A 72089-nucleotide genomic window follows, 5' to 3' on the forward strand; every position below is an offset into this window, starting at 1 on the left:
AAGTGATTAAAGAGAATTGAGTTAAAATCCCTCGTGGTCAAGGTTTTTCTTCCTATTGGGCCTAGGAAGTTTTCCTTGTAAAAATCTCGTGTTCCTAGTTCCTTCTTCTTCATGCAATTATTTCTTTCTTATTCAATCATTCTTTATTTCCGCAAAAAGTTTGAAAATCTCTCCAACTACAATTCACCCCCCTCTTGTAGTTGTTTAAGTGTTTGTCCAAGACTAACAATTGGTATCAGAGCCTAGTTCCTCCAAAATCAGTTTAACACTAAGGAGCTAGTTCCTGGAAACGATGAACACATCAGGAGAAAGATTGGAAGAAGGTTACTCAACTCAGCGTCCACCCATGTTTAATGGCAAGTATTATCCATATGGAAGAACGTATGGAAATTTTATAAGGCCGAAAATTATCAAGTTTGGAGAGTAATAGAGATTGGTGACTTCGAAGTCATAGAGCAAAATGAAAAAGGTGAAGACATCCCCAATTCTCTCTCCAAATATGATAAAGATGACTTCGACAAGATGGAGATGAATAACTTGGCCAAAAAGATTCTCCACTGTGGTCTTGGTCCCCATGAACACAATCGAATCATGGGATGCAAATCAGCCAAGCAAATGTGGGAACTTCTTCAAGTTACTCAGGAAGGAACAAATGAAGTCAAAAGATCAAAGATTGACATGCTCATGCACAAATATGAGCTATTTCAAATGAAGCCTAAGGAGTCTGTTCAAGAGATGCTCACAAGTTCTCCAACATATTAATGAACTTGAATCTCTAGGAAAGATCATCACTCCGCGAGTAATAAGTACGAAAAGTTCTAAGAAGTCTTCCTCGGGATGAAAAATGGATGGCAAAGGTCACTGCCCTACTTGAAACAAAAGATTTCACCACATTCAATATCGAGCAACTTTTCGGTTCCTTTTGACTCACAAAATCATCTAGGAACTCATGAAGTTGACTCAATAGGCCTAAGGCTTTGGCTCTCAAGTCCGATGATTTGGAGGATTCAGAAACTGATGATGAAGAGGCAGCACTGATCATGAAAAGATTCAAAAAGTTCTTCAACTAAAATTACAAAGGAAAGAACTTGAAAAAACTAGGGAAGCTAAGCTGTCACAAGTGTGGAAGTCCTGATCACTTTATAAAAGAATGCCCTCTCTGGGAAAATGAAAAGAGCAAAGGGAAATACAAGGAGAAGGGAAAGGAACAGCAAAAATCTTTCTCAAAAGTTAATATGAGAAGGGCCATGGTTGTTGCTGCTTGGGGAGAATCGGATTCAGACGAGGAGCAGGAACAACCAGAAGAGGAGACAGCTCATTTATGTCTCATGGCAAAAACAGACGAAGAAGAAGACTTGCCAAACAACAAGGTACGCATAAATGTTATTGAAGAAGAGTTAAAAGAACTTTCAAAGAATCAATTAATAAAACTACTTTTGGAAACTTTGGATGACTACAAGGCCATTTGTGTTAGAGAAGAAAATTTAGAAAAAGCCTTAGAAGTCACCAAAGGACATTCAAATTGGTTTAAAACAGTGAATGCAAAATTGAGGAAAGATTCTTTGAAGTCTTTGATGAAAACCGACGTATTCGAGAAGCTTTTGAAAATGCGAAAAATGAAAATTATTTCTTGAATATGGAAATGGCTGAATTGAAACTATTCGTTCCTGAAGGAACCAGTTCCTTTATAAATACCAGAACCGAGTTCGAAAAGTTAAAATTCGAACATGAAAAAGTTTTAAGTAAATATCTGGTACTTAAAGAGAAAATGGAATCTTCAAGAATGAAATTTCCTGATCCAGTGAGTTGGATACAAAAATATAAAAATAAAGGAAGAAGTGGGTTAGGTTTCAATCACAAGAAGAAAAACAAAATAAAAAAAATATGTTGATCTTCCAAGCAATCGTATATGCTCTTACTGTGGGAACAGTGGACACCTAGTGTCTGACTGTTCCTCCGAGAAGAACATATTGAAATGAATAACCCACTTAGTTAAGCAAGTGGGAAAGTTAAGAGAAATACTAGCCCGACAGAGGAACCCAAGTCAAACTGGGTTCCTACCACTGACTGATTGCTTTGATACAGGCTAAAGTGAGGGGGAACAACCTGTGGTACCTCGACAGCGGTTGTTCTAAACACATGACAGGAGATAAAAAGAAATTTCTCTCGCTTTCAGCCTATGATGGAGGAACTGTGACTTTCGGAGACAATCTTACCGGTAAATGTAGTAGTGAATAGGGAAGGTAGAAAAGTCTAAGTCACATTCCATAGACAATGTATTTTTGGTCGAGGGTATAAAACACAATCTGCTTAGTATTTCTCAATTTTGCGACAAAGGGAACAGTGTAAATTTTACTGATGAGTGTTGCGTAGTAAGTAATGCAGGAACAGGTACCAAAATTCTGGAAGGAACAAGGAAAGGGAACACCTACGTTGTTGATCTCAACCTTGTTCCTAGGAACAATCTAACTTGCTTAAGTGTCGTCGACAATGAACCACTTCTTTGGCATAAAAAATGTGGTCACGCAAGTATGACATTGCTCCAGAAGCTAAGTGGTAAAGACTTGGTTTGGTTACAACTATCAAAGTCTCAAATCATGAAGTTTGTGGACCATGTGCAAAAGGTAAACAAGTTAGATCCTCGTTCAAATCAAAAAAAATGGTAAGTACACAAAGTCCTCTTGAATTGATTCATATGGACTTATGTGGCCCTGTTCGAATCCAAAGTCGATCTCGTAAGAGATATGTGATTGTTATAGTTGATGATTTTTCAAGATACACTTGGGTTATTTTTCTCCATAGTAAATGTAACACCCCCAAATTTCTCTCTTTATAAAGAATATATTTTAATATAAACACTTGAGAAACTTGAGAGTATTACCGCCACGTGATAACGTTAAAGGCTAAAACTACTAACTACTAAATTAACAATGCAGCGGAATTAATAAAATAACTCTCTTTATTGATAAATAAAAATTTATTATTGTTTCAACTAAGACAAAGGAAATGTAAAACATAATGACTACTAAACTAAGCTATGTAGTAATCCTCACTAGCTCCCCATATGTAGTATGCATCAATCAACCTGAAAAATCTGCTCACCAAAAGGATCATCACAGGGACAAAGCCATAAAACAAAATAAAATGCGTGTCAGTAAAAATACTGAGTACATGTATATGCGGAAATTTAAACACTTTATTAAACATTCAAAAGAATATTCATATAAACCTTTCTTGAATACTTGAAATAATTTGTATAAATTCCTTAAATACTTGTATAATATAAAGTATATAACTTTAATAAAACTCCTTCCCTTGCCTAGGTACCTTTCCTAAAGTGTGCACACCCCCCAAGTTTAGTATTCCTTATTGAGTCTATTACGAGGGGTTACTACCTTGTCCACATGACTTATACAAAAAGTACATGGGTAAAAATATAATAGCTACCGTTCTTGTTAGTAAATAACAAGCCGTGGCCTCTTTATAATTGTGATCATAAAAGATCATATAACTAAGAAAAATCTTTCGGAAATAATCCTCCTTTATAAGAATAATAATTCTTATATATAAAACTTTTGCCACTTAAAAGACATAATATTAATCACTTGCTCATATCAAATAATCTTTGAAAATAATCTTTCTTTGTAAATAATAATAATAGTACTTATAACTTTAGCCAAATAGTGGCGTAATATAAGCGACTTGTTCATAAATCCTTGAAACTGATTTTTTTTACCATACTCGAAGATTTGTAAATTGATGAGATCATAAGTCAAATTAACAATGTAATCTGAGCAATATAATGTTGTACTACTATGTTATACTGACGCATGGAATTTCATAAAGTTTCATGAGCAGGTAATTTAGACAAGTGTGCATTAATAAGTTTTAAAGATCAATTACATGATAACTACAACTTTAGTATTAGGTTATATAACAAAAAGGCAATAACTTACTGAGCATATCTAACAAATCTCTTGATAATAATCTATATCACTAGTCTTACACGTAGATGTAAATCTTTAGCATTACTAAAACATGATGAGCATTCATATCTTTTTTTTTATCAACTGCCACTCAGCCAGCATACTACTCTATATAGTTAATTTAGATGCAAAGAAGTCAGTATATAGTATAGAATGTATAATCAGGTTTTGACGCAAATATTCATATGCGGCATACAAAAACTTGAAATATAATTACTTTAGATGCATGGAAAACAGATGGCTAGAGTGGTAACAGTTCTTATGCGTGCGTAAAAAAAAATTCATGTTGTTCATGTTAAAGCATTAAACAAATAAAAACATGTACATCAATAAAAATTTAACAGCCCTAGAATATTTAAATATCTACATATACACGCACCTTTAATAATAATAACTACTAGGGAGGAAAAAATACATAAGGTAGGCTAAGAGGGAGAGAGAGTTTAAACTTGAGAAAAGAGATTTATTCCTCAAATTTGGTGTGAAGAATATGGTGGGTGGAGACCCCTATTTATACTAGTTGGGGTAAATAGGATAAGAATAGGAATAAGAACTAAAAGATAGATTTTTGAGAAAGATAATTAATTTTAGCTAGGATAAAATATCTTTTATGATAATATAGCTAGAATAGAGGAATATTCCACAAGATAAATAGTCTAGATGCTAAATAATCAAAAGATAAAACAAATTAACCCAAAAGATAAACAACCAAATAACCAAAAGATAACAAATAACCAAGCAATCACAAACTTCACGCTGTGCGTGAGTTTGCTTTGTGATAAAGTAATTTTTTTTTTTTTTCCTTTTATAAACCTTTTGTAAATCCTTTTTGAAATTTCTTTTTAAAATATCTTCTAACTACTTGGATTACAAGTTGTAAACTTAGGCCCAGTATATAATTTGGGCTAGAATTTATTTGAAAACCCCATAATTTAATATAAAAGCCTATTTAAAACCTTAATAATTAATAAAAAGCCTTTTTAATATATAAAACCTTTTAAAAAAATAACTAATAACTTACTAAAAAATACGGAGTATTACAGTAAAGATGAGACATTTGATGAATTTGTTAACTTTGCAAAAAAAACTCAAAGAATAAGTGGTTTTAAAACTAAGCAATTGCGTTCTGATCATGGTAAAGAGTTTGAAAACTCCAAATTTGATGAGTTTTGCAGAAACGAAGGTCTTGATCACAACTTCTCAGCTCCTAGAACTCCACAACAAAATGGAGTGGTAGAACAGAAGAATTGCACTTTGGAGGACATGGCAAGAACAATGATCATAGCAAGCAATCTTCTGAAGAATTTCTAGGCTAAAGCAGTGAATACAGCATGCTACATAATCAATAGAGTCATGCTAAGACCTATTGTCTTGAAGACCCCTTATGAGCTTCTCAAAGGAAAAAAAACTCAATATCTCATACTTTAGAATCTTTGGCTGTACATGCTTTGTACATAACAATGGTAAAGACAATTTAGGAAATTTTGATGCTAGAAGTGATGAGGTTGTTTTTATTGGATATGCTTTAAGTAGTAAAGAATATAGAGTTTACAACAAACGAACAATGTGTGTTGAGGAAAGTGTCCATGTTATTTTTGATGAAACTAACTCTCTGCATGAACTAAGTCATGAAAATGACTTTGAAATAGGACTGACTCGTATTGAGGAGTCAGTAAACATTGATGAGGAACTAACACCTGCAGGAACAGACAAAAAGCATATTCCTGAAGAAGAGATAGTTGTTCCTGATCCTGTATACAGGAGGAACAGGCATCAGAAATTCATCCAGTAGACGAGACGAATGAAGCTCCTCAAGCTGGAGGAGCAGAGACAAGGAGATTTGAACCAAGACCATGGAAACACCTGAAATCTCATCCATTGGATTTAATAGTAAGTGATATTGAAAAGGAACTCAAACGAGATCCCAACTGAAAAATTTTGTGCTTTCCATGCCTTTTTGTCTATGACAGAACCACGAGATCACAATGATGCCCTACTGGAGTCTGACTGATAAACGCCATGCAAGAGGAACTGAATGAGTTCCAGAGGAACAAGGTCTGGCATCTTGAGACCAAGCCTAAAACCAAAAGGTGATTGGACTAAAATGGGTCTTCAGGAACAAGCTAGACGAACATGGAACAGTATAAGAAACAATAGACTCGTAGCCAAAGGGTATAATCAACAAGAAGGTATTGACTTTGATGAAACCTTTGCTCCTGTAGCTAGAATAGAAGCAATAAGAATTTTGATTGCCTTTGCAGCATTCATGGGTTTTAGGTTGTACCAAATGGACGTCAAATGTGCCTTTTTAAATGGATATTTGATTGAAGACGTCTATGTGGAACAACCTCCTGGTTTTGAAAACCCGGATCTTCCGAATCATGTCTATAAGCTAGATAAAGCTCTTTATGGGCTTAAGCAAGCTCCTAGATCATGGTATGAAAGACTTTCAAAATTCTTACTTTCTAATGACTTTATACGAGGAAAAGTTGATAGGACCCTGTTCCTTCGATCCAAAGGAACAGACATCCTAGTGGTTCAGATTTATGTGGATGATATAATTTTTGGTGCAACTAACGAATCTCTTTGTAAAGAATTTGCTGAGTTAATGCGTAAAGGATGGGAGAGTTAAACTTCTTTCTCGGTTTGGAAATCAAGCAAACTGAAAAAGGAACATCCATCAACAAAAATACGTAAAGGAGTTATTGAAAAAATATGGTGGCATCAAGCAAAAACAAACCATACTCCTATAGGAACAGGTACAAGGTTAGATGAGGATCAAAGTGGTAAGTCCGTAGATCAGAAAACTATATAGAGGTATGATTGGTTCCTTGCTTTATCTAACTACTAGTAGGCCTGATATCTCCTTTAGTGTTGGTTTATGTGCTAGATTCCAATCAAATCCTAAGGAATCTCATTTGACAGCATCAAAAGGATTCTTAGATATTTGAAAGGAAGTGATGATCTTTGTTGTTCTATCCTCGAAGTGACATCTTTGATCTAGTAAGCTATTCCAATGCTGACTATGTTGGAGACTTGGTGAATCGCAAAAGCACCTCGGTTATTATCCAGTTCCTAGGATCAAGCTTGGTTTCTTGGAGCTCAAAGAAACAGAACACAATTGCTCTTTCAATAGCTGAGGCTGAATACGTGGCAGCTGCTGCTTGCTGCTCTCAGGTATTATGGATCAAGCAACAGGTACGTGACTTTGGCATAAAATTTAAGTGTGTTCCTATACTCTGTGATAATACTAGTGCCATTTGCATTTCCAAGGATCCAGTTCATCACTCTAGGGTCAAGCATATTCACATTAGAATCATTTCCTAAAAGACAATGTAGAGAAGGGATTAGTCAAAGTTGATTTTTGTCCAACTGAAAATCAAATAGCTGACATATTGACTAAACCTCTATCTAGGGACAGGTTTGAAAAGATACGCTTGGAACTAGGAATGATAAAAATTGTTTAAATGTACACTTATGTTGATTCCCCCAATTGTTTCTTACTAAGTATGTCCTGCAACTTTCATGAATTAAAATTCATACACAGGGTCAAGTAAAGGACTCACATATGTCTTTGAATATTACCCTTAGTGTCCTTGCACATATTTGGTATGTATGTAGTTTGTACATTATGGACACTGGTTTATCATATGCAAGAGTAATTTTTGGTTTTCTATTTTTCCATTTTTCCCTCCAAATTTCCTTGATTCTCCTTCTTTTCACACCTTCCGTCCAAAAATTAAATACATTAATATGAATTATAGCCACTATTACGCATTCAATTAATCTAAGTTAAATGAAGAAACTTCATTAAATGCCTTCCAAAATCCCATAAACCGTTTCATTAAACCTAACTCTCCACTTCTATTTCACACGGAATCATGATTACTTTATAACCCCAACCCATCACATCACTGACCCCTCATAATTTCCCTCTCACATCAACTCATCTCTCTCTCTCTCCTTTCTCATCTTCAACCTCACTCCAAAACACTTTCACATGTCTTCCAAAACCCAAAATTCCGGTGATCATGAAAATTTCCCAAGAGAGAAAACACCATCCCATGATGAAATCAGTGCTCAAGAATCATCCAAGAATGAAGCAGATTCTACCAGGTCAAAATCGGCATCCTCTGCTCATGTTTCTCTTTCTCCGAAAAAAGAAGATGGTGAAAACGAGGTGGAAAGCGACCAAGAAAAAGAAATTACAGTACCTACAAAGCGAGGTAAGAAAACAAAATCTTTACAATTTCTTGTGGGCTTTTGTGTCGATGTTGCATGGTGCAAAAAGTCCAAGTGGAATGAGTTATTGAATATTTTAAGATTTCAGAAATGGTTGAAAATTGTCAGTTTGGATGAGGGTCGTTATGAAAAAGAAATGAAAGCATTTTGTTCTGGGTTTACCATAACTGAGGGTGTTTGTGTGTCAATAGTAAATGGGTCTGTGGTTACTATAACTGAGAAAAAACTGGGGGAATGGTTTGATGTCCCAATTGATGGTTACAAGGCATACATTAAGGGTAGGGCTAAGCAGAACATAAATGGAGTTTCAAATGCTACAATTCTTGCTTACTTTAACGGCAATTCCCATGCTTTATCTTTAGATCAAAAAGAATTGTCTCCATTTCATAAATTATTATTCCAGTTTGTTTGGCGATTCATTTTACCCCGTTCCTCAAAAAGAACCCAGACAACTCTAATGGTTCTTTCCATTATGTACTACCTTGCCGAAAACATAAAGATCAACCTTCCCTCCTTGATTATTTCACATCTCTCTCACTGCATTACCCATAACACCAAAGTGGGTTATGGAAATCTTCTCTCCTCTGTTTTCAAACACTGCAAAGTTAAACTGCCTGCCAGTCCCTCTTTTTCTCTTGAGCCAGAAAATTATCTTACAAAGGAAACTCTGACCAGGGTTAGTTTGAGGTTAGTAAATGGGAAGATAGATTTTGAGAGGGAAGAAACTCCGGTAAAGGTTGAGGTGGGTAGCAAGAGGAAGTTGGATGAAGAGGGGGTTCCAAGTGGGTCTGTGAGGAAGAGTCAAAGGTTGGCTGGGTCCAAGTCTATGAAGGAGCAGGATCAAGGTGAAACTGTGTTTATTCACCTAGACTCTGATCCCGTTCCTTCTACTGCTGTGGATTTTCCGTTTCTGTCTACAACTGGGCTCAACAAGCTACTCCGGGAAATTCAGGACTCCTTGACCCTTCTTCACACCAGGATCAATGCCATTGAAGCCACCTTCAATGTTCTGGACTCTCAGCAGCAACAACAACTGATTGCCATCAAGAATGCTGATACGGGGATCAGGAACAAGGTAGATGGTGTGCTCTCCAAGATTGACTCTATGGTGTCCTCTCTTTTCAAACGCTCCAAACCCTAACTTCTCTTAACTTTAGAATAATTGAACAAGTTTTTTTGTGGCTATAATTATTAAACAATCTCTTTTGGATTTCTCTTCTTGTGTCCTTCTGAGACACATGAAGTACTTTTAATTTCTCTTTAATTTCTGCACTTTCTGTTGCTTTACTCTGCATATTGCGTAATATCTGCTGTCTATGATGTTGCTTTCTGCATGCATATTTTGTTTTTGTGTTTGGATGGCTAATATTATGAGATCTATGTTTGAGCAACTTGCTTGATGCTTAGACTGTTGACTCTCTAGTGCTGGTACATCCCTTGGTTTTGATAATGACAAAGGGGGAAGAGATATATGTCTAAAAAAAAATTTATTCTTAGTTCCTAATGTTCCCAGTCAAGTCTGATCTTGTTCCCAGTCTCAGTAGAGTTTACTTAAGTATAGTTTGTGTATTTTATTTGTTTTTTTTTTTGTTCTAGTTTTTTTTTCTCAAAACTTAAAAACATAAAAAAAAATTTAATTATTTGTCATAATCAAACAGGGGGAATATTGTTGTTTCATTATTTTGATAATGACATATAATTAAGCTTTATTTAATTTTAGTTTATTTTATTTTATGTTTTAGATTTATTTTTGTTGATTATTTTTTTGTTAGATTTATTCTTTCAGTTTTTTAGTTATTTATTTAGATTTATTCTTTCAGTTTTATTAGTTTATTTATTTTAGACTTCACAAATGATATGTTAAATAACTTATGAAGAATTGATTAGGAGTTTAATCAAGATTAAGTTGTTAAACTTTATTTGTGAAAAACTGTTAATATTATGGAGGTAAAAATTTGATATATTATGATTCCATAATATTCTGTTTAGTTAGTTTGTGTGCAGCCTTTTTTTTTCCTATAAACAAGGAGCCGCCAAGAACTAACCTAAACAAGCGCCCAAAAATAGATGCTTTGAGGTAGTTCCTACAATTTAGGAACCACAACAACCAACCTATTAACAAGGCGTGTGAACGTGGAGGTGCGCGTGTGTTAGTGGCTGATATTGTGGAAGCCTAACTAACCAACTGCCAACGGTAAAAAGCTCAACGGACATATTGATGGGAGAAGTGGCTGAAGCTACATGTGATCATCGAGAAGATCATCGAGAGGATAGTGGAGAAAATCGTGGAGAAAAACATGAGAAGATTGGTTTCTACAAATAGTAGTTTGTGGCGATCTTTTTATGTATGCTTTCAGAATTTTCTATGTAATATTTTTAGTGAAAGTATATTCGATTTTCTTATTCTTAGAAATTGATGTATTATAGATTGGGTTGAGTGAATCTAAGTCTGTAATCATTTTTGAGAGAAAAAGAGAAAGAGAAAGAGAAGAAAGAAAGAGAAAAGACTTCGAGTTAAGTTGAGAGAGAAAGTCAACTGTTCAGGGGGAACAAGCTGACAGGGAACCAGTTCCTAGTGGAACAAAGTAGGTCCAAGTTTAGGTTGTACAAAAGAGAGTCTTTTGGCCTAAAGTGATTAAAGAGAATTGAGTCAAAATCCCTCGTGGTCAAGGTTTTTCTTCCTATTGGGCCTAGGAAGTTTTCCTTATAAAAATCTCGTGTTCCTAGTTCCTTATTATTCATGCAATTATTTTTTTCTTATTCAATCATTCTTTAATTTCCGCAAAAAGTTTGAAAATCTCTCCAACTACAATTCACCCCCCTCTTGTAGTTGTTTAAGTGTTCGTCCAAGACTAACACTTATGTGTTCTGTAAGTCTTGTGAACGTTGCCAAAAGAGTGGAAATGTGTCTAAAAGGAATGAAATGCCCCAACATGGAATCATAGTTTTTGAAATCTTTGATGTGTGGGGTATTGATTTTATGGGGGCCTTCCCCTCCTCTTTTGGTGATTATTATATTATTATTATTGTCGATTACGTTTCTAAATGGGTGGAAGCTAAAGCTACTGTAACGGATGATACTAAGACAATTGTTAAGTTTGTTAAGAGTCATATATTTAATAGATTTGGTATGCCAAAGGCCACAATTAGTGATAGGGGTACCCATTTTTTGTAACATAACATTTGGTGCTCTCCTTGAGAAATATCATGTGAAAGTACAGCCTACCATCCTTAGACAAACGAACAAGCTGAAGTGTCAAATAGGAAAATAAAATAAATTCTACAAAAGATGGTGAATCCTAATAGGAAGGACTGGAGCCTTATGTTAGATGACGCATTATGGGCATATATGACATCTTATAAGACACCTCTAAGAATGTCCCTTATAGACTTGTTTTTGGCAAAGGATGTCATTTACCTATAGAAATTGAGCATAAGTCTTACTGGGCTGTAAAGCACTGTAATATGGACTACAAACAGGCTGGACAGAGGAGGAAAGTTAGTTTGCAAGAACTAGAAGATATCACATTAAAAGCTTATGAAAACACTCAGATTTATAAACATAAGACCGAAGCCTTTCATGACAAGCGGAATATTAAAACTGATTTTTTTGTAGGACAGAAAGTCCTCTTATGTAATGCTCGCTTAAAGTTGTTCCCTAATAAGCTTAGGTCTAGATGGTTAGGTCATTTGTTATTACAGATATTTTTCCTCATGTGCAGTGGAGATTAAAAGTTTGGAATCTGGAAAAGTGTTTAAAGTAAATGGCCACATGTTAAAACCATTTTATGAGTTGTATCATGCATTTTTAATTGAAGAGCTCGAGCTTTAGCGAGAGTGATGCTTGAATAACGTCGAGCCAATTATGTAAACTAAGGGCGCTACTCAGGAGGCAACCCAAGACTGATTTTATCGCTTTCTCTCTTCTGTTTACTCTCAACCAGCATAAATCAGTTCTACTGGCAGCCTTCGCATCTCATGATTGATAATCTAGAAGTGGTAAAGCAAGCTGATGTTTCTAAGCTAACTAGCTTCATATTAGGAAGACAAAACATTAAAGCAACATATATGAATAAGGTAATTTGCTATGATCAGCATTATTTCTCTTTGTTGAAGAAATATGCACATAACCAGCTAAGTTCTCTGATTCTTCCTTTTAATTCTTTTTCACTGAGGACAATGCAGATTCTAAGTGTGAGGGAGATAAATTGGTGAAAAAATTCATTTTTGAGCGGGACATTTGGTGAATTGGCAAAATCATGAGGATGGGTTGTGTTTTGTGTTGGCATTATATGATGTAAAATTTTATACATTGAATACAATTTTTAGTATCCATGATTTTAAGTTATAAAAAATTGGGATATGTCCTGTTTTAGGGGAAGTGCTGCCAAATTTTCTGTAGAATTTTTTTATTTTGTTCAATTACTTTAAAAAAATATATGTTTTTGCTTGCATTAGTTAAAGGATTTTATTTGCATTTAATTTAGGATTTCCACCTCTTAACTTCCTAATGAATGGTGATTAGTAAGTTGATAAGAAACTCTAATCTAACTTGTTTTTGAAATAAAAGATTTTCGGAATGTGATATATTTGGAATATAATAGTCGAACTTGAGAGATTTATAATACAATTGAAAAATTATCTTGCTTCTCTTAAATAAGTTAGCTAGATAGATAGACCAAAATCTTGTGAGCTTCCGAGCCTATTGTTGACTTCAAACTCTTTGAGACTTTTGTGACAAATGCTATGAAGAAATGTTTTAGGCATCCTTTTCTATTTTTTTGAGCCTCAAAGATTTTCTTTCATACAATATATCCATTTATTTAGCCCTTTTGAGCCTTAGAATTCGTGTTTATTTGCTAAGCATACATTACAAACCTGCGACCTCCTACATAGTATACCCAAGCTTGGCTAAGGGGATTTATTATATTGAGTTTGTATTATAAGTTTGCAGCATAGTAGAGACATTGAAAAATAAAAAAAGGAGAAAACAAGGGTTATGAAATTGAAAAAAAATCAAAGAAAATAAATGTTTGAAAGTCATAGAAAGGTGAAAATGTTATGAAATATTCATATAAGTGTTGTAGTTGCATTACTTGTGAAGGATATGGTGAATAATATGAAAAGAAAAAAGTTGGAGTATGGTGTTTAATGTATAAATGGAGTTCGTTGTGACTGAATCATCTTTAGTCATGTATTTTTGCTTCTTTTAGCTTGAGTTCTTATTAACTCCACATTCCTAAATATTATTCCTGTAACATCGGATTTGCGCTCATAATTTCTTTGAGTTATTTTCCCTTAAATATTATTTTTTGTTGAAATTAGAATATTTTACTCCTTAAAATTATTATATCTTATATTGTGTTTTTCAACTTTTATAAAATTCATTTGATTAGAAATTATATATTTCCTAGTATATAAATTGCATGTTTGAGCTAGTATTTTTATTTTCTCGTTCTCGCGCGTTGGACCGTCATAACAACTTATTGGACATGGAGTTTGGTTCCTAAAGAGCTGCCCAAAAATTAGTTATTTTAATGGAGAAAGAAGTGACTTTTAAATCTTGTAACCTCCTTTTTAATGCCAATTGAATCCCTTATTATTAGCTATTGTACCCTCCTTATTTAATCCTCTTTTAAATCATCTTTGGAGCTGTTTGTAACATCAAAAATTAGTGTCACTTTCTCCCCAAATCAATCTACTTTTTGAATAGAGAAAGAGAGAAAAAGTTCATCCCGATTTTTCATGTCATACCTTCACGAAAATAACTATGTATGGAGATCTAATCGTTGGATCGTCCTGAAATTTGGACATCACGTTGAAGACGTAGGGAACGTTACTTTGACTGGAGCGATTTGGGATATGATCTTCAGATCATCGGGAATCGTGGTCGAAATAAAACAGTACATAATGGAAATGCACACGATTGGAGGTCTTCAAAGGTAACTAATGGTGACTCTAGGTCGATTAGTATTAGTATAAGAATTATATTAGTTTTAGTAGTTGGGATATTTAGGTTTTAGTATCATGTTATGTTTAGTAATCGAATTATACATGCTACTACAACTTATTAGGATTTGTTATAGTTTTTACTTAGTTTATTTAATTATTTACTTTTGTCTACTTGGGTTTGTTTGTGACATTGTATGTCAATGTTATTTTAAGTAGTTGATACCTTGTTGTTTTATTTTTATGATGAGTTAAAATTATATTTTTTTTGAGTTGTTGTTGTTATTGTTGTTGTTGTTGTTGTTGTTGTTGTTTTTGTTGTTGTTTTTGTTGTTATTGTTGTTGTTGTTGTTGTTGTTGTTGTTGTTGTTGTTGTTGTTGTTGTTGCTGCTACTAGTGTTGTTGTTGCTATTGTTGTTGTTGTTGTTGTTGTTGTTGTTGTTGTTGTTGTTGTTGTTGTTGTTGTTGTTGTTGCTGCTGCTGCTGTGTTGTTGTTGCTGCTGCTGTTGTTGTTGTTGCTGCTATTGTTGTTGCTATTGTTGTTGTTGATGTTGTTGTTGCTGCTGTTGTTGTTATTGCTGCTGCTGTTGTTATTGTTGTTGATGTTATTGCTGCTATTATTGTTGTTGTTGTCATTGTTGTTGTTGCTAATGTTGTTGTTGTTGTTGTTGTTGTTGTTATTGTTGTTGTTGTTTTGTTTTTTTTTTAAAATTGAAATTAGTTATTTGGTGTAAGGCCTTAAGGGCATCCATGTAATTGGATGATCGAAGATTATTTTATTATCACTATTTTGTTTCAGAGCAAGATATTTGGAGGGACGAAATTCCAAGGTGAAGAACATGCAAACCATAAGACGAAATCCTAGGTACACCTTGGTTTCGTTGTCGTCCGAGAGGTTTGTGAGGATGGAATCCTATACCGCATCGGGAGCATGGCGATTCTTAAACACATGCATTAGGGAATGTAACCCATAGGCTTTCTGGAAGTTGTGATCTAACATTACCATAGGAAGTGGGTTGTCCACTAGCGTTCAACTCTCTCTCAAACTAATTATATTATTTTATTATATTCAACTTTGATTGTTTATGTTGTTGATCCTTGAGTTTATGTGTATATTTACTTGTCCATTTGTTTTCTCTATTATCTTTACCTATTTATATTAAGCATGTTGTACTATCTTTGTTTAAGTGGTTTATTTAATTATATGAAGTTTACTATTCAGATATTTTTGTGTGACTTGATTATTAAGACTTTGATAACTCTTATATGGATCCTAATTGAGCTGGAAGAGATGTTAGTTATACCTCAGTGATTGTGGATGTTTGTTGATATATTTTGGAGGTGATTATTTCGTTTTATGGGCATTGAGAGAAAGGCTATTTAGGATTTTTGAGTTAATTTATTTTATTTTATCTATATTTACTATATTGGGTTTACGAGTTTGTTTTGCCTCCTTATGGATATTTTGGATCATCTTAATTGGGTTTAATTTTTATTTAGTTTAATTTAACTTTTGTTTAGAGTGACATTTCCGTCGGGCGATATTTCCACTATCGCCATTTCTTAAGTAAAATGTTCTATTTTTTTATATTATGTTCATAAAAGGACGGGGTGTTTACAATTATAATTCCTACCCTTTCACCTTAGCCACGTTACAACCTTTTAAAAGACCTTTTGATCTTTATGCATTATGTCACTTCCAAGTAGAAAATTGAGACGATAGTTAAGTTTAAAGAAATATATTTCATTTTGAGTCGACTTGGTTATACGTTTGAGCGAATATTATTTAACCCCAAACACATGAGAGTTGAGTGTTTTATTTATGCCTGTGAGGGTCTATTTATTGAACTTGATACGCATACAAGTGTGGATTCATGCTAGATATTTTTGAGTTGTGAAGATAACAATTAGTTCATGAAGTATTATGAGATTTGATAGTTTGGTTGTTTAAACACTAACGGCTCGTTTGGTAAGAGGTTATAAATGGTGGGAATGGTAATGCATTATAGTGTAAATTTGTACTAGAAATCCAATGTCATTACCAATGGTAATGCTACTTAATCACAAGATATCCATTTTCTTCCTAAAATCTCATTACTATCCATTACCACTTGGGAAGGTGGTATTAGGTGGGAATGAAAATTTATAAAGGAACACCCACGTTTTGTGATAAAGTTTCATTCCCATGGTTATGGACATGTGAAAATCTTTACAAATTTACACTAAATTTCATTATCATTACCACTATTTATAACCACTAACCAAACGGGCCGTAAGAGTATGCCATCTCGACTAACATTTTCTCAATGTTTTTCTAACTAACTCAAAATGTTTTAGTTTCTTGTAGTACAATTATTTAATTTAGTTATTTCTGACAAAGAAAATTGAGATGGTATATTAGGTCTTGCATTTAGTTTGTTTATGATTGTCATTCTAATATCCATGTTTGCTAATTGGTTTGGAAACCTATGTTGTTAAGGCTTTGTGGGTGTGCCATCTGAAAATCCTCACGAGACGTCCACTAAGGTAGCATAGGGGTTTAAAGAGCTTGTTACACAGGCTAAGTGCAATCGTGATTCATACGACATGAGTTAGATTTTATTGCTTTTTCTTAGTGTATTTTTTAATTTTAGTGGTGTTGTTCGAGGACAAACCAAAATCTAAGTGTGAGGGAATTTGATAAGTGCATATATTTCTATGTATGTGGTCCCTAAAATTAGTCTTTTGGTTGTTTTCTATGTATTGTTTTATAATTTTATTTTTTATCAGTTGTTAGTTAATTATGTCCTTATTATAATTTATTGAGTAATTAGATTAAATAGTGCATTATTTTTATTATAGGTACTCTACAAGTTCATATGGGCAAAGAAAGATCTAACGAATAAAAGAAAGGAGAAAAGAAGAAAAGAAGAAAGAAAGAAAAAACCAAAGGTTAGGAGCTCATCGATCACGTCAGTTTTTGTGAAAAAGAAAGACAACGTCCTTAACCCATCTTTTTACTGTTCTCTCTCATACAACAACAAGCAAGAGCAACAACTATCCTATCTTCCTTCATTTACGCACAACACAAGAAGATGAAGTTTCATCTTCTTCTCATCCAAATCTTGTGGAAATTCCTATCTAATTCTTCAATCTCTTCCCCATATCTATTGGGATATATATTACACATACTCTCACGCCAAAAAAAAAAGACACGCTCGCATATACAGAGTTCGGGAGATTAAATAGAAAAATGGGTTCATCCAAGATCGAGTAATTGTTACGGATCGAAGAAGTACTGCGTTTTAGGAGGTGAATTAAGGACATCGACTGCATTAGTGCGGTTCTACAATTATGTGTTTTCTTCATTCTACTCTCAATTAGTTTGTTCTTGTGATTGAACTTGTTTCTATCTGAATTTATTCATAATGTTAGCTTCTTATATCTATATTATTTGAGTCTAATTGGTTTAATGCTGAGTTGATTGAATTTAATTATTTAATTTAGCATTTATACAATTCATATTATTGTTGGTTAGTTATGAAATTTGATATCTTTACATGTAACTGGATGCAATTAGTTGTTTAGATACTAAAATTGTGCTATATGATTATTAGGCGCAACGTTTAATAGTTGAATAGGAAGGACTACTTAAGATTATTAATAAGAGTGGGTGGCTAATCTTAGTAGTCTTAAGTGTATGAATTGTGCTAATAAAACAAGTTTATTAGGATTGTCTTAGCAAGATTCTAGGTTTCTAGTGAGTAAGACAAGAATTGATCGCAATGATAATTCACTAATCTAAGTGCTAAGTTAAGTATAACAAAGTGGTCTCAATTATAAAAGTTAAGAAGCTAAATTATGTCTAAACATTCTATGATCGGATCGGGAATTAATATAGTTTGTGTGTCGTCACTTGCAAATTGTAGTTTATTAGTATTTTTAATTAGTCTAAGTAGTTTTTTACAACCGAAAACCCCCCCTTAGATGTATATATGTGAATAGTGTAAATAGCATAAATAGTATAATTCTGTGTATAATACTTGTTTACTGCACTAATTGGATTTTTGAGTCTATGAAATTTAATAATGTCCTTGTAGGATCGACCCTTTCTTACCTTTTTACTAGTTGTAAATTTTTTTGAGATCTAAGAACAGGTTTTTAATTTTATACGGTAAACGACTCGTATCAAGCAAGGAAACCCCATGCCGACGGGGGATGCTGGAGCATGGTTGGTCGTCGACTCCCCCACAAGACTGCTTGCCCGCAGGCACGAGACACTGCTGCGAGCAAGCAATCTTGTGGGGCCTCTTGCTTGGCTCTTCATGCGGGGGCGAGCTGCTGGAGCAAGAAAACCCGCGTCATATGTTAAGACTGTGGGCATGGGGGATGTTGACACTCACATCCTTGGTGCGAGCAACAATCCACAAGCTCTAGACGCTAGACTATAATGTTTGACGATAAGATATACGCTAGCTATGACGAGCTATAAATTACATCAACCGAACTTCCACCTTCAACTCGATATGAGCCCTTCAGTCATCGTCCGACTATACTATAAAACACACCGAAATTATCCAAATGACTATGAAATCACCTGAAACATTAAGAAATTCACAAAAGAGGTATAATAGAGCACAAAGAGAGGAGCGGTTCATACGGGGTTGGGGAGTGGTGAGAAGCAAAGAGGGGGATCGGAGGGGGTGGTGAGGTTTGGAAAACGCAGTTTTAGGTCAAACATTCTATCCTCGGAGTTATGGGCCATTCATGAGAGGCTTCTTATTGCGTTTAATTATGTATAACTTTAGCCATGCGACCTTATTTTCGAACGGTATGTTAGTTGTTAAGATTTTGTGCAACCCCAAGGGTAATTCTGACAAATATGTGAGTGTAATATTTGAATGCAGAAAGTTGTGGAGGAAGCTTCCAGAATAAAGATGAGTAGTGTGGAAGAAAAGATAACCAGGTTGCGGATGTATTAGCTAAGAATTGTCGCTTTACGGATAGTAGAAGTAATGTAACTAGGATTTCCCCCACCCCTTAGTTACTGTATTAGTAAGAATTGTCGCTATACTGATAGTAGAAGTAATGTAACTAGGATTCCCCCTACCCCCTAGTTACTGTATGCATAGTTTAATCTCGGATTGTAAGACGTTATTTAATTTTCTTAATTTAAGTTGGCTTCGTTTTCTACCGGAAAAAAGAGCACAAATGCCACAACCAATGCAAAAACCAATCCTAAATGCAACTACAATTAAGTATAAACATGCAACCTAAATGCACCTAATATAATTATGCAAATGCGACTCATCACCAAATGAACAATTTCTTTTTTATCTTTTCTCTCCGTTTTCGGTTTTCTTTGCCTATAAATACCTCGTTTATTCAAATGGTTTTTCACAATGCCCTAATACACCTTAATTCCTCGACATCCATAATGCCAGGCACTCAAACTCACATTCAAACACATTCATACCTTCGAACATCATATAAGCTTCAAGATTGCTCATCCTGAAGATTGTTGCATAAGACCCATACATCAAAGGTATAATTGATGAGGGTTAATTCCAACTTATTTCCTTTGTTACTAACCATCTACTTTTCACAATGTAGGTCTTAAAGGGAATTAGCACTATGATGTACACTCTTCTCTAAATTTCCCTTTTTTATATTTTCTTTAACATTACATTGATATTATTCATATGCATGCTGTATGATTTAATGCTTTTATCACCTTACTTTATTATTTTTGTTAAGCAAAGAACTAAAGAACTGTTCTAACATTAAATTTAGATAACTTCGACAATCTGTTAGAAATCCAGTAATTTGATTGCAAATAATAACATGCCACCAAAAATTAGTCTTTTGTTTGTTTAATGAACTGGCATAATTTAATTGCACATTGCATTAAAACTTGCTTGGTTGTTTATTTGCATAAATCTTGACATGAATCGATATTAAGTAGAGGCCATCAATGAGCGAATTTGAATACTGATCTTATTCGTACTCTCACCCCCGAACTCAATCTATGGTTAATTGACCATTAATGGAATTATGACGGGAAAATTTATATTAGATAAGTCCCTAAGTTTTCCATACAATTTTCCAATATCTAATTCGGTCCACGAGTCTTCCTTTAAAGACTTGTTGACAAATTTTCTCTATTTCAAACCATTTTTCAATAAAACGTTTACCATGAGGTAGTCAAATATGCGTTCATCCCGCTACGCCTACACTTCTATACAAAGTCGGTTGGAAAAATCTGGACTGTTACCGCTGAAGATGCAAAGATCTCAATTCCCCGTCAATTTACTCTGTGTTTTGTGACACTCATCCAATAATTACTTCCAACCCTTATCTGGTCTTTTTCACTACCTATCCACATGTACCAAAGAATTGGATCCTTCATTTCGTTTCTTGTTCGACATTTATGTTTAACTCTTATGTTGGATATATATACCTTACTTGATCCTCAACTTCATCCATGTTAGGTCATCTCTGCTTCATTTCCATGATGCTTATTGGATAACACGTCCTTAACTAAAACTAATCTCGTTTCTGAAACACATGCACTAGAGAACAACAATAAACTTGACAGTCAACTCAATGCTCCCCCAGACTACCAAAATACATAGGTCTATATATTCCTAATCATATTCCTTGTATAAATTATGCAGACTTCATATGAATTGATCTCCAATATAGATGATTGCCAAAAGCTACGTCCTAATTGCTCTATGATGTTTAATAATTACACTTTGACATTATAACTATTGTGGCATATATAGCAAAACGCCGTAATAGATAATAAAAATGAATCAAAGGTTTGTGGCATAGTAAAATGCCATAATAGATGATAAGGACGAATCACAAACTAGCAATTGGTAAGATCTTACCCCAAGCTAATAATTTGACACCTTTTGACAAGTGAAATATAAACCGTCCTTAATAGTGAAATCATCATTTTACTTTCTTAAACGGGAGAAACACATGCCATGCGGTAGGAAAAGTCATGCCATCAATATTAAAGCATGATATGAGACCGAATATGAGGATATTGCTAAAACCCTCTTAATGGGAACATCTAAGAATCGCCCTCTTACATCAACTCAAAAAGTTTCTTATATTAGCTGATCATTGAAGGAAGACATTGTCAAGGTAATCATGATGATTAAGCAATAATCACCGTCCAATCATATCTCAACAAATACTATTGACTTATTGCTCAGATAATCACGAGCCACACCACCATTGGCTTGTTGCTTAGGCAATCACGAGCACCATTTTAGGGTGAGCAAACGGGTTGCATAATTCGCATCAACTATAAATACCCTCACTTTTTATGAAGAAAGATCGCAAATGAAACAATTAACTTTTACTCATATATTTACTCCTTTTTCATTGTCTATATCCTCTCTTTAGATATATACTTTAACATCGAAGGAAAATGTACTAAAAGTTTTATTTTTTTCAAGTATCGAAATTGATCTGAAATCAACATTATCATACTGTCTATACATCAAAAGCAAAAAAAGTCAACACTTTGATTACCTCCCCCAAAGATGCACTTAAACAACAAATTATTATTTTCGAAAAACCAAAAGGGCACCAAAATTTGGGTGGAAAAAGTTTGCAATACCCCGCGGAGTGAATTTACAAAATATTTGGACATCAAATTTTGAACCCCGCCTAAATGAGCTATACAGCCCGCCTTAGCCAAAAAAAAATTCGACATTTCCACCCCTAAAAGACCCCTCCCAAATCTCTCTTTCTCATTCTCCCCCCCAAAATTCCACAAAATTTTCTCTCTCTCCACCCCAATTTTCTCTCCCCAAATTTTCGCACCAAATCACATCTCACTTCTCTCCCCTGTCCGATCACTGATTTCACTACTTTAGGGTTTCCAATTTCTGCTAGGGTTTTACTAAACCTCTTCAGATTTCTGCTCCATTTTCGCAAAGCTTGCACAATTCATCCATGGCGTCGGAAGTTCAAGATGATAAGAAGCCTGAGAATGAGCCTGAGGTTGAAGAAGATGTTAAAAAAGAGGACGAAGTAGGAGTGAGAGAAACTGGCGAGGAAGAGAAAATGGAGGAGATAGAAGAGGTTAAAGAAGGCGAAGAAGAAAAGGAGAAGATTGTGAAGAAAGGTAAGAGAGATCGTAAGCAGGGGAAGAAGAAAGCAGAGGAGAAAGAAGGGAAGGAAGTAAAGGAGGATGTAGAGGAAGAAGTGGAGGAAGAAGAGTCGGAGAAGAAGAAGAGAAAGAGTTCGCCGTCAAGTCCGAAAGAAGCTGCTACACCTAAAGTGGAGAGGCCTACAAGAGAGAGGAAAGCTGTTGAGAGATACTCGATTGCTTCTCCGGCTAGTCGGTCCTCCGGTGGGAAATCGTTGTCGATTGCGAAGGTGATTCATTTCTATTTCTATTGCTAATGCTAATGCTAATGCTAATATAGTGTGTTTTAAGATTTGTTATTATTCCTTCATTGTTTTTAGTTTGTTATAATTTTACACAGGAAAAGGTTTTTTTATCTAATTTGTTTGGTTGTTGACAAATTGTAGGGTAGTGGAACGCAGCTTAAGGATATTCCAAATGGTATGTATTGCCTTCTTTTGATTTATTTATCGAGTTTTTCGTGTTTTAATTTGCGTATATGATGAGAATTGCTGCAAGGTGTAAGTATTGTATGTCCATTCTTTAATTTGATAGTTTACTGGGACTAATGTTGGGTTGTTTGATCATTTTTATATGTAACAAGAGCAGTTCTATCAATTCCCTATCTTTACTCCACCCTCTTATCCTATTGATCCTTATCCCTCATGCCAAATACTCCATAAAAGTTAAGTTTTTGAAGAAGATACTCTTATCTTTAATGCGTTCTTGGGTTGGGGTGGAGAAATGGCAGGAATAGCTAATGAGATTGAGATTCATGTCGAGTTTGAGATTTATACTTCAAGAAATCAACATATGAGGGTGAGAAGATTTGAATAAGTGCTCTCTCTTGTTGTTATTGTTGTTGACTATGGAATTCACAATTTTTTGTGCTGTGTTTTTCTAGAATTGGTGCTGGGTTCCTTTAATTGGTATGAATGATATAATTTAAATTGTTGAACTGATGTGAATTGAGAGGTTTTACTTTAAATTTAATTAAACTAGATGGCAGGAATGGCTTATGTTAGTGCCATCCACTAAATAAATCATGTAATAATTAGATGTCAAATTAAAGAATTATTCAGTTTGTGTTAAAATCTATGAATTTGACCCATATGTGCTTGGCTGTGTTGTTATTATTGTCCATGGTGAGCTCTCTTGTTTTTATTTTTTCTGGAATACTTTTTAAAGAAGAGAAAAGGGCTTGTATAGTTGTATATATTTTTACGTGAGGTCAATGAGCTTCTGGCTCAGTGATGGTACCATCTATCATTTGGGATTGGGTTATTTCAGATGCTGACATTATTGTGGAATTTTTTTTTTTTACTTTAATACCTGAGTTGGTTGCCATTCATTTTTGTCCTTTAAGCTTGAGTAAAATTTTTACCCATGAGTTGTGTGTGTTCATGTAAGATGATTTAAGTAGGGTTTTTTGTCCCAAACTACCTTTAACTTTTATGTTTTTGCGAGAAACTACCTTATAAAAAAATTGTTGTCCCAAACTACCTTACTTTTACCATTTTGTTGTTGACAACTACCTTAGGCCGATTTCCGACGTTGACTTTTGTTTTTTCCTTTTTTATTGTCACATTATATCACTTGACCTCTTCAAACCCTTTTTTTAATTTTTCCCACCCTAATTTCCTCATTTTCCGGTGTGCGCGCGCTCTCTCCCTCATATCTATGTGACACTTCGTACCACCAATCCACCATTAAATTCCTCTTCTACTTAAACTAAAATTGAAACAATCACCCTCCTCAATTCCCACAAGGGTAATTTTGTTTTTCCCACAATTTTGAACTGAAAAAACAAAAGTCAACGCCGGAAATCGGCATAAGGTAGCTGTCAACAACAAAATTGTAAAGTAAGGTAGTTTAGGACAACAATTTTTTTATAAGGTAGTTTCTCGCAAAAACTTGAAAGTTAAAGGTAGTTTGGGACAAAAAATCCATTTAAGTATAATAATAGGGTGTGTATGCAGGGGGGGGGGAGGAGGGTTCTAGTTTAGAATACTTGAAAAGGGAGTATTAGGCACTAGGCAGTAAGGCATTAATGTTTTCAGCCTTGATGCTGCCCTACTCTTTATATTGTCATAGCAGTTAATACTTTTGATTCTAGTACAATAAGAAAGAGAATGGGGGCTGGAAGTGCCTTGACAAGAATGAACTTTTAGTGGGATTGGTTGCTAAAAATTAAAGGGTGACTTGGTGCTATCCTTAAATTAAGCTTTTGCCGAGGAGGGGTTCTGTAGCGTTAATGTGTTAGCACTTTATAACTAATATTTATAGCAGGCAGGATATACACTTGTATAACAGCCATTGGTTTTAATTGTAAATCAGGGTTTGAAAGTTCCCTCACAAGGTTGAATTGAACAGTGTGTTATGAATCAGCATACATAACAGACCATAAACAGTAGATTAATGGCAGAAAAATAGAGATTATGGAAGTGGGAAAGATGATTAAGAAAGAACAAGTAATGATAGGATTGAATAGCTGATTAAATCACTGATTACAAACTATTCACTCTTTCGAGAGGAATGACACTCCCCCATTTAATCTAACTGACTACTTTTACCAATTTTCAACATATTTTCTTCCTCTTTAATGCCATCTGTTTATAGAGTTTCTTCCCTTCTGACCCTCTAACTTATTTCTTGAACTACTATTACAATTAACTAATTATGCAATACCAAAAGTGCCCCTCTCCCTAGGTTGATTCATTACAGTGTATTCCTCTTGTGAGATTCATGGTGCTATCCTTTGATAAATGATGTTTTTTGGTGGGGGACGGTATGTGGAATTATTATTTAGTACAAGTACGATTTGTTCTGTCGAATTATCACTTTGTGCAACTAAGATTAATGAGAAGCAGGATATTTCATACATCCTTGTCTAAAGCTGTTGGGGTCATTTTTATCTAATGTACAATATCATCCATCATGAGCTGCTTTCTGTTCAAGTTTTCTTCATGCTAATGTTGATTAAATTCAGCCATTTTTTCAATCTTATGTTGTGTATAAGATAGAAAATAGGACACCTAAAACTCTAAAATTGAATTCTGTTTGTGGTGTTTACTTACTCGACACTGGCTTATTTTTATCTCTAATCTTTTCAACTATTTCAGTGGCTTATAAACTGTCAAAGAGAAAGCCTGATGATAATCTGCAACTATTGCACACAGTTCTTTTTGGAAAGAAAGCAAAGGTAAGCCGCAGTTCTTTTCTGTTGAGATTCAATGTAATAAAAAAAAAATATCTGTTCATGTTTTAGTGAGTCTATCAGTTAATTGATTTGTCATGAATTGTGTGATAACTTCTGCCTTTTTTCCTTTTCTCTTAGGTGCATAATTTGAAGAAAGATATAGGTCAATTTTCAGGCTTTGTGTGGACTGACAACGAGGTAGCATGCCAATATCTCCCTGAAGCTTAAATTTATTATCTGTTTGCTGTATTGAAAGAATTGTGCAGTTGTTTAGGAGGTAGAAGATCAGAAAATATTGGATCAAGAATGCTCATTGCTTTCTGCATCATCTCTAGTTGTTTATGGCATGTTGTTCCAGAAAAGGATTCTGGTGTTACTATGGGCAATTGATCACAATTTTTTTAGCATCTTGTTAGCCAATAGCTATATTCCAAACCTTTAGAAGATATATGTCCTATCCATTAGACTATGGATGCATTTCATTCTGACCTTTCCTTATCTTTTTGGTCTCAAAAAAGAGTTGGATTTTATGTGATGTGAGATATTTTATTTATTTTTCCTGTTACTTTTACAAGACATCCCTAATAGTTGGGATGTTTTTGGAATAACCTGTAGTTGGGACTATTAAAAGTAGACAGCCCATAGTTGGCATTATTCTCATCAATTTTTCCTTAATAAATTGGAAAGACTAAAAAGAGATTTGTTGTCTCTCTTTTTCATGTATATTTGCTTGTTCAGCTGCTTCAACTTTGCAAATAAACTTTAATTCGACAAATTGAAAGGTTTTAAAGCTTTTAGTATTTTATAACCCATCTTTATTATTGATAAATTGGTAGTGAGCTATAGGTGTCTACACTGTCTGCTCCTTACCGACCATAGGTAGTTACTATTTAGAGGCTTTCTATATTTCCTCTAACTGAAATTAATTCCTGAAGTTTTGCTTAACTATATGTACTTTTTAAACTGCACCTCGTCTTCACATTGCGCCTAGGTTCCACAGAGCCTTTACCCCTTTATAATAGTAGGGAGTTTTGTGTCTGGAACTTACAGTTCCAGTTCCAAGTACTTCAGAGCAAAGTTATTAAAATCGCGATTCAAATCTTAAAATCTTACGATTTTACGATTCAAAATATGGTAGACGATTCGATTCGCGATTCTAGACGATTCTATACATTTTTGTTGACTAGCGAAAACCTCGCAAGTTTAAATCATGCTAACAAAGAAAATAAGAGATATATATTGTTAGTTATTGCTAATATAGTGGGTAAACAACTATTTTTTCCATTTTTTAGGTGTTTTAACTTATAATTTTAGCATATTTAATGAAAATTGAGTGTAATATTTTGATTATACATGTTTGTAGAATCTTACGATTCTACGATTCGATTTTACGATTCGATTCTAAAGGTTGTTTTCGATTCAAACTAGAATCTCGACTTTAACAACATTGCTTAAGAGTCTTAAGAATATTACGGGGTGTTTGGTATGTGGAGTAGGGATTATGGGGTTTTAAGGGTGCAATGCGAATAGGGAACTGATGATTGTGATAAGGATATATTATTTCCTATTGTTCATTTGCTGAGTGTTCGACAAAGATTGGGGGTTGGAAATAGGTTTGGGATGGATATTTGAATACAATACCTTTACAAATACTACTCTTCTCCTTCTCCATTATTGGTTGTAAAGTTCTCTTCTTTCCCTTTATCCCTTCCCCCTTATCCCACTGCCAACATACAAGTATTATTTTTGTTTAATAAGGGTTATTTTCCCCCCTCTATAATCATCCCTTTTATGATCCCTCTTTTCGACAAACATGCCTTTTCCCCTCTCCCAACTCTCTTTTACCTCCAAACAAACAGCCTGCCGTGGGTACTAGGGAATTAAAATTTTATTAATCGTTCTTATAAATATAGTTCAACTACAGTTTAGAGGTCCAGCTCACTGAGTTTGAACATGTCGTAAATGCTTATAAAGGCACAATAATGATTATGAATGAGCTGTTTGTGAGCACTCAAGCATCAAGATGTTCAAGCTCTTGCAAATATTGATAAGTTTGTTTACTCAATGTATGAGCTTTGGCCAAGTTTGTTTGCAAGTATATCGGCTCATGTACACCCTTAGGTGTCAATCATATACAAAGGAAGGGAAAGTATTTTCCTACTTGCATGCATTTAAATTCTTGCAAAGTCATTATTAGAGGCTTTTCTTTGTCCCACGGTTATCAGCCTTTTTTTTAATGTATACAGGAAAAGCAGCGAGCTAAAACAAAGGAGAAGATTGACAAATGTGTTAAAGAAAAATTGCTGGACTTTTGTGATGTGCTCAATATTCCTATCAACAGAGCTTCTGTCAAGAAGGTGAACATTAGCTTGCAAATTATTTTCCTTGATTGATGTTTGAGTATTGTTGTGTAACCTTTTGTCTTATATATTTTTTAGGAAGATCTTTCTGTGAAGTTGTTAGAGTTTTTGGAGTCACCACATGCTACTACTGAAACTTTGCTTGCTGACAAGGATCAGGTCTCTAGTTGCCTCCTTGATCTTGGTGTTGCTTGAGGTAATTTTGAGGTTGCTTAGTGAAACTAATTTGTTCTGATGCTTCCTCATAATTGCACAGAAAGGAAAAAAGCAGAAAAAAAAGGCAACACCTGTAAAGAGCCGAAGTTCGAAAGCTTCATCTGCTGAAAAGTCAGCTAAGGTTTGCGTTGTATTTTTCTGTTCTCACTTATTCAGTACCTAACAAAATTTTATTTTTCATTCTATTCTTAGTGGGTTTTGACAATGCTAACCATCTTGTATTAGATGACCCATGTTTAGTTTCACTAAATCGAAGGTCACTTGCTTTTTCACTGGCATGCTATTATGATTTGGGTTGCTATATGCCTACATAATACCCTTCAACAGGTTCCCTTAGATACACTTGATTTTGGGATTTGTATATTGTCTCGAGATTTCTTTTATTATGGGTGGAACTTTTAGTAATACACTGGGATACTAGTCCCTCTTGTAAAGCAACTAAAGATTCCTTAATTTGGCGCAAGCAAATCATTTGACGCTCCTGGCTTAAATATGAGCAGGCTTTTTTGTTAGCTTGATAATAGTAAAAGCTGAAGGCAGTTTGAGGTGCAATATGTCTTTGGGGCTGAGGTGTGTATGGCGTGTGCGTCATGCATGACTTTAATACACAATTTTCAGAAATCACACATAATTCTTGCTGAAAAATCTCTCTATGAAATACTCCCTCCATTTCATATAAATTTTTTGCACTATGCATTTCAGGATGATGAAATAATTTTCTTGAATCTTTTGAAAGTCGAAGTCTTTTTCTATCTCTATCTCATCAAATTGTTTTTTCTTTTTGTTCTAACACTTTATCTTTCTCTCAGATCTGTACTCTAACATTTAGCAACTTAGTTACAGTGCCATTTGCAAATGGGAAAATAGGTTGGAGAGAAATAGTATCAAAGTGCTTGATTTTATATCACTGGAATTCCATTAAATTCAATAAAACATTATAGTTTGCTACTCTTTTTACCAAGTGGAGCACAAGCTGGAAAAGTACTAATTTTTTCAAAAAATAGAGAAAATCTGGAGGCTTCTGTCTTGTAATGAAGAAATAGGCGCATGAAATAAAGGAGGGTAACACCTTCTTTGAAGCCATAAAACCCTATAAAGTGATTAGTAAATCAAATGTTTTTAAGTAGTTCTGCTTCCACCTTTCTAAGCTACAATAGTCCTTGCTGTCCACCTTTCTGTAATGAACTATACTTAAAATGAGAGACATAATCATCAGAATGTCAATATGTGTTAGGAAAAATGATGGTAGTAGCTAGATAGATTTGCAGGTGACTACGGTCTATGGGTTGGAGAATTTTAGGTACAAATCATTTTCGGTTGACTACAGTCTACGGGTTGGAGAATTTTAGGTACAAATGATTATCGGTTGCTATTTTCAAGGAACAAACAATGTTCACGATCAGAAGTTTCCAATTTTGGGTTGACCTAGCAAATTAAAGGATTTCAAATTGCTCTTTCTATTTTTGTTTTTGAATGCAATATATAGTTTTATCTCCTCAAGACATACAAAAAATGTGTGGCAAACAGAAAATCTTAATAAATAATCATTTAATCCCAAATAAGTCCATATACATGATGTCTATGTCTGACAATAATCATGTTAAATCCAACAATAATAATAGCCATAGGTATTTTGTGCAGGGTGTCGATACAAGGGGTGGAATTTGGTCCTGAAATTTTTGTATTGTTTGGCTCAGATAATATCGAGTTTCAGGTAACAAAATTTTCGTCAAAAGCCACTAATTCCAGGTTAGGGTTTGGTCGATTTTTGACTTTAGAGATATTGTGAGAAGTGAGAACTTAAAAAAGAAAAATCTTCAACAAAAAGGAAGAAACAAAGCAAAGTGTACCATGATGTGGAATGAAGTTAAGAAGATAAAAAATAGTGTTATTTTGCTGATCATAACTTCAATATCCAATTCTTGCTGTTTGTTGTCTACATGATGAAAGATCATTTTTCTTCATTTGCCGTACATTCTTGAATAAAAGACATTTTCACTATTTAAACACATTGAGGAAATGTTTTATTGAAAGGAAAGGAAAGAAAGCAATCATGAAAGATAATGAAAGAAAAAAAAATCCCTCCAGGCTTCCACTAACCGTGATGTTTGGTTTGAAAACGGGAAACTATTCCGAACCTTTTTGGTGTTTGTCTAGTCCATTCTCTGTCTAACCTCAGTCTTCCATTTTTTTCGTACCTGCACCAATCCTAGGTCACCAGAACCACTACAAAGCTAACAATACCATATCTTTGCACAATCTTGTTGTCTCTAACTCTCTTCATATACTAATGTTGAACATCCATTAGTATTTCTATGATATAGGGTTTTTTAACCTTTTATCTGAAGCATTAAGGCTATGTTTTTTTGGATTGAATTGAAATGAATTGAATTTGTCTGAATTGAAATGATGTGGATTTGTCACAACTGAATTTTGTCTGAATTGAACTGAATGAAAATTGTGAATGGAAACTAACTGAACTGAATTGGATTTTATTGAACTCAATTGAATTTGTCTGAACTGAATTGAATTTTCTTTAATTCAGTCCAAAAGAACGGGGCCTAAGTAAAGAGGAAGGATAATGATAACTGAGAACTATAGGTTGCCATTGAGAGGCAACCCTTTCGTTGGTGTTGCAACAAGTTACTAATGTGTATCCTTAAGCACTTTGGTGAAGTTTTATGGAAATCCAAGAATATTGAAAGAAAGATGCTTTAATGTTTTCTTTAGGTGTAAAGGAACTCACGGAATACGAAAAGGTAAAACAATTTGGTCACACAAACTAAGTGATGAATTGGATCTTGATTCACTCTCAAACACAAAGTAATTGAGCAATCAATTTTAAATCTCAACCACAAAGTTATTGATTCAAGGTTTAGAAATCACAAAAAATCCGAAAGTTTTTCACAAAGAAAATTAACTATCTAACAGTTTCTTGTTTACTCATGAAAAATGCGCCATTTAAATGCCTGAGGACTCTCCTAAACCAAGTAGAACTAGAACTCTAAAGTAAAATGTCCAGTAAGATGTCATGCCGGCTAGTTCCAAAATGAAGAGAAGACAGCAAAATGCAGAGAGATCCGGCTTGACATCTTACTGGACATTGAATAGTTTTTCTGATAAGATGTCAAGCAGGATCTCTCTGCATTTTGCTATCTTCTCGAATGTCCAGTAATGACGCTGTTAATGGGGATTCTTTCATTGAGAAATTAGGATTTGATGTTGTTTCAGTGCTTCACAAAAATCCATCACTCTTCTTTTCCTTCATTGAGAGAAAGGTTTGTAATATTTTTTGACAAAAATGGGGCCAACAGGTATTTTTGCAAGAAGCTTTCCTTCTGAAAATAGATTTGGAACTAGGGGCTACCTTTTTAGGGGCACAATATGTGAAGACAGCTCTGAAGCCTTTAGCATATAGAAAACATGCTTTTTATGTAACTTGTAATACCCCTGTATTAGTGATCAATCACATTGATAGCTTCAATAGCCTATTGGATTTTTGTTTGCAGATTAGGTCAAGAGAAATTGGATCAATGTCACTAGCCGTACATTTTAACATTTTGGACTCTGTTTATTCAGAATGCTTTATTGTAGTTCACTTGCTGAGCCAGGTTTTCCTTTTGCCTATATCGTTTAACTGATCTTGCCACTTAACTAGCTGGAAGCACGGATGTAAGCCAAGGGGTTGAGCTGATGATTGTGGTTTATCAGTTGATTCACCTTTTTTTTAAAGAAATATTTAATCAAGCTAGGCTTATTTTTTGTGTGTCTTATGAGCTACATGAACATTTGAAAGACTTTGGACTTCTAAGGAATATACACTGTGTTTCATAATAATTGAGAAAAGCCCAAATAGTCTCTTGTCAAAAAAGTTCTTGCCTACCTCTTTTATTACCACTACTAGAGACTGGAATGGAGGGCATCTGTTTCATATATAGAGGTGATGTGGGATTCTAAGCTTCCTAGCCAACCAGAAGGGTGGATTTTTTTTTTTTTTTTTTTTGGGGGGGGGGGGATTGTAGACAAAAGCTATTGGTGCTTCTTTCCATTGAAGTCTAGCAAACCTGGTACTTCGAGTCATCCAGGCGAAGAAAAGGTTTCAACTGAATTGTGGTTTCAGCCTGTTTGTCGTTCCACCAGGACATAATGTATTTAATAGATCTGCCTCTTTTTCACTTGACCTGCATGTGATCAATTATTTATTATATTGAACCTATCCTCATACTTTTGGTTAAGTGTTTTTTTTGGAACTCTCGTGTCAAGTGAACTTCCACTTTTAATTTTTGCATGTCTGTATTCTGGTGTAAATCACTGCTTACGTAGCAATTATGTGAGTGAAATGTATTTGTTTCCATGGATCCTTATGGGTTGGATTATTGCCTGAAGCTCCATTAAAAGTGTAAATATGGCTTTCAAATTTCAGTATTTCAGTGTAAGATATGTACAGAAATGATAGGTTTTCCAGTTATAAAATGCCATTTTTTCTATATTGTTTTGCTCCAGATTTTATGAGATGTGATATTGGTGCTCGGTCTTATCAGTTCTCGCACACCTGCTTGACAAACGTTTATCTAAATTTGCATAAGCAGAAAACTCCAACTGGAGAAAAACGGAAAAGGTCAGCAGAATCTGATGAAGAACTTGAAGCTGATGACAAGGATGAGAATTTGGATAGCAGATCTCACTCCTCAGAAGAGGAGGAAGATTCCATGCAGAAAGTAGAGAGTGATCAGGAGACTGATTCAGAGCAAGAGGAAGAGGAAGTTAAAGAAAATATTACAACCCCAAAGAGTTCGGCTAAGGACAACTCTGGGGCCAAAAATGGGAAAAAATCTACAACTACTAAGAAAATTAGCTCTGAGAAATCAGCCAAAAGCCCTGCAAAATCTGCCAAGAAAACCTCTAACACTCCTAAAAAATCTACAGCTGTTACTGAAGCCTCTGCCTCTTCCTCCAAAGCAAAGGGGTCGTCAGGTAAGAAGAAAAAGGTCGAGGAGGAAACTGATAAAGAGAATTCCACTCCTACTGAAGTGAAGGCCACAAGCAAGAAGCAAAGAAGCAAGTCATCAACTAAATCTGCAGCCAAAGATCAAGGTAACTATAACTCTTTTATCTTGGACATTTTTGCGTTTGTGATGTGTTTTGACTTTCAAGGGTTTGATGGATACACATGGTTTTGGGTAATTACTTAGTTGAACTGGCTACATTTAGCCTAGTCTCTACCTCAAGTTCTCTTGAAATGTTCTTATGTAATATGAACTGACCCAAGCTTATCCTTGCTTCAGAATCAAAAGTGACTGATTCAGCAAACGATTGGAACATATGAAATGAAGATATTCTATTAATATGTTAATAATTATGTCGAAACCATCTGATATAAAATCAGAGCCTAGAATCAAGATGATGCCTGAACCTTCCAAATCTAAATTTCTTGTTATACTAAGAAAACCTGATCCACCATAGCCACCCGAAAAATCAAGTTTCTTCTGCTCTGTTGGGTTTCTTGAGCAACTCTGTTGGCGTGTTCGATACTCATGGTGCTTGAGATTTTGCATCCATGTCTTGTCACTTCATGGAGCAGTTTGATGACAATACTTTGTTTGCTTGTTGTGTTTTCTGTCATCCAGGTAAAGGGAAAACAAAGAAAGAAGCAAAACCAGAGCCCACAAATGAAGAATTGCATGCTCAGGCCGTAAATATTTTGAAAGAAGTGGACTTCAATACTGTATGTAAACCTGATCCCTATGTTTGTTTGGAAGTCTGTTTACAGGTCGTTTTCTAACTTCTTATTTTGTTGGTGCAGGCAACTCTATCTGATATACTCCGACTGCTTGGTATGCTACATCTACCTCTTATTTGTTCTCACTCTCATCTCATACAACTTGACATATGTGTCTATGTGCGGTTTGTGTTGGGCCTAACTGGCTATAGGCCATAGGGTTACAGTGAAAAAAGCCAATGTAGTTGGTGGTTCATGGTTGTAGGAAGTCATGTTCATATAAAATCTGAATTTGGAGCTTTATGGTGCTTCTTTCAATCTATTTTTCTGAAATAAGTGGGATTAAATTGAATTCATTAATTTATAAAGTGAATTTACTTATTTGTGCTGAACTTAATTTAGTTCAATTTTTTTTTTTTCTGAAATAGACTAAATTGACTGAACCAAAACCAATTTTAATGGTGAAAAATGCAGCATACTTGTGGCTGTAGACAAACATGGGATTGATTAGCTTAGCCTGTTACTTTATCATGGCACACCCTTAGTCAAACATGGGAAGTGTGATTAATTAAGGCTGTTACTGTGTTTTATTTTATTTTACATATGATTAAGATAGCCATGTCAAACTCACTGCTTGGGCTAATATTACCTTGATGAAATTTTAACAAGTGACTGCTCAATAAAACTTGTTTCAATTTAAAGCAAGAATGAGAACTTATTATTACATCTAAGGGAAAGATTTCATGATCATGAAAATCATCAATGGCAATTCATAATCTACCTCATGAGTCATGAATGAGTGCCAAATGACTTCATTTTGTCACATTGATCATGAAAATAACTTCTGCAACGTTATGGCAGTAAAAAAGAAAGAAACAATGCACTAAAAATGATTGGCAGGTGCTATGTGGTGGGAGTTTTTTCCAGAATAATTTTGTTTTTATGTGTTCATCTTTTGGACCTTTAAAATAATTTCATATGATGCTGTGTTTATTCATTTGGATTTCATTGTATATGACCTAACTTTTGCTTACTGCTCCTGCCATTTGGATTGAAATTGAGATATAAGAGTAGAGAATTTTCTTGCTTGTTACAATTTAGAAATGGGGTAGCATGAATTAAATTCATATGCAAATCTATAAGTTTAAAAATTTACCTTCTTTTACTCGATGATAAGACAAAATCACAGACTGAGGAAATTTTCTTTTAACCGTCAAATGTTGAATGATTGTTAGGGTAGCTCTATAAAAGATGGTAGCAAGTAGCTAAACTAGAAGTTGGCTTTATAATGTGGCAAATGAAAAAGGAGAGGTTGCTGGTTATGGTGTATAACTTTTCTTGAAGGGAGAAAAGTAGATGTGATAATTGGAGATTGAGTAATTTGATATTGAGGAGAGAAAGGAAATGTGAGTGGATATAGTAATTCCCATTCCCAAGTATCCCAGCTCCCCCGAACAACAGGCAAAGTAATTGGGACATCTGGCAAGGAAAAACATGTTGACAGCAATGTGAACAGCAGGAAATAATCATGATGGCCAAAAATGACTACAACTTTTTTGGAGATATACCACTGTGACTTGACTGTTCACGTGACCTTAGAATACACTGGTTACTGATGACGAAGGTTGGTGAGATTTGTTGGCTGTTGTATACATTAGCTGTGGGATGCAAAGGTGGCTGGTTGTTGGTGCCTTGGTGGAGGGTCTTGGCTCTAGTGTATAAAGTGCAGAGGGAGTAGGACTGGAGAGAGTTGAAACCCTAATTTTGCTAGATGGGTTTCTCAAGTATCTGTAGAGTGTGAAAATCAGAAAAGACTCCGTATGTCATTGTGCTTTCTGACTGTCTTCTTTGTGTCTATGGATTTATTTTTATCCACTTGTTGATAACTTTAAACAAACAGACAGTGTTTTGCACGTCTGGTATGTTTGTGCAAGTGTTTAAGATGTGTCAGACATGCAACATGCCTAATGACTTGCATGTTCTTTGCCTCACAGGTTGGTGGTGGCACAGGGAAACTAGTGGTCTTGTTGGACTTCAAACAATTTTTCCCCCTAGATTTTAGGAACTAGAGGATACTGAGATTTATGGCACACTAAGTAGTGTGTAGGGAAATGACAAGTGATAAAAATTAGCTATAGATTTATAAGGGGGACAAATTTTTGATAGAACTTGTGACTTGGCAAACAGCTGCTGGAATCTTTACTTGGCTAAGCCGTGTTTAATTAGTGGGTGTTAGTATTAGCTATTAACAAAAATGTGGTAAATGCAGGCAATATAATCTAAACGAGAGACATTTGGGAAAAACAACCAAAAGCAAATGAGAAAACTACTTCAGGAAACTTTTTCTTTTTGGTTGTTTTGACTGGCTATATCTTTTGCTGTTTAGCCATGAGAAAAAGCCAACTCAAAAGAGCTAGCAAATAATCTTTTAGTCAATTGCCAAACAATGCTTCGAAAAAGGATGACATTGAACACACAAACCTAAAACTTGAAATTTTAATGTAGCTATAGCCCAATTATGTATCTTAGCTTATTTTTTGAACAGATCTAGTTCATATATCGACAATAATTTGTAGCAAGTATCATCTTGTATTTTGGCATGATGCTCAATATATCTTGCTTTTGGCATGATGCTCAATATATCTTGCTTTTGGCCGTAAACACAATAAATGTTTTCTGTTCTAAACCTTTCCACATTGTGTTTCAACGTCTCTATGCTTGCCCTCTTCAGTCTGTACTTCTGGTTGATCTTTGGCTCTTTGATCTGTATATTGTTTTTAAAAAAAGTTCGGTAAGGATCAAGATCCTACTACACCAGCACTTCTTCTGGGTCAAGTCTAGCTTAGTAGGTTAGGCTTTTTGAGTGTTGGCGGGAAAGGTTGGAAGGATGAGGAGATTCCCAGCCCCAAAGAGCCTTTTGCGCTGTATGCATGATCATGATATGATATGATGTAGATATAGTATGTTGTATTGACCCTCCACTTCTAGGCATTTGCACTTGCTGATGTTGTAGTTAACTTTTTCTAAATTCTTTTCCTCATTATATGCGTGTTCTTCACATAGGTTACTAGCCCGGCTCTGGTTGTTGGGTTCACTACCTTTCATTTCTCAATATAACTTGTGTTGTTACTTTAGAACATGGTGCTGATCATGCTTAGATAGGAATACTAGGCTAGTTTTCCTCCATACCCCCTTAATATGGAGGTATGAACTATAACCAAATGCGTCATGGTACTCAGAAATATAGAATGCAGTTGGAGTGTGTTTTACAGAATATATGCTTTCTCTTCCTGCACAGCTTCTGATGTACATTGCTGATATGCTGCTACTAAATTGTTCAGGTTCCCACTTTGGCTTGGACTTGATGCACAGAAAGGGAGAAATTAAGGCCATTATAACAGATGTAATTGAAAACATGTCTAATGATGATGAGGAAGAAGATGAGGATGATGGCGAGGATACAGAGGACTCTGGAAAGGAATAAGTATGGTAATTGCAATATTTATCGAATGTGAATGGATGTAATGTTGGCTCTTTTGATGCTTTCAGCTAGCCTACTCTTGTGATTTTGATCAAATCATCTCAATTGCAGTAGAGATCTTTATACCATAGATTGTAGACTTGTAGATTAGAGAAAAGTCTGCAGCAAGAAGTATTTGGTCTGTGTGTACCATAGACAATTCTTTTCTTTTACCTCAAAAGCTGTTAATTAGGTTGTATTAGATGTCTCTAACATCTGTATTTCTTATTGTATTGAGGATATTTTTTTGTTGAAATCTCTTTGAATATCAATAGAGTTTTGTAGCATTTCAAGTAGCTTCTAGTTCATGCTGTATCAGCGTCCAATGAACTTCAGTGCAGTTACTGCTGATCTTTTTTTTTTTTTGTTAAGGAATTATTGCTGATCTTTTTTTTTTTTTTTGAGGATTATTGCTGATCCGTATTTTTTTTGATAAGGAATTACTATTTATCATCATTTCAGTAGAATGTGTTATTCTATTTGTGCTGTTCTTGCGCTTATGTGAGGATATCCTGTAGTTTATTATAGCAATTGGAGCGACGTGTATTGATATGTCAGGCTGTTGATGAGTATCTCAGATACGTGATATACGAGAATATTGGGCAGTGGATATGAATTTAGTTTTGTAGCCTTTGAAACGAGGATGATTGTCAGGGTTATAATGACTTCTATAGCTTCTGACGCGAGTGGATAACGGGGTTTGTATCAAGTACTGACAACTGATTAGTGGTGCATACAAAAATTTTAGATAGATGTGTAGTGAGGCACCTTATACTAAATATTTTGGTTCGAGTGATGCTTTGAATCAATTATAATTATCACATGAATTATTATTCATAGATCTCATAATTGATTCTTTTTGTAATATTTTGTCTAATACGAAATTGAAATTTGAACGTTATTACATGATAAGTTGTTTACAAAAAACTTCTAAGGAATTTGGGGATCAGAATAACAATCTCAATATAATTAGGGTAAGATAATGTTATTACTCCATCCGTTTCCTAAAAATCTTCTATCTTCCCGTTTAAGTGCGTTTCCAAAAGATCTTCTCTCTTTTACTTTATCCCTTAATTGGATTTTTTTCCCCTTTTTACCTTCTCATGTCCATATCATATGGTCCACCATTACATTATTAATTCAATTTTACTCCCTTTCTTTCTCCTACTTTATCCCTTTTTATTTGTTTATGTATCTTAACCCCTTTCTCTCTCTTACTTTACCCATCCCACACCCATACAAATTGATTCTCATTGGTATCTGTAGTAACTGTAACAAGGAAGATCTTTAGGAAACGGAAGGAGTACTTAATAAAAGTGTTAGTTCAAAAAATTTGTCTACATCTTTATAATTATGTGTTATTGTAAGACTTCATTATGTTTTAATCTGAAACATTTTGTAGTGGATTGGTGGTTAAAGTTTCACATTTCATTTCAGAGATCATGTGTTCATATTCTAGTCACTACATATTTTAAAACGCCTTTTAATATATTTGTATAAGTTATCACATTTTTTTAATACATAAAAAGAAATCCTCTAGGCTTCCTTTGCTTAAAGCCCCCAGACATATGCCCAATACAATCATACACCCCCAACCCCCTAAAATCCCAAACATATGCTTAGAGTAAAAACTAAATCCTAGACTTCAATATGGAAAAGCTAACAACTTGAGTCAACCCCAATCCTAACTTACCATATTACTGTTATTATTTTTGTGTCGCCAATCTTTATTGGTATTTTAAAATTTATTGAAAGAATAATTGGGATTTACTGGCTTGATCAAGATGTGTTGGGTTGAATGGGGTTGTAGCTTTAAAGACTGATCCACGACTTATCCACTACTTTGGTTCATATAGTGGTATGGGTTTGGAATCAGGAATGAAATCTAGGTGGTATAGGTTTGGAACTTGATACCTAATACGATGTGTTTGGTTTATTTGGAATGCAATTTTTCTTCTATTTAATACCTAAAGATATTGGTATGAGCCACATCCACCTCCCCCCTTGGGTTTCTAAACCCCATACCTTATGGGTTTAAGGTATGGATTTTAGATCTATCAAATTATTAAACAAACACTAGGTATGGGTTCTGCTCATTCTAAACCCATACCTTATACCAAAATCATATGAACCAACCACCTCGTTATTGGGCCAAGTGACATTCTGGTACTTGGGCTGGACTGAGTGGGCTTCAATTGACCTAGCCCAATGACTATCTCTTACTTGTCGGCTAGTTTGGTGAGGGGTTTGTGAATTGGTTTATTATATTGTGGTTGAGAAAGTGGTTTGGCGAATGTGTGGATCAGAGAGTCTACAATTAAGAGCCAAACATCGCTAACTGTTGCTAATAAGAAATTTTTAGAGATCGATTTCTGGGAAGAAAATTAGGGGAGGAAAATGACATGTGATTGTTCATCACCTCTTAACACAACCGATTCAATCTATATAAGGGTTCAAGTTTCTGACAAGCTCTCCAATCATCGCAATCATTTCTCCACCCTTAAAAAAGTTTTATTTTTGATCGCAACCGTTGGTGCAAAATCAGTTTGTTGACTTTGTAAACAAGTCAATACACATCCAATAGTTTGATACTGAATGTCAGGAGGCTTAGTCCATGGGGGTTACCGATTTTAATTAGATAAAACTTTGCTAACGTACTTTGTTGTAATTTAATTGGTTAAACTATAACGCCTAATAAATTCAGGCGAAACGCAATAAATTGAACAAGACGCAATAACTAATATATTAATTATAGCAAAACATTCTCATTCACATCACAAACTTTAAGTATAAATTTTACAACATATATGAGGATAGGCCAGGCTGGACAATCAAAGAGAAAACACGAAGATTATTACCTCAATGAGTTCTTGCTTCAACTAGAGAATTAAAGAACCCGACGCCAGTGCATAATCTAAATTAGTGAACTAAACTATAACCCCATAAGAGGGTTGCTAGGCTAAGACTAGGCTACGCTAGAAAAGAGTAATTTGCCAGTTGTTGTGTGTTGTGTTGATTGTCTTCTGCTTGATGATCCTCCTTATATTTATAGACCAACATGCTACGTAACCATCTTTTGGCGTTGAGTAACTGTAGCGCACATTCTTCCTTATGTTGACTCATCTCGTGATTATTCTCTTAACTGCTTGTGTCCGTGTCCTTCCTTGACTTTCATCTCTTGAAGACCTTGATTGACTTTGACCTTCATTGACTTTCTTTCATGGGCTTTGTATTATGATTGGGCCTTCATATTAGAGTGAGATTAAACCTTTTGTGGTCTAATACAATGTACCGTAATAAATGCTATCATACATCTAAAAAATGGTAGTAACAAATTGCTCTCCTGATTTGTGGAGTGATGTACTCAACACCCACAAATTATGAGCAGAGAAGGACTTTCAATAGTTATAGCCAATGTCATCCAATAATATCCTGAATGTGATTTCCTCCATTGTTCTAAGGTGGTCGATATACCTTTCTTTAAGATGGCTGAATTTAGTTGGGAACATTCTTTCATGTATTTCCTCACCCTTCTTTCTAGCCATTGTGAAGTCCATTAAGAAAGTTAGTTTAGGATGTGAGCCTATAGGATGATTTTGTAATAACCAATAAGGATCTATATCATAGGTCATGAGATCATGCCATATTTGACACGCACATTTGTATTGTACTATATCTCTTGAAGATGACCCATCCACCATTCTGTAAACTTGTATGCTCTTTGTGGTTCCTTTGACAAAAAGCTTTTTTAGATACTCCAAGGCATGTTAGGTTGCCATATTTCTTCCGTAATGGTTTTGCCCCATGATTTGCAAACCAGAAGAGATATAGCCTGATCACCCTTTTCAAGTTTTGGAAATATCCATTTTTAGATGAGATTTAAATTGGAACTTATTTGAAAGGTTTTAGATCCCCCTTTGTGTTCCAGATCATGTTGTATGTCAAGGTTATCTCCAGAACATTTTCGAATAGAAGAAATCCATTTAGTGGATTCGTTCTTCTTAAATTCAGTTTTTTCCAGATATGACATTCAATGCCTTATGATGATTTGGGTATTTTGATGGATGTGGCATATATTCTTGGGCAGATTGATAAAACATGGATAGATAGGTGTAATGCATTTTAATTTAAGTCCCAAATCTTTTAATATATATATATAATATATATATATATATATATATATATTATATATATATATATATATATATATATATATATATATATATATATAGAAATATATAATATATATATATATAATATTATATATATATAATATATAGAAATATATATATATATATAGAAGTGAGTTCATATGAGAATGCATACTTACATGAGAAATGAAAATGAATTTTACGCGCTATAACTCTTATGAATAAGTGATGAAACTATAATGAAAAATAATGTAACTCCAAAAAAAGAATATTAGAAAAAGATTTCAATTTTTTTTTGTGGCTCAAACTTTTTTAAGGGGGTATAACTCTAATCAACAAATGTTGTAACTCTAATCCTATCGTGTGGTTGAGATTCATTCTCATTTCTCATGTAAGGAGCATTCTCATGTGATCTTGCCCCTATATATATATATATATATATTAATATATATTATATATATATATATATATATATATATATATATATATATATATATATATATACTTCGATGTTTTAATTGTCCAATAAATTTTCCTAACTGCTCAATTCATGAAGCGTAAATGGACACGTGTTTATATTCACTTCACTTTGATGAAATAATAATTGTTTAGACAATTAAATAATTAAAGATGCATTTAAGAAAATTACTATTTGAAGTAATTTCATAATATTTATGTTATGATTTATCTATGTGCAGATAAAATCATTGACTACATCTTAATTAAAAAGGTTTGCATCTAGAGACAATATTTGGAAATGTTCCTTACATACTGTTTCTACCATAGCCTTATATTCTTCAACTTCTAACTCTCGCCCTACACTAATTCTAGTGACTCCAAAATAGTGGCCATCTCCAGGGGAATAGTTGAATCTTGCTTTGAAGATAAGCCTATGATAACTATTGTCCCAAGCGTATCTTCTACCGACTAATGCATCATACATCCATGAGAAGAAATTCTCTTGGGCCAACATCCCCCCTAACTGACATAAGCACTTAAAGTGCACCGTCCTTCATTCAACCTCATCACGACCTTCTTCCATCCTCACCACTTTGAGGGAGGACTGGGGTACAAGAAAGAATCAAGCATTTTGCGTATGCCAATTCATTGTTTGAGGCCTTGGGAAATTTAAGGTGGTGGCAACCTCCTTTCCCCATTTTCTGCAGACCGTTAGTAGTTGATCTTGTGATTTTTCTGCTAATTTAGGCCATGCATGGGTGGATAAAAGATCGATATTAGAACCGACCTTGGTATCGCTTGATCCTGCCAGCACCAAGTCTTCTGGCTCCATCATAGGTTCATCGCCAAATACCCTCATCATTTTTTCTTCCCATTTTGCTCTTTCAATTGTGATGAAGGATTCTTTATATTCATTTATGTCATTGAAGGCGAAACGATGATTAAAACAATAATCACCAAACTCAGTTGCTATTTTTGCATATGCTTCGTTATTCATTTTGATTTTGTGAAATGAAAATGAGATGATAAATTGTTATGGCCAAGTCCCTTTAAATAACCGGTCCATTTTTTCAATGGTTACTTTCATAATAACTTCTCAGATCAGTGATTGAGTACTTTGACCCTTTTTTCGAGAAGTTTATAGGCCTTTTAATTCATTTTAAGGCTACCAATTTGTTGATAAGCCTTAAAATACTATATCATTTTTAGACCTTTGGGCCTAAACATTGCTTCCTTAGATTTCTCATTCATTTTGTGAGCAACAGTTAAGCACGTAATTCGATACGGTATGGAAGTAAGAATAGACAATAAACATAGAATTATTCCATTTGATTGAAACAACATTCTACAATAATAAGATATCTTAAAAGAAGACATTTTATTAAATACATTGCTTCCTAGAGAGTTATAAATTACATATTACAAAGATGATTACTAGAATATTTTACCCTATTACTTGATCTATAAAGTTCGGAGATGGGTAAAACAAATGATGATTTGTGGCTCCTCATGTTCATCAACATTAGGATCATCATCATCCGAGTAATCCTCATCTAAAGGTATATGGATACCTCTTTCTAATAAATGTTATTGCCATAAGAGGCAGGTACACTTGTACTGTATAAGTTTTATGAAACTTGTGTTCTCCTCCACTTGGACTGCCTTATATATTCTAGTGAAGATGCCCAAACTACTTTCACAGATTATAGATATGTGGTATCTTAAAGCTATTTCAAGAGGAAAATATTGCCTTGCAATGCATTCTCCCTATGCTTTGCAAACTGTTAGGAGTTTTGATAAATCTCCTTTTTTCATTTGTTACTAGAGGTTTAGCGCCAGAAATTCCACGTCACTTCCCATGATTACAGCACTAGATCCACTTTTATCAATATCTCCTGGTTGGACCTTTAAGTCCTTTCCAAAGAGTTTGACGATCTTGGATTGCCATTTACTCATCTCTTCCTCCTTGAATTCCTCCTAATCCTCTTGTAAGATGTCCATATCAAATCTGTGCCTCCAACATTCTCCAAGGAAGAGTGGTGGAGGGACGATTTGCTGATTAGCCATCTCTTAAGAGTTTTCCGAGATTTTGTGAATAGAAAACAAAGATTTTTAAGAATGAAGCATTTCCAAGATAAATAGTGTATTTGTAATACAACTATTTAACCGTTACCTTATTTTTAGGGGTAAATGGAACATTAGTTGTTTTTAGATAACAATTACACATCTTTTTACTTAATCTTAACTATCCCAAATTTCATCCCTTAGTGGGCAAACATGGGTAAATATGGGCTTGCCCACTAAGTCTTGATATGTCATATCATTTATTTAGAGTTTCACCATATAATGACGTGTTCAAGTTGGACGACCATCATTACTTTTAGAAGTAACTTATGTCCATTTTTTTTTTAATAATGGTTAGAGGTTTTAGCATCCCAAGAGGCACTTCATTTATACTTAACCATTTAGTGTGCATTATTTGATTTGATGGTTCATTTTTGAATAACCCATTAAACTGCCTTAATTTGATTGGACATAAATATAAATAATGCAACATAAATTATGAACAATTTGTTAAAAGGAAAATTTTCATTTCATTAACAAAAAAGGATTTACAACCTAGGGTTGAAAATTTAAAATTTTACAACCTATTTAGAATTTTATAATTCTAAAACCTAGGCCTAGTTCTAATCCCTAGAAGACCTTGGCCTATAGGCGTCTGAGTCTTCCTCATAATCGCAACCATTGGCGCCTCCAACAGTGTCGTTGGAGTTGTTGCCAGAATAGGATCTTTCTTGATCGCTAGAGGCTTATTTTGGGAAGAAGTCCTCTTGTCCTCCTCCCTTGAGAAGGAGGTTTATCTTCATCTTCCTCGTTGTCATCCTCATCATCATTTTCGTCAGATTCGTCTGACGGGGGAGGAGTGTCTTCATTTCTCTCTTCCTCCTCGTTTTCTTCTACTTTTTTCTCTATTTCCTCTGGGATTTTCGGAGGAGGGAGGAAAGGTTGATCAACCTCTTGGGGTTTGATCTCAAAGGCCCCTGTCACAGGACTCAGCAGAAGACTGGGGATCATCCATTTGGAGATGAGTATTTTTGAGAAGGTTTAGGGAGATGAGAAGTTTTTCTTGAGGGAGTGTTTTTAGCCTTTCAGGAGATGAGTGTTATGTTTAAGATTATTACACTTACCCCTTTTTATAAGGGATTTTACTAGTCTTCTGAAAAACAGAAAGTTACGCCCTTTTGTGAATGGGATTTTGCATAACGCACCCCTTGGGATGGGCTTCCGAGTCATTACCCGTTAAAATGGTGTCCTTTAATATGATGACTTTAAGACCTTTACACTAGTGGAAAAAAAATGCTTGTGCTACTTATCAAGTGCTTGGGTTGAGCTTGAAAACGGAGCACATGGTCTTCGTTTCTTTTTGGAAAATAAAAAAGGATCTCAAGTGCTCCAATTAGGCCGAAAAACGGAGCACTTGAGTATTCTTCTGGGCCCCAAAACTCCCTCCCTCTAAGTCTTGCACCCGCATTTACTCTCTTTCCATATCCAATTCCTTCGTTGAACTTGAACCCTTCTCTCTATCTCTCTCAGTCTCTCTCCTTTCATCTTCTCTCTTCCATTCATGGGGGTCCCCTCTCCGGTTCCTAGGGTTGTGACGGAAACAACCAGCAAACCAAAACCCATCCCAATTCCCTCGTCACTCTCGTATCTCTCATTCACACATCGTGCTCTTCCCAAGACCCAACTCAAAACCCTAATGTGAGAGCAAACGACGTCACGACGGGAGACTGCCACGACTCCTTGATGATGGAGTGACAAACACAACCATCATCCTCTTCTCCTTCTCTCATGGTGGCAGGTACATTTCTTTTTAATTTATTTTTCTCGATTTCTAGAGTTTTTGCGAGATTCTTGCGATTGTGTTTGAATCAAATTTGACTTACTTTTAGATCTAAGGTTTAGGTTTTGATCTTCTCTTTGTTGTCGAAATCGTACCTGCGCAATCATCTGACCTGTACATGCGTTTTCTGCAGAAGATGCTAGAGGTAACTACGTATCTATGACGTTTCTCCTCACCTGTCAAACCCTAGCTCTGCTCTTCTATCAATTTCTCTGCTACTCTCGTACTCGTTCTTCTCTCTCTCTCTCTCTCTCCTCTCAATATAATCTTAATTGCTGTGAATTGTAAGCTATTCTTTGCGAATTTTGAGCTCACATTTGAATTTTGGTTCTATTTTTGCACTTTTGTGATTGAATGCAGTGTTTGAATAAGGCTAATAAATCAAATTTTCTTTCGGTTAGTTTGATTATTTGATTATATTTCTTGTTATCTTTAGTGTTTGATCAGTTCGGATACGAATTCTAAGCAAAGTACGTTCAGTGAAATTTGAATTTGAGTGAATTATTGTTAGTAATGTAAATTACATGGATGTATTATTCTGTATTCTGGTGCCTGTCAAAAATTTCTATTTTTGTCTACTTTGAAGAAATTACAATGTGATCGTCATTTTGTATTATTGCAGAAAAGCTTTGACGATTTCTCTATTAGTGCTATTATATCGTATCGAAACCACAACGAAGTTATACAGTCATTAGGTTTTATGTATTTCTTGTGCTGTCAGGTTTTCTACTTCATCTACATGATAAATTGTCCTGCGTGCCATTCCAACAATTTGATTTCCTTTTGACTTGTATGATGATCAATTCAATGATATCGTCCGACATATTTGAGGCATTTTTGTTGATAGATTGCCCATAATAGAATAAGATGACACACTTCGGCTGTTATGGTGGTTACCAGCCACAATAGATGACATATTGATATGACTATGTTTATTGTGTTTTCATGTTCTTGATGCTATGTTTTCTAGCTCTAGCCTTGACAGGAAGATAGTTGCAGAACTTGAGGACAAAAACAGGAGAATAATCTAGAATTCGACTAGAAGAAAGCCTAAACTTAGACATCACTCTCTCTACTTGAATGACTTGGAACTTGAGGATAGTGCACTTAACTTTTTTTTTTTTTTGTTTTATTTGATATTATCTGTCACTTTGTAAGAAACCAGTCAGTTGTATCTAAAAAATATCCTTGCAAAAGTCAAATGAAACAGTTAATGTCTTGGTTTTAGTTGGAATTTTGCCTTGACAAACATTTAACTTCAAATTTATTATGATGCATACCAAAAAATCAGCCAGTGCTACAGCAAAGATGGTAGATTCAGAGAAGGATGGTTCTTCGACCGGGGAAGCAAAAACAAAAATGTCACTGCTAGGTATATCTTATATCTGCACGCCATTAATATTTTCTACATAGTGACTTAAATGCTTCATAAAGGTTTAGTGCATTGGAAAATCCCTAACATAGCAACCATTTAATTTACATGAATGAACAGTAATATGAGTAGAAGTACCATGAGCATCTGCCATTCAATATAACCTCCAGAGCTTGAATTTTTTTCTCCATTGTATGACAATGACCTACTTTTGCGAAGAATAAATTGGATAATATTTAGTGGCTTTGGGGCACTTTTGCATATCCGTTAACTTTTGAAGTCTAGTACTGCATTATAGTACAAAGTATTCTAATAGTGCCATTTGGAAGTAGGGATGGAGACTGGTTTCACCCTATTTTTGGACTTTGCAATTTTTCCAAAACTCATGATGTAATAGCCCTGTTTTTTAAGAACCTTTATTTAAAAGGTAAAAGTGGATAAGACCATCATTCTTAATGGTTAAGAAAGCTTGTGGATAAGCTTCATCATTCTTAATGGTTAAGAAAGCTTGTGGATAAGCATCATCATTCTTAATGGTTAAGAAAGATTGTGGATAAGCATCATCATTCTTAATGGTTAAGAAAGCTTGTGGATAAGCATTATCATTCTTAATGGTTAAGAAAGGTTGTGGATAAGTACTATCATTCTTAATGGTTAAGAAAGCTTGTGGATAAGCATCATCATTCTTAATGGTTAAGAAAGCTTGTGGATTAGCACTATCTTTCTTAATGGTTAAGAAAGGTCAAAGAGGATAAGAACCATCATTATTATTGGCCAAGAAGGCTTTGGAAACCAATAGATAATTTAGAAAGTCCTTGAGAGCCTTAAACATTAAGATTATGAAAATCGTTTGGAGATTGTTTTATCGGGTAACGATGAACTTCCAGTTAAAGAGCCTTTCGGGGTTGAATCCGAGCTCAGAATCTAACCAAACTTGATATATGACATGCTTGGGATGTCTTAAGGTTAAAATGGTCATTTATGCCCAAGAATTACGTGGATCAATAGGGTAAATTGCTTACATAGTAAAAACTGGTCAGCTGAAATTACAGCTTAGACCTATGCTCAAAGAAAGATGCTTAGCAGCTACTTAAGTGTCGATTTCTCAAAACCCTTTCTATGCATGAAAGGCAACACCTAAGGCTACCACCTCAAGCAAGAATCACCCAAAAACTCCAAGAAACCGACCTTACTCAGAATAGGTTTCCTTCCCCTGGGGGTACCGCTAGAACAGACTATAAAAGGCTGTTCTGGATTTTCGTCTCTTTTATCTTATTTCTTCCTCTTGGACACCCATTTTTCTTTACATATAACTCTTCTGAACATCTATACAAAGTAGTTCAAGCTTTGGTTCCAATATTTAGACCTTAAACTCATATAGAAAACCTTGCCGAAAGATCACATAAGTTGCTATAAGTTCAAAAGATTACACCTCTTGTATTTAAGCTTAGTTTTTCATATATATAAGCTTGTTGAAACTAATCTTTAGCATTTTATATATTCAGGGGAAGCTGTAGGAGTAGTTAACAATTGGATTAAGAAGTTATTGTTTAAGCATCCTTAGAAGGTACACACTTAGTTTGGTTTTAACCTAGATTTCCATACCTATAGTTAGGTGATTGTTTCTTTCTGGTGTAAAGCATGTTTATGAAATGAATTTACTTATGATGTGTATTTTATTATGTGTATATTGAGTTTGTAACATGGATATAGCATGCTAAGGTTCATTAGAGATGTTTTATTTGACCTAAACAACACTTATACACTAATAATACGATTATGCTTCTTAATGGAATGGTTTAGTACATGGACTTGTGGAGTAATTGTGATGATTGAGGTGGAGTTGTTATGTTATTTTTGTTATGGAGTTGTTGTGGTGGTGGTTGTGGTGAAGTTGTTGTGGAGTTGTATTGTTGTTGTTGTTCTGTTTGTGTAGTGTTTGTTGGGTTATTGTTGTTCTGTCATTTGGTTGTGGTGGAGTTGCTGTGAAGTTGTTGCCTATTATTGTTGTTGCGCCGTTGTTGCGCCGTTGTTATGGCTGTTGTTGTAGTTGTGGTGGCTATTGTGGAGTAGTTGTGATGGTTGTGGTAGATTTATTATATTGTTGTTCTGTTGTTGTGGTGATGTTGTGGTGGGTTATAGTTAAAATAGTTTACTAGTTTGGAAGATGAATTAGTTTGGATATGATTAAAAAGGTTACGATGATGTGTCCAGAGCTAGTATCATGTGGTTTATAGTTATGTATATATATCCAAAGTATTCAGTAGAACAATATGGTTCATCTTGTTATTATGATTCAAGAAGTTGGAGTGATAAATTTGGGAATATGATTTACTTAGGTTTGTTATGAACATAGTAGGTGGTGGTTTCTGTTTGTTGGTTGTGCTGATGTATTGTGGTTGTGTTGTTCTGCTATTGTGCTTAATGTTGTGTTATTGGTTTGGTGTTATTGTTGGTGGTGGAGGTGGTATTATTGTTGTTATGTTGTTGTTGTTGTATTGTTCTTATTGGATAGTCGTTGTTGATGATGCGAGGGAAGTCATAATCTTAGAATTGGGAGACTGTTATAATTATTGTAGTTGGAGTTGATATGTATGAAGTCGAGTTATGAGTTATGGGAATGACTTCATTAATTTCTATTTGCGGGATTCAGTTTGATTAGCATAATGGTTGTGTTAGAAGAAGATAATTAGAATATTAGTAAAGATTGGTTGTTGATTATTGTTCTTGTTATGAGGTGATTATTGGAGGATGACTAGGAATGGAGTATCATTCGAAATTATGAAGGAGATTGTATTATTGGAATTATTCGAAAATACTATGTTTCTTAAAATATGATTTGGTATGATAATGAGGAAAGATTCGGATATGAGTTAAGACCAGATAAGGTCGAATATGGTGTTATGTTATGAGTATTGAGGATTCAAGTATGAATCATGAAATATCTTATTTTATAAATATGAAAGTGAGGCATGAACATGCACCCCGAGTTAGGGCGGGTCGAGTCCCTAACTGTTGCCTTCCAGGAAGGGCGAATTCCTGGCGTTATAGACATGTCCGGTTAAGTCTTGCAAGCAGAACAATAAAAGGCGGGGTGACGACCCTTAATAGTTTGGAGACAGCTGGTACTGCGTGGTACCCTTCTCCACTCGCGTTCATGCCAAACGATTTGATTTCGTGAAACTATAATAACTGAGTTAATGTGATTATCTGTTATTATAACTATGTGTTAGTTTTCAAAATACACCTAAACTTGTATTTTCTATTACACAGTGTGTACTGAGCTTTGCTGATAGTGTTGTCATTTCTGTGGCCTGTCACTTGGTGGGTGGCAGAGTCAAATATTGTTCAGGTTTGGTGTTGTGAGCTCAGGATTCTGAAGTGAAGCAAGATAAAGATGTCGTCGTAGCTTATGGATTGAGTTTGTATTCTAGTTAGTTGATAAGAGAACAGTTATTTATTGTTCCTTTGTATACAATATTTGGGAATATTAGTCGAGATATCAGTGTAATTGAAGTCTTATATAAAGGATTTTGTTTTGTGGGCCAATAACCCACAGGTCCAGGATCGATTTGTAAGGTTATGTTTCCGCTGCGAGTAAATGTTTAATCCGAGGCTTATTAAGCATTAATTGTGATTAGTGGATCTTAAGTGTATTTACCTAGCAGCTCGGGAAAACGGGCTATTACACATGATGAATGCAAAGGTTAGTTTTTTGCTTGAATTTATCTATTGATACTTTATGTTATGTAAAATATGTTGTCTTAGAGGTAAAGTAATCAAGCAGTTGCTTCTTTCTATTATAACTAATTGAATCAGTGACATAGGTTCTTATAATTATATAGGTGTTCTAAACTTTGAATTATGGGATTGTTCGAGAATCAATTTACAGAATTTTACTACCGCTATCATGTAGATTTAAATTCATATTGCCTCCATCATAATGATATTTACTTAATATTCTTGTCTTTTCTTAGTCTTCACCACTTATATCTTGTAACTATTTGGAGTGGGAAGAAGACGCAGATGAGTTCATAAGTAAGAATTTACCGTCTGATCAAGTAGGATATTTTTTTGTCTCTCTCCAATCTTTTCAGATTCAGTAATGAGGGATTGCATTTACTTTCAGGAAGAAATATCTGGGTGGAGACAGGATTTATTGACAGCCAGAAAAAGTGCTATGAATCTACAAGTGTCATTTTTATGTCAAAGGTCAGTAAAGATGCTTTCTTCTTTACTTTGTGAAATAAGATTGTATTCTTCTTTCTCATCGATTCAGGATCAAAGACTAAAAATCGTATCTTATCTCTTAATTCTTGCAGGGGCCTCCGATGGCGACTAATAATCATAGTTCTTTGTCATCTCTAACTCACAAAAGGGTGAAAAGAAGTAGGGATAATTGATAGTGCTTCCTTCTCAGTAGAAGTTTCCAATTCCTAGTGATTCAAATGCTTCTAATGGTATACCGAAAAAGTAAGTTATTGATTACCATCGTTGTTTCGCAGTCTTAATCTTTAGTTGTATCCACTGCTCTATTCCGTGCTTAATTATTTGACCATGTAATTGTAGAGTTTTACCATGGAATCCTTTATATGATACTTCTATTGTGACCGTATAATGCTTATTATAGATTCTCATATGGATTGGGTCTGCAAGTCTTTGTTATGATGTAATTGTAGAGTGTTGCAATTATTTTTTGTTGATGAAGTTAGTGTTACTGCTATGAGTCATGCTTCTTATATTAGTCATTTGACTGCATAAAATAGTAACTCTAACATGGTCATGTACAAATAGCCACTCAAAAATATAAAGGGTCCTTATGCATGGGTGTACAATAAGCTTCAATAAGCTTATTGTGGGCATGGTATTATTCCAACTAGTGTTGTTGTTGTCTGCTTGCTGCTGTACAACAACAACAATATTTTTTTTATTTAAAAAAATATGTCAAGTGCTTAGGTCGTTAGGAAAAAACTGGAGCACTTGATTCACAAGTGCTCTGGTTTTCTCTTATCAACCGGAGCACTTGAAGAATTTTGAACATATAAAACTCTCAAGTGCTCCGATTTTTTAGACAACCGGAGCACTTGTTTTGAACATATAAAATTCTCAAGTGCTCCGGTTTTTGAGACAACCGGAGCACTTGTAAATCTAAGTGCTCCGATTTCAACCGGAGCACTTGATAAATACTGATAAATACTCAAGTGCTCGTATGGGGTCTGCTACGGGTCAAATACGGAGCACTTGTATGGTTTTTAACCGGAGCACTTGATGTTTTTTCTACTAGTGTTATAATTTGTTAAAACTTGATATTAACATGGCCCAATAAAAGATGACCCAAAATAAATGTAACACATTACACACATGTTTAATTTTGATTGTCTTCTTCATCAATACCCTTTTCAAGGATTTTAGGAAAATTTAAAATCTTTCAGGCCAATTTAATTCACTTCTTTACGAATTCACAACCATTACCAAACTTTAATTTACCATGTCTAACGAAAGAACTCACCGTGAAAATGAAATTCGTGAGGCGCTTGTTAAAAAGAGTGAAGCCATGCAATATGAGACAACTCGTCAACTATGCAACACCATTAGAGTGAACATTGGCAAATACAAATCCCAAGTGTTCTGGTATGTGAATAAGTGCACTGATCCTAATATGCCTTTAGTGGATAGAGTTGCCGCCATTGGTCCCGGCCAAAAACGCCAAATCCTTTTAGAACAGTGATATCCGTTCTTGGATCATATCATTTTACAAGATAATAAACCCATAACGCTTCCATTTACTTCAAGGCCTGCCCATCAGTGGCATTGGCCTTTATCCAGCAAACCTTTTTAAAGGTTGGATTTCAGGAGTGGACGCAAGAGCATGGTTTCCGCGCATGCAACCTTTTCATGACAAATGGACCAAGAACAAGATACTGCATTTCTTGAGACTAGCTTCTTATGAAACTATTCTCTTTAGTGGAGCTATGTCTATTGCGTTGTTGGCTTGTTGGGACCCTACCATAAACTGCTTCTTGTTCCAATAGGGACCTTTGACTGTAACATTGGTTGATATTGCCTTCATGACCGGGACTTCTCCAATGGGTAAATATGGGATTGACCTCCCTATCTTCCACCATGTTAAGGAGTATAACCAGATATACAATCAGTGTCTATTAACTTTTCACCAAATCGCTAGTCCTTCTGCTAATGCTAACAAGTGTGGCTTTTAATGATTTGTTGATCTCTTCATCAATAAGGCTCCTAGTGAAGCAGTAACTTTCTAAGAGGAGGTACTGTTCCTCACTTTTTCGTTTTCCAAATTAATGATGTTCATGGCCGGAGGAGTTGTAACATTATGGCTATCTCTAGTTGTTAATATCTCCTGTACTTCTGAGGAAGTAGCTTTAGCTCCTGTTCTATTGGGACAACTTTATAGACGCCTCTTTCTATTAATCCTCTTTCGTTCCTCTCTAAACTTGAAGATTGTAGCTGTTATGGTGAAGTAAGCTTCAACTCATATCTCTAGAAGAGGTTTGGCATCCAAATTTACTCTTCGTATTTCTTGGTTTTTACATCCAATTTTGGCATCTGGAACATCTTCCCATAAGCAGACTCTGTTGAAAAGGACCCCTGGCACCTTTATGCAATGCCTGCTTGGCTACAATCCCTTGACATTCACTCTAGCTCCTTAGGGAGTGGGAACTTTTGGAGTAGTGTCCTAAGGTCTAGGGATTTGATAGCTGCTGAACCTGAGTAATTTGGCTTTGAAGCCTATAATCCACAACTGGTAGCTAGACAATTTGGAGTGGTCTAAATGTTAGGTATGCCTTATTTCCAGACCCGTAATGATCCTTGGATGTCAATGGGTCGTTTTGAGGAAAGCAAAACCCTTCGAAGTAAAACTCTCACCCTTACTCTCATGTCCATCACTCCTTGGAAATGGATTACTAAAGCTGTTTGAGGCTTCCAAACATGTTGGGATCATTTGTTCCCACATGATTCAAAATGTTCTAACACTTTGGCGCAATTTGAGCGAGGGTCAACTCTTAGGCTGTAAGTAATTTCTTTCCTTAGTTATTTGTAACATTCAAGAGGAATGAATATTACTAAATCTTCCTTATGCCTTTTGTTGCTTTTTGGATAAAGCTGGCAGGAAGAAGCTAAAAGTCCCTGATGGAATAAAGGTGGACTCTAGATATGGCAAGATATATTGGACCATCATGGACCAAAGGGTTCCCTTTCATGTTTCTTCAGAAGATGAGGACGATGTTGCCTATGATGAAGGGATTTCCTATGGGAATGTCCAGACTGTGAAGGACATTCAAACCATGGGACCAATGGAGAAAATTGACGCTTTTAAGAGGGCTACAAGGAAAAGAGATTATAATTGTCTCTCTGCCTTCGAGGACACTCAATCACAGGAATTAGTGGAACAATCTGAATCTGTTCAGAAAGCTACCAAAAAGAGAGATCATAGTTGCCTTTCTAAACTGGCTTGCTATTCAGAAGAAGTTACACACTACCAGCAGACTTGCCAAAATTGGTGTAAGTAATGATGCTACTTGCCTAATTTGTGGTGGTGCTGATGAAACACATTCACATTTATTTTTTGAATGTCACCTTGGGAACACTTGCTTGAACTACATTAAAAGCTGGTTACAGATAAGGGCTACCACCTCTGACATGCTGCAGTTGTATAGGTGGATTAATAGAAGTAAAGCTTCAAAGTTTAAGAAGGCTGTATGGGCTGCTGCTGTATCTGCTACTGTGTACATAATCTGGAGAAGTCGAAATGAGGCTTATTGGAAACAACAGGTTCCTCACATACAAAGGATCACAGATGAAATCAAGTTTTTTGTAAAAAGTAGAATACAAGTTGTGTTACCTGTGAAAATTGCTAGGAAAGATTACACTTGGTTTGCTGCACTTTGATGTAATGTTTGTATAGGCTGATCCTTCTGGTTACTTGCCAGATACTTGATTGTATGGTTTGAGGTTTCAAAAGTAATATATCTCTACACTTGCTTAGCAAAAAAAAAAAAAAAAAAATAGTTGCCTTTCTGCTCCTTAATTTTTGAGGCATTCCTATAGGAAACGTCCTAAGTTAGAAGCATCTTCTGATGTACAAGAATATGTGATCTCTTCTTATGAGGATGATATTAAGACCATATCTCAAATCTTTCCCAAAATCAAACTTTCTAGAGTCAAAGCAGGTATGGATGTCCTCTTTCATTCTCTTATTAAGAAGTTTCATTCTTTGGAATACTAACCTGTTTTATTTCCAGGTTTTTCTAGTTTGAAAGAGTCTATTAACTCTAGTTATCCTTCTTTTGATAAGCCATCACCTCTTAACTCTGCCAATCAACCTTCAGTAGATATTCTTACAATGGTTGACCCAGGATTGAATCCAGGAGGTGATTATGCTGATGAATCCATCATCAATCATTCCACTCCCTTAACAAGCAATGCTTGCCCACAATTAGAGTTAGTGGCTGCCCCTTCGTTGGAAGGACATGATGCCCCCCCAGTTAGAAGAAACAGAACATCTTAACGTGGAGTTTGCTGATGAAGAATTGCTTCATCAATTTAACGAATATCCCTTGGAGCCAACTCCCTTAGATGTTGAATTTACAAGCTCTCTTGTTGCTAGAACAATTGCCTGAGCATAGTAAGGTGTTGAATGCAATTTAGTAATCCCAAATTGATAAAAGATTCATCATCAACATCAATATCCACTTATGGGACTCGTTTGCCTTTCTTTCCTCGTGAATTCATTTTAGACTTCCTTTATATGAATCCATATCCTCATAAAACCAAGCTTCACTCTCTTGCTTACTTGGTTTCTCTACTTTATGATGCAGAGGGAAGCACTCAAGAAGCAAGTGTGATGAAAGAGTCTAATCGAGGGAAAAAGGCTAATTTAAATACGTCCATCGTTGTACGAAATCAATCTGCTTCTGGTAGCAGTGATTATTCTTCCAACAATGAGTTTTCTGAGCATATAAGACAAGAAGACAAGATATGGGACCTCTGCTTGACCCTTACAGACAATCCTTATGATCAGAATTCTGCGCAGACTCTCAAACAACGTTTTTTTGGTAAACAGTAAGTATTATACCAAAAACGCATGAAAACATGCTGAATTACAACCAAAACAACACCCATCAAAAAAAAGAACACCAACCAGAATACAGCCACCAGAAAAAGAAAAAAAAAAACCAACCACCAGATGGGCAAACACAGAAGCAACCTACAACAACTAATTAGGATTCAGGTGTTGCTGCTCAAACCAATCTCTATCTACATCGCCCCATCTATCATAAAACTCTCAAATAAATTTCGGAATCCCTGATTTCTCAAGGCTTTGAGTATTGGATACCTTGCGTTGATTATGTTAAGGAAATCCTTCTTCTCCAGCAATGTAATGCTGAATCAAGAGTTCAATCTCTCAAATACTCAGCTCCAAAGTTCAAGAAGAGGAAGCTTCTTTGGAAGCTCAAGCCAAGTCCTTTTAAAACAACAGTACACAAATCCAAGATTCATTGAGTTCTTTGGATCAAAAGGTAAAATCTCCTTCTGAGGAAAGGCAATCTCTACAGAATCGCATGGTTGAGATCAACAGAGAAGAGATCAATATCATTAATTAGAAGTGTTCACTCCAACGCTCCATTGATATTGAAAAGAAGAAGCTACACCAAGAGCGCACCGAACTTGCAAATTTGAGGCAAGAGATGTTCAAAGACATGGTTGTACAACAAAGATTGATCCTCCAAAAGAAAAACTCTGTAATGCTTAATCAACCATTAAAAACCTTAGTTTAGCTGTTAAATAATGTTGGAACGTCTAAGATATATGACATTATTTTTAATGTTGTAATCTCAATAATCCTTAGATGTTTGAAACAATTCTGCATGTTTTTGGTGAAACAAATGATCATGTTGTTCCCATATAGATGGATGACATTTCTTTAGAAATTTGCGATTCAAGGTTCTATATTTTTGTTGCCATATATATCTTTTAATAGGTATGCATTTTTAGACACTTTCTTATGAATGATAAAGGGACCTTGCCACTTAGGTGACCATTTCCGTTGTTGAGGAACTTTGTAAGCTTCTTCTGGCGGAAAACATTTTACAAAATTATCATTCTCCTAGAATTCTTTAGGCACTACTCTTTTGTTATAGGCCCTAATAACCTTTTCTTTTTGGATTCTCATTTTGGTCAAAGCTTCTTGCTTATCTTCAAGAGCATCCACAATTTCAACATTCATTGCTTGTGAATAGTCAACTCATGATAATCCCATTCGTTGCTCCATCCTAGATGACATTATGCTCACTTTAGCAAGGATTATTAGAGTGTGTCCATAAACTAAGTTAAAAGGAGTAACTCTTGTTGCTTTCCTTTTAGAGGTCCTGTAGGCCCATAAGGCATATAACAACAATTCATCCCCATTTTATGAGATTATTATTATCTATTAACTTTGAGATCCCTCTTACTATGATCTTATTTGTAGCCTCAGCTTGACCATTTGCCTGAGCATAGTAAGATGTTGAATGCAATTTAGTAATCCCAAATTGATTATAGATTCATTATCAACTTCATCATCCACTTTTGGGATTGGTTTGCCTTTCTTTTCCCGTAAATTCATTTTAGACTTCCTCTATATGTATCTATATCCTCATTAAACCAGGCATCACTCTCTTGCTAACATGGTTTCTCTACTTTATGATGCACAGGGAAGCACTCAAGAAGCAAGTGTGATGAAAGAGTCTGATCGAGGGAAAAAGGCTAATTTGTATACGTCCATCGTTATACGAAATCAATCTGCTTCTGCTAGCAGTGATCATTCTTCCAACGATTAGTCTTTTGAGCATATAAAATAAGAATACAAGATATGGGACCTCTGCTTGACCCTTACAGACAATCCTTATGATCAAAATTTTGCACAGACTCTCAAACAACTTATTTTTTTGGTAAACTGTAAGTATTATACCAAAAACGCATGAAAACATGCCTGATTACAACCAAAACAACACCCAAAAAATCAGAAGACCAACCAGACTACAGCCACCAGAAAAAGAAAAATAAACCAACAACCAGATAGGCAAACACAAAAGAAACCTACAACAACTAATTACAATTCAGGTCTAGCTGCTCAAACCAATCTCTATCTACATCGCCCCATCTATCATAAAACTCTCAAACAAATTTCGGAACCCCTGATTTCTCAAGGCTTTGAGTATTGGATACCTTGCCTTGATTATGTTAAGGAAATCCTTCTTCTCCAACAATTTAATGCTGAATCAAGAGTTCAATCTCTCAAATACTCAGCTCAAAAGTTCATGAAGAGGAAGCTTCTTTGGAAGCTCAAGCCAAGTCCTTTATAAACTTCAGTACTCAAATCTAAGATTCATCGAGTTCTTTGGATCAGAAGGTGAAGTCTCTTTATGAGGAAAGGCAATCTCTACAGAATCGCTTGGTTGAGATTAACAGAGAAGAGATCAATATCATCAATGAGAACTCTTCACTCCAAAGCTCCATTGATATTGAAAAAAAGAAGCTACACCAAGGGCGCACCAAACTTGCAAATTTGAGGCAAGAGATATTCAAAGACATGGTTGTACAACAAAGCTTGATCCTCCAAAAGAAAAACTCTGTAATGCTTAATCAACCATTAAAAACCTTAGTTTGGATGTTAAATAATGTTGGAACGTCTAAGATATATGACATTATTTTTAATGCTGTAATCTCAATAATGCTTAGATGTTTAAAACAATTCTGCATATTTTTGTTGAAACACATGATCATGTTGTTTCCATATTGATGGATGATATTTCTTTAGAAATTTGCGATTCAAGGCTCTATATTTATGTTGCCATATATATCTTTTAATAGGTATGCATTTTTAGACATTTTCTTATGAATGATAAAGGGACCTTGCCCCATAGGTGACCATTTCTGTAGTGGGATCTTTGTAAGCTGCTTCTAGCGGAAAGCATTTACAAACTTATCATTCTCCTGGAATTCTTAGGCACTACTCTTTTGTCATAGGCCCTAACAACCTTTTCCTTTTGGATTCTCATTTTGGTCAAAGCTTCTTCCTTATCTTCTAGAGCATCCATAATTTCTACATTCATTGCCTGTGAATAGTCAACTCATGATAATCCCATTTGTTGCTCTATCATAGATGACATTATGCTCACTTTAGCAAGGATTATTAGAGTGTGTCCATAAACTAAGTTAAAAGGAGTAACTCCTGTTGTTTACCATTTAGAGGTCCTGTAGGCCCATAAGGCATATAACAACAATTCATCCCCATTTTATGAGATTATTATTATCTATTAACTTTGAGATACCTCTTACTATGATCTTATTGGTAGCCTCAACTTGACCATTTGCCTGAGCATAGTAAGATGTTGAATGCAATTTAGTAATCCCAAATTGGTTATAGGTTCATTATCAACTTCATTATCCACTTTTGGGATTGGTTTGCCTTTCTTTTCCTGTAAATTCATTTTAGACTTCCTCTATATGTATCTATATCCTCATTAAACCAGGCATCACTCTCTTGCTAACATGGTTTCTCTACTTTATGATGCAGAGGGAAGCACTCAAGAAGCAAGTGTGATGAAAGAGTCTGATCGAGGTAAAAAGGCTAATTTGAATACGTCCATCGTTATACGAAATCAATCGGCTTCTGCTAGCAGTGATCATTCTTCCAACGATTAGTCTTTTGAGCATATAAAATAAGAATACAAGATATGGGACCTCTGCTTGACCCTTACAGACAATCCTTATAATCAAAATTTTGCACAGACTCTCAAACAACTTTTTTTTTTGGTAAACTGTAAGTATTATACCAAAAACGCATGAAAACATGCTGAATTACAACCAAAACAACACCCATAAAAATCAAGAAGACCAACCAAACTACATCCACGAGAAAAAGAAAAACAAACCAACAACCAGATAGGCAAACACAAAAGAAACCTACAACAACTAATTACAATTCAGGTTTAGCTGCTCAAACCAATCTCTATCTACATCGCCCCATCTATCATAAAACTCTCAAACAAATTTCGGAATCCCTGATTTCTCAAGGCTTTGAGTATTGGATACCTTGCCTTGATTATGTTAAGGAAATCCTTCTTCTCCAACAATTTAATGCTGAATCAAGAGTTCAATCTCTCAAATACTCAGCTCAAAAGTTCAAGAAGAGGAAGCTTCTTTGGAAGCTTAAGCCAAGTCCTTTATAAACTTCAGTACTCAAATCTAAGATTCATCGAGTTCTATGGATCAGAAGGTGAAGTCTCTTTATGAGGAAAGGCAATCTCTACAGAATCGCTTGGTTGAGATCAACAGAGAAGAGATCAATATCATCAATGAGAACTCTTCACTCCAAAGCTCCATTGATATTGAAAAAAAGAAGCTACACCAAGGGCGCACCAAACTTGCAAATTTGAGGCAGAGATATTCAAAGACATGGTTGTACAACAAAGCTTGATCCTCCAAAAGAAAAACTCTGTAATGCTTAATCAACCATTAAAAACCTTAGTTTGGATGTTAAATAATGTTGAAACGTCTAAGATATATGACATTATTTTGAATGCTGTAATCTCAATAATGCTTAGATGTTTAAAGCAATTCTGCATATTTTTGTTGAAACACATGATCATGTTGTTTCCATATTGATGGATGATATTTCTTTAGAAATTTGCGATTCAAGGCTCTATATTTATGTTGCCATATATATCTTTTAATAGGTATGCATTTTTAGACATTTTCTTATGAATGATAAAGGGACCTTGCCACATAGGTGACCATTTCCGTAGTTGAGGATCTTTGTAAGCTGCTTCTAGCGGAAAGCATTTTAGAAACTTATCATTCTCTTGGAATTCTTTAGGCACTACTCTTTTGTCATAGGCCCTAACAACCTTTTCCTTTTGGATTCTCATTTTGGTCAAAGCTTCTTCCTTATCTTCTAGAGCATCCATAATTTCTACATTCATTGCCTGTGAATAGTCAACTCATGATAATCCCATTTGTTGCTCTATCCTAGATGACATTATGCTCACTTTAGCAAGGATTATTAGAGTGTGTCCATAAACTAAGTTAAAAGGTGTAACTCCTGTTGCTTACCATTTAGAGGTCCTGTAGGCCCATAAGGCATATAACAACAATTCATCCCCATTTTATGAGATTATTATTATCTATTAACTTTGAGATCCCTCTTACTATGATCTTATTGGTAGCCTCAACTTGACCATTTGCCTGAGCATAGTAAGATGTTGAATGCAATTTAGTAATCCCAAATTGGTTATAGGTTCATTATCAACTTCATTATCCACTTTTGGGATTGGTTTGCCTTTCTTTTCCCGTAAATTCATTTTAGACTTCCTCTATATGTATCTATATCCTCATTAAACCAGGCATCACTCTCTTGCCAACATGGTTTCTCTACTTTATGATGCAGAGGGAAGCACTCAAGAAGCAAGTGTGATGAAAGAGTCTGATCGAGGGAAAAAGGCTAATTTGAATACGTCCATCGTTATACGAAATCAATCTACTTCTGCTAGTAGTGATCATTCTTCCAACGATTAGTCTTTTGAGCATATAAAATAAGAATACAAGATATGGGACCTCTGCTTGACCCTTACAGACAATCCTTATAATCAAAATTTTGCACAGACTCTTAAACAACTTTTTTTTTTGGTAAACTGTAAGTATTATACCAAAAACGCATGAAAACATGCTGAATTACAACCAAAACAACACCCATAAAAATCAAGAAGACCAACCAGACTACATCCACCAGAAAAAGAAAAACAAACCAACAACCAGATAGGCAAACACAAAAGAAACCTACAACAACTAATTACAATTTAGGTTTAGCTGCTCAAACCAATCTCTATCTACATCGCCCCATCTATCATAAAACTCTCAAACAAATTTCGAAATCCCTGATTTCTCAAGGTTTTCAGTATTAGATACCTTGCCTTGATTATGTTAAGGAAATCCTTCTTCTCCATAAATTTAATGCTGAATCAAGAGTTCAATCTCTCAAATACTCAGCTCAAAAGATCAAGAAGAGGAAGCTTCTTTGGAAGCTCAAGCCAAGTCCTTTAAAAACATCAGTACATAAATCAAAGATTCATTAAGTTCTTTGGATCAGAAGGTGAATTCTCCTTCTGAGGAAAGGCAATCTCTACAGAATCGCTTGGTTGAGATCAGCAGAGAAGAGATTAATATCATCAACGAGAAATCTTCACTCCAAAGCTCCATTGATATTGATAAGAAGAAGCTACACCAAGGGAGCACTGAACTTGCAAATTTGAGGCAAGAGATTTTCAAAGACATGGTTGAACAACAAAGCTTGATCCTCCAAAAGAAAAACTCTGTAATGCTTGGTAAACCATTAAAAACCTTAGTTTGGTTGTTAAATAATGTTGGAACGTCTAAGATATATGACATTATTTTTCATGCTGTAATCTCAATAATGTTTAGATGTTTAAAGCAATTCTGCATATTTTTGTTGAAATAGATGATCATGTTGTTTCCATATTGATGGATGATATTTCTTTAGAAATTTGCGATTCAAGGCTCTATATTTATGTTTCCATATATACGATTTAATAGGTATGCATTTCCAGACACTTTTTTATGAGTGATAAAGGGAACTTGCCACTTAGGTGACCATTTCCGTAGTTGAGGATCTTTGAAAATTGCTTCAAGCAGAAAACATTTTCAAAACTTTATCATTCTCTTGGAATTCTTTAGGCACTACTCTTTTGTTATAGGCCCTAACAACCTTTTGTTTTTGGATTCTCATTTTGATCAAAGCTTCTTCCTTATCTTCTAGAGCATCCATAACATTCATTGCTTGTGAATAGTCATCTCATGATAATCCCATTTGTTGGGCTATCCTAGATGACCTTATGTTCACTTTAGCATGGATTATTATAGTGTGTCCATAAACTAAGTTAAAAGGAGTAACTTCTGCTGCTGTCCTTGTAGAGGTTTTGTAGGCCCACAGGATATATAACAACAATTCGTCCTATTTTATGAGATTATTATCTATTAACTTTGAGATCCCTTTTACTATGATCTTATTGGTAGCCTCAGCTTGATCATTTGCCTGAGCATAGTAAGGTGTTGAATGCAATTTAGTAATCCCAAATTGATTAAAGGTTCATCATCAACTTCAGTATCCACTTATGGGACTTGTTTGCCTTTCTTTCCTCGTGAGCTCATTTTAAACTTCCTCTATATGAATCCATTTCCTCATAAAACCAAGCTTCACTCTCTTGCTAACTTGGTTTCTCTACTTTATGATGTAGAGGGAAGCACTCAAGAAGCAAGTGTGATGAAAGTGTCTGATCGAGGGAAAAAGGCTAATTTGAATATGTCCATCGGTGTACGAAATCAATCTGCTTCTGCTAGCAGTGATTATTCTTCCAACGATGAGTCTTATGAGCATATAAAACAAGAAGACAAGATATGGGACCTCTGCTTGACCCTTACAGACAATCCTTATGATAAGAATTCTGCACAGATTTTCTTACAACTTTTTTTTTGGTAAATTGTAAGTATTATAACAAAAACACATGAAAACATGCTGAATTAAAACCAAAACAACACCCATCAAAATCAAGAATACCAACCAGACTACAACCACCAGAAAAAGAAAAACAAACCAACAACCAGATAGGCAAACACAGAAGCAACCTACAACAACTAATTACAATTCAGGTTTAGATGTTCAAACCAATCTCTATCTACTTCGCCCCGTCTATCATAAAACTTCCAAAAAAAATTCGGAATCCCTGATTTCTCAAGGCTTTGAGTATTGGATACCTTGCGTTGATTATGTTAAGGAAGACCTTCTTCTCTAGCAATGTAATGCTGAATCAAGAGTTCAATGTCTCAAATACTCAGCTCAAAAGTTCAAGAAGAGGAAGCTTCTTTGGAAGCTCAAGCCAAGTCCTTTATAAACTTCAGTACACAAATCCAAGATTCATTGAGTTCTTTGGATCAGAAGGTGAAGTCTCTTTATGAGGAAAGGCAATCTCTACAGAATCGCTTGGTTGAGATCAACAGAGAAGAGATCAATATCATCAATGAGAACTCTTCACTCCAAAGCTCCATTGATATTGAAAAGAAGAAGCTACACCAAGGGCGCACCAAACTTGCAAATTGGAGGCAAGAGATATTCAAAGACATGGTTGTACAACAAAGCTTGATCCTCCAAAATAAAAACTCTGTAATGCTTAATCAACCATTAAAAACCTTAGTTTGGATGTTAAATAATGTTGGAACGTCTAAGATATATGACATTATATTTAATGCTGTAATCTCAATAATCCTTAGATGTTTAAAACAATTCTGCATGTTTTTGTCGAAACACATGATCATGTTGTTCCTAAATAGATGGATGATTTTTCTGTAGAAATTTTCGATTCAAGGCTCTATATTTATGTTTCCATATATATCTTTTAATAGGTATGCATTTCCAGACACTTTTTTATGAATGATAAAGGGACCTTGCCACTTAGGTGACCATTTCAGTAGTTGAGGATCTTTGAAAGCTGCTTCTAGCAGGAAACATTTTCCAAACTTTATCATTCTCCTGGAATTCTTTAGACACTACTGTTTTCTTATAGGCCCTAACAACCTTTTCTTTTTGGATTCTCATTTTGATCAAAGCTTCTTCCTTATCTTCTAGAGCATCCATAATTTCAACATTCATTGCTTGTGAATAGTCATCTCATGATAATCCCATTTGTTGGGCTATCCTAGATGACCTTATGTTCACTTTAGCAGGGATTATTATAGTGTGTCCAGAAACTAAGTTAAAAGGAGTAATTCCTGCTGCTTTCCTTTTAGAGGTTTTGTAGGACCATAGAGCATATAACAACAATTCGTCCTATTTTATGAGATTATTATCTATTAACTTTGAGATCCCTTTACTATGATCTTATTGGTAGCCTCAGTGTGACCATTTGCCTGAGCATAGAAAGGTGTTGCACAAGTAGAATAAATGCTATTTGCTGCGGTAATATTGCTGCGGTTTTACCCATACGCAGCAATATATCACGTAAAAATAAATATAAAATATGAAATAAAGATATTGCTGCGGTTCCTTCTTAAAACCGCAACAATATGGTATCTATGATTTTTTTTTGAAAAAAAATTGACTAGTTAACCAAATATATTGCTGCGGTTTTTGTCAAGAACCATATATTAAAAGACACGTTAGGGCTTTTTCCCCTCTCATTCTCTCAATCCTCACTAGCCGTTTCTTTCATTCTCTCAACCTTCTCTCTCTCAACCTCTCTCATCTCTCTCAACGTCTCTTTTCTCTCAACCTCTCAACTCTCTCAACGTCCACCGGCGGCACGTTCTCTCTCAATCACCGGCGGCACGTCCTCTCTCAATCACCGGCGGCACGTTCTCTCTCAATCACTGGTGACTCGTGCATAAACAAAACGAGTCCAACAGCCTAAGCACATCAGCACGTTCCCGTCAGCCTTCGAACGGAGCGACGAATGCTTCCGTCAACCTTCGAACGGAGCTGTTTTCCAGATTGTTCGTCGATCGGAATTTCAGTGCTGATATTTTTATTTCTTGATCTGAATTCCAGTAGTGATGTTCGTCGATCTGAATTCCAGATTGTCACGCGATCTCGTTTGTTTTTTTTTTCGTTTTTAGATCTTTCTTTTCTTTTTTCTTCTCCTCTACTGTAATGAAATGGTGATGTTTTTATTTCTTGATCTGAATTCCAGTGGTGATGTTCGTCGATCTGAATTCTAGATTGTCCTCGACGCGATCTTGTTTTTTTTTTTTCGTTTTTAGATCTGAATTTCTTTTCTTTTTTCTCCTCCTCTAATGTAATGAAATTATTAGTGGTGATGTTTATATTTATTTTTTTTTGATTTTCAGATTTTTGTATGTAATAAATTTTCTGTTTTTTTTGTTTAATTTTGTAATTATAATTTCATTTGAGTGAATTTTTAATATATTTTCTGCTTTTTTAGTTTCTTTTTATATTGGGTGTTTATAACATTGTTGTAGCTAATATAACATATTATAATAATGTTACTGTAACCACAAATAATTTAGGCCCTGAAAAATAAAAAAAATAAATTTTTTTTTTACCTGCCTGGTGCCTATTGCTGCGGTTTTGAGCCAGAAACCGCAGCAATATTACATGTCAATCAGATAATAAATAATAATATTGCTGCGGTTTGGTCTAAAAACCGCATCAATATTAGTAGATATTGCTGTGGTTTAAAACCGCATCAATATAATTAATACCTATTGCTGCCCCCTTAATTGCTACGCGCCGAAAACCGCAGCAATAGGCCACTTTTTAACCGCAGCAAATAGCATTTATTCTACTAGTGTTGAATGCAATTTTGTAATCCCAAATTAATTAAAGGTTCATCATAACCTTCACTATCCACTTATGGGACTGGTTTACCATTCTTTCGTCGTGAATTCATTTTAGACTTCCTCAATATGAATCCATATCCTCATAAAACCAGGCATCACTCTCTTGCTAACTTGGTCTCTCTACTTTATGATGTAGAGGGAAGCACTCAAGAAGCAAGTGTGATGAAAGAGTCTGATCGAGAGAAAAGGCTAATTTGAATACGTCCATCGTTGTACAAAATCAATCTGCTTCTGCTAGCAGTGATTATTCTTTCAACGATGAGTCTTCTGAGCATATAAAACAAGAAGACAAGATATGGGACCTATTCTTGACCCTTACAGACAATCCTTCTGATCAGAATTCTACGCAGACTCTCAAACAACTTTTTTTTTGGTAAACAGTAAGTATTATACCAAAAACGCATGAAAACATGCTGAATTACAACAAAAACAACACCCATCAAAAATAAGAACACCAACCAGACTACAGCCACCAGAAAAAGAAAAACAAACCAATAACCATATAGGCAGACACAGAAGCAACCTACAACAACTAATTACAATTCAGGTTTAGCTGCGCAAACCAATCTATATCTACATCGCCCCATCTATCATAAAACTCTCAAAAGCAATTTGGAATCCCTGATTTCTCAAGGCTTTGAGTAGTGGATACCTTGCGTTGATTATTTTGAGGAAATCCTTCTTCTCCAGTAATGTAATGCTGAAGCAACAGTTCAATCTCTCAAATTGTCAGCTCAAAAGTTCAAGAAGAGGAAGCTTCTTTTGAAGCTCAAGCCAAGTCCTTTAAAAACATCAGTACACAAATCCAAGATTCTTTGAGTTCTTTGGATCAGAAGGTGAAGTCTCTTTATGAGGAAAGGCAATCTCTATAGAATCGCTTGGTTGAGATCAACAGAGAAGAGATCAATATCATCAATGAGAAGTGGTCACTGCAAAGCTCCATTGATATTGAAAAGAAGAAGCTACACCAAGGACGCACCGAACATGCAAATTTGAGGCAAGAGATGTTCAAAGACATGGTTGTACAACAAAGCTTGATCCTCCAAAAGAAAAACTTTGTAATGCTTAGTCAACCATTAAAAACCTTAGTTTAGCTGTTAAATAATGTTGGAACGTCTAAGATATATGACATTATTTTTAATGTTGTAATCTCAATAATCCTTAGATGTTTGAAACAATTCTGCATGTTTTTGTTGAAACACATGATCATGTTGTTCCCATATAGATGGATGATGTTTCTTTAGAAATTTGCGATTCAAGGCTCTCTATATATATATACTTTCATAGGTATGCATTCCCAGACAGTTTCTTATGAATGATAAAGGGACCTTGCCACTTAGGTGACCATTTTCATAGTTGAGGATCTTTGTAAGCTGCTTATGGCTGAAAACATTTTCGAAACTTTATCATTCTCCTGGAATTCTTTAGGCACTACTCTTTTGTTATAGGCCCTAACAACCTTTTCTTTTTGGATTCTCGTTTGGTCAAAGCTTCTTCCTTATCTTCTAGAGCATCCATAATTTCAATATTCATTGCTTGTGAATAGTCATCTCATGATAATCCCATTTGTTGGGCTATCCTAGATGACCTTATGTTCACTTTAGCAGGGATTATTAGAGTGTGTCAGTAAAAACTAAGTTAAAAGGAGTAACTCCTGTCGCTTTCCATTTAGAGGTCATGTAGGCCAATAGGGCATATAACAACAATTCGTCCCATTTTATGAGATTATTATCTATTAACTTTGAGATCCCTTTTTTTTTTGCTAAGTAATTAATCATTATATTGCAACCCAAAAACAGTACATTGAGATCCCTTTTACTATGATCTTATTGGTAGCCTCAGCTTGACCATTTGCCTGAGCATAGTAAGGTGTTGAATGCAATTTAGCAATTTGAAATTGATTAAGATAATACAGTAAGTCAGGGTTCCTGAATACTGTGGTTTAATCAAAGGTTATAGTTTTCGAAATCCCAAAGCTTGTAAAGATTTTCTCTTTCAAGAAATTTGTTACAATCTGGGTGTTAATCTTATTGACAGCCTGAACCTCCACCCATTTGGTGAAGTACTCAGCCACAACTAGGATGTATGAATGCTTTTTAGAAGATGCAAGATTGATTTTTCCTATGACACCTACTGCACATCCTCTGAAAGGCCAAGATTTAAGAATGTATTTGAGTTATGAGGTTGGCGCCCTACTGATGGGTCCAAACTTCTAACATCTTTTACAACCTTGATCATATTCTATACAATCCTTTCTCATAGTGGGCCAATAGAAATCATGTTCGTGGAAAATCCATCTCATTTTTAGGCCGTTTTGATGAGCACCACATAGCCCTTGGTGAATCTCTGCCATGAGAGTTAGAGCTTCTCCAGCATCCATACATTTCAAAAGTAATCCTTCTGGATCCTTTCTGTGTATTTCACCAAATTGCATGCAAAACTTGGTTGCTGCCATATTGACTCTATTTGGCACTTTTGTCCTAGATGGGTTCTGGAGATAGTGAATATTCATCTTTCGAGTCCTTTTCCTCCCGTAATATGGAAACTCTATAGACTTCTAATATGTTTTCTGATATTTCCTTATTAGTTTCATTAAGAGGATCTAGGATCTTATCTTGGAGAATAATATCTTCATTTTGTGAAGGTACCTCTACTCTGGCAGAAGCTATTTGGGATAACTGATCTTCTACTTTGTTTTCTTCTCTAGCAAATTTGTATAAAACTAATTTTCTTAAATTGTTTAGAGAATTCTTTTGCTTCCTTTCCACACTCCTGTGATACAGGTGATATACATTTAAATTCTTCAGTAATGACCAACTAAGAATCTCTGTATATCTTTGCTCTCTTAGCTCCTAACTCTAGCAACAACTCCAACCCAATCAATAAAGCTTCATATTCTGCTCTATTGTTGGTACATCAATCCTTTAGGGTCACTGCCAACTTGGTTATAACCCCATCAGAAGATAGAATATAGACCCCAGCTCCTGCTCTTTCTCTAGTGTTAGATCCATCAAAGAACAAGAGACATGGAAGGATATCCTCATCAATGATTCCAGATTTACAGCAAGGATTGGTTGCTAAGAAGTCAGTTAGAGCTTGACCTTTTACTGCCTTTTGTGGCACGTATATTAGGTCGAATTGTAGTAAATTTAGACTCCATTTACTTAACCTTTCTTTTATAAAAGGTTGGGATATCATATATTTTATGACATGTATTGGAGATACTACTTCTATTGTGAATGTCATAAAATAATATATGAGCTTAACCAATGCATCATATAAGTAAAAACCCCATTTTTCTGCCATGGTATACCTTTTCTCCGTGTCATACAGGATCCTACTTAGAATATAACATGCTCATGTCCCTTCTCATTTTCTTGAGTGAGGAGATGATGTTATGCTTTTATATAAAGTTTCCCCCTACTTATATGCTAAAAGGGATGCTTATGGTGCTGTTAGGAGCCATTTTGCACTAACTTTCTCCATCTACATGTGGTTTGTTGTTTTGTGTCGAATTGCAGGTTTTAGAAAACTATTCCCTACTTTCTATCTGTTTTATATAACTGCTACACTGGATTGGAGAGGGTTGATGCTGAGTCACGAGGTCCCGAGGATGCTTTCTGGGACCCTTGAGGAAAAGAAGAGTTGAAGATTTGGCACTTGAAGCCAAGAAACGAGTAAAGGATGCTTGGCCCGATTAGATCGGGCGGTACAGCCTGATCGGGCGCCTAAGAGAAATAAATAACTTTTGTTGCGGGTCCGATCGGGCGTTCAAGCCCTGTTGTAATTCTTTGTTGACACCCGATCGGGCGGTTTGTCCTGACTTCATCTGGCGCCCATGGAATTTTATGTTGCGTCAATGCGGAGTTAAGAGACGGCCCGATGACATCGGGCGGGTCGGCCCGATTGTATCGGGCACCTGTGTTTTTATGCTAATTTTCGTGCTTTGAAACCCGATTGGGTCGGGTGTTGTTGGCCCGATTAGGCGACGACTCGCCACGCGCTTTTTAATGAATTCCGGGCTGGTTTTTAAGACTTTTTCCTATTGGTTTTAGAACTTGTATAAATAGCAAAATTAGAATTTCTATTATTCATCTTGGTTTTAATATTAGTTTTCATAGTTTTTTCTAGAGAGTGATTTAAGAACCCTAGTTTATTTCTTTTGCTTTCAATTCAAGATCAAACCTTTCTCTTATTCACAAGTTCAATACAATCCTTCAATTTGGCAATCTTTCTTTATTACTTTCTCTATTGTTAACTAGATTACTTTCTTAGTTATTTGCAATGTTTCAAAGTATGAGGTTTTATATTGATTTTTATATTGTTTTCATTATTATGAGGGAGTAGCTTTATTTTTAGGATTGTGGGGGATTTATCTATGCAATGAGGGATTGATAGATTAGTCTAATTACCTTGTATTACAATTGTTTCATATGGTTGAATCGTTCATGGTAGATTTATAAGTTACGCTTGATTTATATTTCTAATATCGCAATACTGAATCTACTTCGAGAGGAAAGATACCGTATTGGCTTTCAATCATTAGGCAAAGTGACCTTGACCATGTGAGAGCAGCTAGGTGATCTTAGAGGGAGCTAATGTTCGAGAGAAATTATATGTGCCCTAGATAATTTGACTTATTAGGTGGTTATTATTCATCCTTGATTTCCCAAATTGTATGCATAATGATCCATAATTCTAGTACTTCATTAATCGATTTATATCTTCGTGTTTAATTCTTTTATTTGCTTAGTTTAGCAACACAACCATCTTTATCTGATTTTGTTAGTATAATATTAGAGTTCAGATATAATAATATAACTGGATTTGATCATGACTTCACTGACCACTAGTTAGTGGACCTTGGGTTATTTTTGATTAGGTGATACGACTTTAACATGTTAGATAATGGAATCTTCACAGGCAAACAAATATAACCTTAATGATTTTCCATTTTGCCTTAGAGGGATCAATACAGAAGGACTTTCCAAATTTTGCTTGATTTGATCAAAGGCCTTTTGATGCTCCTCATTCCATTTTAACTCTGATTCATGTGTTTAATCTTAATAGAGGTGAATTTTTTTTAGTTTCCCAACTAGATTAGCCATGAATCTCCTAACATAATTGACCTATCCAAGGAATTTTTGTAGTTCCTTCTTATTAGAAGGTGGATTGGCTGCCAATACTACTTTTTGCCTTATTTTGGTCAATCTCCATTCCATTTTTATGGATGAGAAATCCTAAGAAGTTACTAGCTTTAATTCCGAATGCACATTTGAGTGGATTCATTTTTAGGTGATATTCTTTCATTCAGGTGAATGACTAACCAAATGCTCTTTATGTCTTATAATGTCATTTGATTTTAAGAGTATGTCATCCACATAGACTTCCATGATCTTACCAATCACGTCTTTAAATATTGCATCCATTGCTCGTTGGTA

The 72089-nt window shown here is 35.1% G+C and overlaps 2 protein-coding genes across 2 annotated transcripts in view; one reads left to right on the forward strand and one right to left on the reverse strand.

Annotated features, from left to right (window-relative positions):
* The first annotated feature begins 21860 nt into the window (after positions 1–21860).
* Positions 21861–37618, forward strand: LOC104893837 (DEK domain-containing chromatin-associated protein 1). Its single transcript, XM_010679974.4, has 11 exons — positions 21861–22559; positions 22716–22749; positions 25431–25510; positions 25646–25705; positions 27754–27864; positions 27946–28026; positions 28124–28204; positions 32673–33177; positions 33711–33808; positions 33887–33917; positions 37144–37618. The coding sequence occupies exons 1-11, from the start codon at positions 22134–22136 to the stop codon at positions 37284–37286; spliced, it is 1650 nt and encodes a 549-aa protein (XP_010678276.1). The 5' UTR covers positions 21861–22133; the 3' UTR covers positions 37287–37618.
* Positions 37619–65142: 27524 nt separating this feature from the next.
* LOC104893838 (ras-related protein RABF2a-like) overlaps positions 65143–72089 on the reverse strand; it is an 11491-nt gene continuing 4544 nt past the window's right edge. The window contains exon 4 of the mRNA XM_019249336.3: positions 65143–65199. Coding sequence (XP_019104881.1) covers positions 65143–65199 — 57 coding nt within the window. The remainder of the gene's footprint in view (positions 65200–72089) is intronic.

This window comes from Beta vulgaris, chromosome 5 (assembly GCF_026745355.1).
Source record: "Beta vulgaris subsp. vulgaris cultivar EL10 chromosome 5, EL10.2, whole genome shotgun sequence".
In the NCBI taxonomy this organism is placed as follows: domain Eukaryota; kingdom Viridiplantae; phylum Streptophyta; class Magnoliopsida; order Caryophyllales; family Amaranthaceae; genus Beta; species Beta vulgaris.

Bases quoted from the DNA above. Each gene is read 5' to 3' on its own strand.
- LOC104893837 (XM_010679974.4), top strand. From the start codon at position 22,134: ATGGCGTCGGAAGTTCAAGATGATAAGAAGCCTGAGAATGAGCCTGAG. The intron at 22,750-25,430 runs GTATGTATTGCC...CAACTATTTCAG, and splicing joins GCTTAAGGATATTCCAAATG to TGGCTTATAAACTGTCAAAG. The intron at 27,865-27,945 runs GTGAACATTAGC...TATATTTTTTAG, and splicing joins ACAGAGCTTCTGTCAAGAAG to GAAGATCTTTCTGTGAAGTT.